General features: G+C 39.4%; 1 protein-coding gene across 6 annotated transcripts; it reads right to left on the reverse strand.

Annotated features, from left to right (window-relative positions):
• Window positions 1-685: 685 nt before the first annotated feature.
• SPAG9 (sperm associated antigen 9) lies at window positions 686-58,976 on the reverse strand. 6 transcript variants are annotated; one of them, XM_053994479.1, is made up of 30 exons: window positions 58,553-58,976; window positions 52,282-52,402; window positions 41,329-41,399; window positions 33,174-33,268; window positions 28,527-28,680; window positions 24,292-24,502; window positions 23,705-23,804; window positions 22,990-23,111; window positions 19,856-19,913; window positions 19,161-19,313; window positions 19,021-19,072; window positions 18,472-18,602; window positions 17,277-17,333; window positions 16,239-16,412; window positions 15,447-15,576; window positions 15,101-15,193; window positions 14,653-14,820; window positions 13,794-13,965; window positions 12,529-12,753; window positions 11,629-11,824; window positions 11,075-11,197; window positions 10,453-10,533; window positions 9,908-9,975; window positions 8,563-8,711; window positions 7,359-7,530; window positions 6,285-6,326; window positions 4,553-4,591; window positions 3,515-3,691; window positions 3,005-3,142; window positions 686-834 (listed from the first exon to the last, which is right to left on the reverse strand). In XM_053994479.1, the coding sequence occupies exons 1-30, from the start codon at window positions 58,856-58,858 to the stop codon at window positions 719-721; spliced, it is 3,894 nt and encodes a 1,297-aa protein (XP_053850454.1). In that variant the 5' UTR covers window positions 58,859-58,976; the 3' UTR covers window positions 686-718. The 6 variants fall into 6 exon arrangements, with proteins under 6 accessions (XP_053850454.1, XP_053850452.1, XP_053850453.1 ...); XM_053994477.1 differs by having other exon boundaries at window positions 6,285-6,398; XM_053994478.1 differs by lacking the exon at window positions 4,553-4,591 and having other exon boundaries at window positions 6,285-6,398.
• Between the last annotated feature and the right edge of the window lie 1,972 nt (window positions 58,977-60,948).

Here is a 60,948-nt window from a genome sequence, read left to right on the forward strand (position 1 = left end):
GATGGAAAAACATTATGCTCAAAATTGCTCATTACTGAGGGCAGCAGCTCTCAAACTTTAAGGTTCAATAGTGAAAATACGATTTTACTTAAATATTTTCATTTTAATTCCTATAAAGCCTCCTCTTTCCCCCCACAAATTCTGAAGAATGTAACAAATTAAACCGTGTACAATGGATGAGCAAGATTTTCCAGGTTTGGAAACAAAAGCTGAAATAGTTTGCTTTAGCCCAAAAACTGAGTATTTGGATGAGTCTTAATAATCCATCTTCTAATTTGTCCATTTTTTTCATACTCTGGGAATAACTTTGCTGTTTTACCTAATGCATTATAGAGTGAAATGAAGCTCAGTTGGAACAAAGCTGAACTCAAGTGAGACTACCAAAGAAGTGAACACATGAGATTGCTGTGGTACAGTAAAACTGTATCAGCTGCTCACTGTGGTGTGCACACCAGCTGGAGAAACATCTGATTTCCTCACACTGTTCCATTTAACACAGGTGCAGCAAAACAGCACAAGCTAATTCCTGTATAGCTAAAGGTATGACAGGTTTCAATATAAAGTTAAACAGCAAAGAAATGCTTCAACATCATGTTCAAAACATCATGTTGTGAAACAGGTTCACAAAATAAAAAAAAGACATGCAGAAGCATTTTTTTTCTTCCCCCCACCCACCCCCCCCCACCATTTTTAAGGTCTCCAACTGCATCCTACAGTCTCACTCACTGCCATACATGACTTGCCACACTATCAAATGACTCCTCTCAGCTTTGGCTACAGAAGGTTCAAGCGGTAGAGCTTCTCCCAGGAGTTCAGATTCTCCTCCTTCATCACCTGGAACAAAACACCTTTGGTTGAGGCAGCCAATAACCAGAACAGCATCAACACCACATGCAGCAAGAAAAGAAAAACACTAAAAAGAGAGTGTTGCCATATGCTGATATAAAAACATATTAAAGTCTGTGAATGTAAACAGAGTGTGTTGCATAATTATCTCAGAGCCCAGCATTCTGCTGGTGATATTCTTTACTTCTAGCCCAAAAAATAATGGCAGTTTCATAAATATCCATATTCCACATGTTTCATTACTTATAACTCATTAATGTAGAGAAACCTAATCTGCAAGCTACCAGGCAGACTTAGAGATGGTTTTGCCACTAGAAAGTGTTCTGGGACAAACCCAAACATATAAATGCCCTGGGACAAGAGCTGTAATTGAGCACATGTGAAACGACACAACATTCATGTCTATGGTCAACCTTTCCCACTCTTTCCTCCTGTTCCAGTTATTCCAGATTGTCACAACTCTGCCCATGGTGGCAAAGACAGCCTTGAGCATATTCTCCATTATTGCCCTTCAAAAAGAAGAGCAGTTTTGTAGCTGCACCTGAACTCTGGGTGACAGGAGCTGACTGGGACCAAAGGTGACACTGAACTGCACATGAACAGCCAGGATCATCAATCCAGGAGGTCACCTTAATCAGAGGAAACAGGAACTGACCTACACCTTCAGGAAGGTGTCAAATTGAATTTTGGCTTTTGTTCTGGTTAGACTCCTTTGGAGGGCTGAGGGAACTGAACACAGACCAAACCCCCAGAGTTTGCTGGGCTCATGTGGCACTGGCTGGGCTAAGGCAGCACTGGCACTCAGCTCACAGCTTTGCCATCATGCCACAGGGACAGCAAAACGAGCATTTGGAATGTGGCTGTTCCAGCTGCCCTGAGTGACTGCAGCACTTGAGCCCTCACAGCACTGTGGCACAGAACTGTCTCCAGTCCCGTCTCCCACAGAAATCCATCACGGTCATCCCAGGAACCTGCTTGTCATTGATTAGTGGGATGACAGGATTTGGGCTGGCCTTCCTGGGTTTTCCTTTGTAATGGTTTATGTGGGTTGTTTTGCTGTTTGGTTGGTTTTGAAAGACTACAGACAGATTTAGGCAAAAGGTCAAAAGCAGGTCCAAGAGTTGTGACATCTTTTTATGCACTTTTTGTCAAGGTCTCTACAGAATCACAACAGCTCTCACTTTATTTCCCCAAAGAGTTCAATTAAAAAGAAGACAGATGTTTACACAAGAAATCTTTTATGGGCTAGATCATGCAAAAGTGTTATCCAAGAAAAGCAGTGATCAAATATGATAGGCATGCAGAGATAAGTGATCTACTTTATTCTTTCCCACTGAAAAATTAGTAAATTTTACACTGACTATTCTTCACTTAACATGACTTGTTTTCAGTCAGTCTGCCTATTTACATACTAAGGACATGTTTTCCAGCAGTTTGAGACAGAAGATTAACCTGCCAAAGAAAGACTGAAAGCATAAACAGGAAGGTGGTACATGACTCCAAAGCAGAGTTTCAAATAAACCTTCTTACAAAGTCATCCCTGTTATAGATGAGTAATGAGATGATTGGCTCTCACAATTAAGGGGTAAATGTTATGTATATGTTAAGAAAAGTTTTGTAGATGTATAGTTATCTTACTGTAATATGTTCTCCCCCTTGCATTGTTATCATAAGATGGCCTTGGTAGTTGCATTTGGGGAGGGTCAGCTTGTTACTATGGTAACACCTGACCTCCAATCAAGATGTAAGAAAGTGAACTCCACAAAGAAGGAGCCGACTGATAAGACTTTGGGAGGGGCTAGAGGTATAAAAGGCAGAGCATCCATTTTGTAGACAAGCACATGGTGGTTGAGTCCTTTGCTCCCAGTGCTGTATTTTTTTCTTATTTAGTCCTTTTGTTGTATTTTTGTTAAGGTTTAATAAACGTTTGAAATTTTAAAAGTGAGCATCATCTCTCACATCTCAAAAGTCATGGTTTATTGGGAGGAGGAGGAGAAGCTGAAGGTGTGTGACAGAATAAAAATACTTCCAACTCCTGCAGTGTATGGTAAAGACTGTATATACTGACCACACAAATGCACTCACTGCAATTACAGCAGCATTTATTATCTGGTTAATACCCTTTCAGTATGAAGTATTTAAAGCTCAGATTTCTTACCCATTCTGAAGTCAATGTATCCTTCTCCACCGCTTATCACCAACACTGATTTTAAGGGACTCTGGTTGAAGGACTCCTGGGCTTCTTTATCAGCTGTGAGAACTGTTCCACCACTACTCTGAGGGCAAATAACCTGACCTGGGTGAAAAACAGAACACTTTTTTATGCCTTATCTCAGAGTAAAATCTCCTGTGCTTGATCATTAGATGACAATGCCTAAAGCAGTTGAGTGCCTTCTTAACAGACAAGTGATCACTTATCAAAGCACCTTTTTCACAGAAGGAAGCAAAGTCCTTGCTTGTGATCAAGCCCTTTTCCTCCCATTAAACAGGGCCATACTTAGCAATCAGACAAGTCTTGTAATTAAAATACAATACATTGTTTCTGAGAGTACTCTTGCTACCTTAGCCTAAACACTTAGTTAAACAAAGTGAATTAAGGAAAAAACAACAACAACCAAACAAACAAAAAAAAACCCCACCTCTTTTGAAGGTAGTAACAAAACCTCACCTGGTACTGCAACAAAGAATTTCACAGCATCCCGGTGGCCATGGAAGCAGAGCTGTGCATGTGCCATGGAACAGTAGGGGATGAATGTCCCTGGAGTCACTTTGTCACTGTGCTCATCTCCATACACACGGATCACACTCCCCGGACGGTTTCCAGAGCCTGTTGGTGATTTATTGGCTGTAAAAGAAGAGGTTGTTTTCTACTTCAAAACACAAATTGCTGAAGTGGTTATTTGTTAAGAAACCTTATGGTACCATCTAAAAGCTAAAGCCAACTTAGATAAAAATTAAACAGGAGGGCAGCAATGCCAATTCAAGACAGAGCTGGAAAGAAAAAGACTGCATGCTTCGTTATTTTAAGTACATCAGAAAATGGAGCAGGATTCTTATTAGTCTAGCATAAACACCAGATTTCAATATCCTACTTTTGGGAAAAAATAATTTGTGACAGGACTGTATCTTTCATAGAAAGTAAGTACCTCTAATGTGTTTCAGTATGAGCAAATTCCATGTACTTAATTATGTAATTAAAGACAGTTTCATTCCAACTAATCATAATGTATGCACTTGCCATCAAAAATTCTCTAGAAACAGCCACCTATGGGCATGAAAGAGCTACCCTATAATCATTCTACATCTAGATTTTACTGAGAAGTTTTAAAATACATTAAACCAGAGAAGTACTCATGCTAGACATACAAGCCATCTCCATTCCAAAGACTATCAAAGTAGTGAAAGAAACAGTGATTTGTAACAAGACAGCACATGATGTGGATTAATGACAAAGTTATAAGATGTGGTATCACATTGGCTGGAAGAGAAAGTCTGTATGAGAGTTCAGCTGCAACACAGGATGATATGCTAAACTGCTGAGCAGATTGGTGGCCATTTAGCAAACATAAAACTGCTGCAATGCAGTAACTGCAAGTGGAAAAACATTTAGGAACATACAAAGGGTAAATCTATAAGGAGTGGGAAACAGCCTGGAAGTGGCTATTATAAGCCTGAAAATAGGTTTTGGTTCAGGATCTGCACTTACCCCGCAGCCCCAGTAAACGTCCCTGGTGGAGGATTACAGCTAGTGAGAAAGGAGGAAAGGGGAAATGGATAGGTATGACAGCAGAGGAGAAGGATTAATGAGAACCCACCACTCATATTTTGGTTTTTGATAAGGTAGAGCTTAAAATTTTAGCTCCTAAAAAACCCAATAGGTATTTAATTACAGAAGGTTCAATCAAAAGTCACAAAGAACAGCATCTTACTATAGAAGTTTCAATACAAAATAGACCACAAAAGCACTGTCACGTATTTTTATTATTGATTAGCAACATTTCCCCTTTCTCTCTTTCCTTGGCAGGAGGCTCCAGAATAATATAGAATGACTCATGTTTTCAAGTACCCTTTTGGAACATCATCTGCTGCCCTGCTATTAAGACCCAGGGGATTGAGAGATGCCACTGCTCATGCAAGGATGTGACTTTTTTATTACTATTTCTCATCAAGGTTCTCAGCCTCACTATCAGGCTAGCCCCTGAAGGCTGTTCTGACCCACAACCAACCAAAAGAAATGAAACACAACTGAACAGCTTTAATAGGGATTTCTTCATGTTCACTCCTGGTTCAAAACAAACTCATCTGGAAATGTTAAATTAAGCTTGATGCAAATTAAGAGCTATAATTTTTGAAAGCATGATTTAAAGTGTCTCAAAATTCATGACAGGAACTCTGTCCTTCCTTAGTACATTCATGCAAAAAAAAAAGACAGTTACTCAATGGATGAACAATGCGATGGAACAACATGAGAAACAATGCATGTGTTTGCTGATCAACAAAGCAGATACAACATGAAGAGTTTTCACTATTAAATCACCCTAAAACTTCACCTGTTAGACTGCACTATTTTCTAAGTAACAACAGTACAATTAGGACTACCATAGGTCTACATTTTATTTTCTGAAACTTCTGTCCACCTGTTATAACGTTAGTCTCAGGCACAAGTGTTGAGGTTTTTTTTTTATTGTTTAAATGCAATCAATTTACACAGATTCTTCCCAAGCTTTACCTGTTTAAGATTTGATTTGCCCTTGAGCTGTTCTTTTCTCCTGAGATTCAACTGCCCTCAATTAGTTTCAACCTATGACAAGAGTCTGGGGTCTGTTATTAAGCAAAAAGCAGGATCTACATGACTGGAATTTGACCTGGATGTTAATGCCCTGTTTGAATGTATTTACAGTTCCTGTAACTCTGAATGTGTCCTTTAAAGCAGTCTTTGCTACTTCTGTTCCAGTCCTTTATATTCACTTTGTGATGAATTCTCAAGAACTAAAGCAAATCAAATTGTATTATCAACAACAACAACATGCTCAAATCAAAGAAAAATGTATTTTGTGATCATATGGCAATCAAAAATAACATTAGTTAGAAAACTAATGATGTCTTGTATAAGCAATGAACTTCTATCACTGCTGCTAATGCTCAGAACACCTCTAAGGCTTCAAAGTGTCCCTTTGATTCAAGCTAACTCTGCTCAAACAGCAGTACAGAAGATTCTGGAGATGTGTTGTTTTCTCAGGGTAATTGTAACCACATACACAGATATAGGTGCTAAACATCACACAGACCTGATCTGCTACAAACCTGAAAGAGTCAGACCTGGCAGTGAAGCTTTCTATCCATTAGCAAGCACCTGAGTGGTGTTTAATACTCTTTTTTTTTTTTTTTTTTATGCCTACAGCATATTGCACAGTGCTATTCATTGATATTTTACTTACTTTCTGTTAATGGAATGGAGATGATGACACCATTTCCTGTTCCTACCCATAAACGATTACAAGACACCATAAGTGCTGTGATTCTCACAAATGAGAATCCCAGTTTACCAGTACCTAAAAACGAAAGATGCTTTTCATCAAAAATTATAAGCAAGAATAATTTTAGTTCTACAACAGAGAATCTTAAATCCAACTCCCAAATCACACAGACAAGTAATTCCCACCCACTTCTGACAGAAACAAAGTAGAGGAGCACATTTAAGTTGCAAAGATAACCTAGAAGGCTACAGTACAACACTATAATTAAACTGAGATTCTATACTTCAAGAGTCTAACATTAGCTATAAGAAAGCAAAAAAGGTCCTTAATGCTGCACAGTAAAATCTTTTGGGGCTTAGCAGCTTTTAAAACAAGCAAAAAAAAGAGTTTACAGATAAAAGATAGTGGTTTGTAATCCATTAAAATTAATTTCTTATTTGTTAGCATGATGAGGGGAGCAGAAGGCTCGACACCAGCCATTGTGCAATGCACAGCAGTGACTTGTGAAGGATTTCCCAGAGCCTTACCTGTATTTGTTGTGTAATGCATGTGGTCAAACTGCTCTTATACAGATACTAATGAAAAAAATCAGAAAGCTTACTAGGTTCAACAGCAATAAAATTTTCCTATCTCAAGGGGTTTTTTTGAAAAAATAGGCAAGTTTCCAGGCAGGTAATAGATTCTTCCCATTTTTTAGCTATAAAAAAATGTATCAGTATATAAAAAGAGAAAGATTGTAGTGTCTCTATTGGTGCCTGCCCTACTCAACCACCATTTTCCTCATTAGTTATGAGTTTTTAAGGACACTTTACACACCAGGTAAGGTCAACAGACTGTAACAGATGACCCATCACCCCCATCACGCTTCACAGACTGACTTAGGCTTCTACTTCCAGATTCAAGTTTGCCCAAACTGATTTTAACCGGCCTTTCCACCCACCTTTACCCCAAATCTGCAGTGAGAACTGCCTGATCTCTAGCAGGAAAAGAAAGCTGCAGACAGCAAGAACACACCAGTTTTTCCTGGGAACTTACCAAGCATTTTGCTTACATAGGGCTCAATGTCCACATCCTGCAGGTGCTGGTAAGTGTGGGCATGGTAGAGGCGCAGGGTGGAGTCCAGGCGGATGGACACCCACACCCCATCCCCCACCCATGCCAGCTGCCTCACTTGGCTCTCCCTCCTTGGGTGGGCATCAAAGGACTTCTATGAAACATTGGGGTTCAAATCAGAAAGTAAAACAAAGGGAAGAGTAAGAAAGGTTTCTCTGTAACTCTCATACAGTCTAAACTGGCAATTTTCAATCAAGCATAACCCTCTGATTTGCAAGATCACAGACAGTGTTTAGCTCAGTTACAAATAGCTCTAAAATCCCCGAGTGTGATCTCAAAGCTGTAATTTCTTACTCGGTCTTCATTTACATATCTAATCCCAGCCTGCTCCAGCTTCTGTCTCCCTTGAACCTGGAGCCATTTTGGAGCCATTTTTGTGCCACAGCACAAAGTACATGTGCCCAAAAAGTGTCTTTCTTCCTTGTTCCATCATGACTGACTCATAAACAACCTCACCTGTGCGAAGTACACACTGTCCACCAGCAAAACAATCCATTTCACTTTTATATGAACTTCATTTCAGTTTTCCCATATATATTTATAGTCTTCTTCACAAAAGCAGGTTATTATTGGGTGATTGATATTTTCAGAAGAGCTGAGCAGTCACCCTCCAAGGCCTGGCCCATGCCTCAGGCCAATTAGCAGGAGGCTGAAGCACTTATATTGCTCAAGGCTTGCAGAAACCTCAGCCACTTTCTGCTCTTAAGATGACAGACTAAACACTGCAGATAAAACATTAGCTCACACACCTTGCATAAACTATTCTCTAACTGGAAGGAGAGTACATTCCAAATTAACACTTACAAACCTCTGCACATGGGTGGAGAACAAAATGAGGCACACAGAATAAGCTGGGAACTGGCCTTACAGCCCCTGCTCTGCACAAGGATTTCCAATTTCTGGCCAGCCAAAAGTGGAGAACTAAATCTCCCAAAAACTGGTTTCAGTAAGTGAGAACTGTCTCATCATAGTGTTAAGTCTTCCAAAACAACTATTTCATAAAACAAATTTGCTAGGTAGCCGGTTTCCGTACTGATGAAAACAGATGTTTCTGGAGTTACTCTGGAGTCTGAGCTGCAGCATTAAAACATAACACTTAATTATTTTAATCACCATTGGAACTTACCTCTATTTTCATGGCCTTTGGTTGAACAACATAGATTTTGTTCCTGTAGCCACACCAGACCTTGTCATGTACCACTGTCATGCACCGGATGGAGTGGTGTGGCCGGCCCAGGTCCAGGAGGTGATAGTTTGACAAATCCCACTGACCATCTGCAAAAACAGGAAGAAAAAAAAGTAAAACTCACAGGAACCTGTGTATAGTTTAAGGAAAATTTAGAAGTACAAGCAACTATGTTAAAAGTCTAATTTTTTTAAAGCATTGTAATAATCTGGGTAAATCTGTACAAGTTTATGGCTAGGCTCCTCATTAAAAGAACAGCAACTAACATCCCAAAAGCTACCTGTTTTAAAAAATAAAGATGTACAATGATTCAAGTTAAAAATCCAGCAAAACATTTTTAAATCAGCAGGTTACCCCTGTGCTACAGGCTCTGCTTGACTAGGACCAGTACCTGTGAAAACAAACAGCTTCCCACACAGCACCAGGCACCTGCTGCTTGGCTGAACATAGAAGTGTTGGCCAGTGCAGATTTTTTTAAAATATGCTGCAAGATCTTAAAAAAGGCACCTGAAATCTACTAAAAGCATACTAAATTTTGTCATTCAACACCAATTAAAATTCTTCTGTAGACTGAATTAAGGCCACAGATCAATGACATTCACTAGAGAGGCTTTTAAAACCACTGCAGTGAGTTTTAAAAAAATAAACAAAACAAAACCACTAAAAACAACTTCATCCTAGCTGCATCTTTTCCAGTATTTGCATTAGTGTTGTGCAACTTTTAAAATTCTTTTAAATGCTGAGCACAAGGATTTAAGCATCACAAGGGAAAGATGAAAGAATAGGGTGGAAAAACAAGCTAATAGGTAAGTTCCAGTTGCTCATAGTAAGACCTTCCCCACCAGGTCCTATTTCTGGAGGCTGTAGAATGGAGCTGGTTCAGAAGCAGTTTGGGCAGAAATTCTGAAGGGATGCTTACAAAATTCTCATTGAAGTACTTGCCCAAAGACAATTTTTATCACTAATAAAACAGAAGACATTATTATTGAGCATAATGAAAATGCAAGAGAGATGATGATCAAAGCAGACTTTCAGATGGCTTTTTCCTATTTAGCAGATCTATCCCATTCTCCATTTCAGAGTAAGAAAATACTCCATGAATACACCACAAAAGTGCAAAAACAGAACTTGAATCTGCAACTGAAATAACAAGAAATATTTCTCATGACAACCCAGAAAAAGGTCATTGGGGAATACATTATCAAAACATTACTTGTAAATGGCACATTTCTTTCCTGACTACTGTTAAAAATTCCCCGGTTTCCAGATGCAACAGAATCCTTACCAACTCCCCGGTGAAAGATCGCAAGCGTCCCATCTGCCAGTGCAACCAAGACTATTCCTTTGACATGTCTGAGGAAAAAGGAGGCACAACAACACACTCTGTTAGACTGCTCTGCTCAGAAGGCAAATTTAAAACTAGCTATAAGCATTTCATATTTCAGCATATATTTTACAGTCATTTTTTATTAGCCCCAGTGTTTTGATTTCTACAATATAGCTCAAGAGAAGGGATGTAACAAGGGATCAAAATCCAGTTCAGAGAGATTGAAATATATCTGGTTACAATGCCTGAAGAAAACAGCAAAAATAGCAACGTATAACTGTTTTGCATAGCTACAGCTCATCCTTTGGCCTATGTACTTCCAACAGGTACAAGATTCATTTTATTTTCCTTACTCCCCAGAAGTTTTCATTGTCCCTCAAAGAGCGTGCAGGCAGTTACGGCAACTGACATTCCCAATATCTGAGAAGGAAATATAAAACTACTTTGGAAAGTATTTTAACAGAAATTCATTATGATTCACAAGACATTCTTTAAGGACTTACACAATACTGAGAATAGAATCTTTAAGTTTAATGGCATGAACACATTTCCTCCATTGGGCCACTGACGAATGAACATACAGGCTGCAAAGACAAATCAGGAGGGATTAAAAGCACTACCAGACAAAAACAACCACAAGCAAAACTCTTATAAACTGAAATCCACAATCAAAGGGAAGGCAAGTTTTCATCTTCCACTGGAAATTATGTATACACTGAAAGGAAGAACTACATGAGCAGCAGAATGGCTTTTTCAGAGGCCTAAAGCATTACAAACTCCCTTGTGGATCCATCTGCAGTAAAAATTACAATACGTTTTTCTAGCATACTAAAATATTGAAAATTATGTAATTAACAGACCACAACAATTTCTTTGAATACAAAAAAAATCTAGAACTTCTCTGCAGAAGTGTTATCTAACAAAAAAGGACTTGCTAACCACCTACAATACTTCATTTGAATTCTGCAATGCCTAAAAACTGCAGCAAAGCATTCAAGGTTTTGGCTCTCTTGAGATCATCCTGTGCTTAATCTTGACTCGAGACGGTTATCAAGCCTGTGGGCACAAGAAGCAAGTTTAAAGTAATTATTATAAATAAATATAACAAGATTAGTACTTCCTTACCATCCATTCTGTGCTCCAAGCCACATGGTCGGTAAAAGGCTACTCATTTTCTGTGCTTCTTCTCTCACTAGATCTTGCTCATTTGGCAGAACTGCAACATCCTTATATAATTCTGACTCAGTACTAGAAAAAAACACCAGTTAAAATACATTTAATGAACTGCACAGATTACTCAGGCTGTAAGCCATGTGTTTACCTCACTACTAAGAGTTCCTACACTGGCTTTTGGAGTACATGAGATGCTTAAAAACACAGTAACCACACATGAAAGTACAATACAGATGAAAACCTCAATAACCATGAATTTCTTCAAGTGGACATCTATTTTTACAGGGAAAACTAGATTCCATTCAAACCTGTCAGTATTATTACCTCTGGGGAATGGCAGAAGAGAGTCACAAAGCACAGTCTTGTACCAAGACTACTTATATAAACCTCAACACACTTAAAAAGGAAAAAAAAGTAGTCATTTTGTCTCCATGCTATGTGCCTACGAACATTATACTTCTTTTGTTAAATACATTTTAAGAGGTATAAGGACTGTGACTAGGTACTTAGGCTGATACACTGGAGATGCCTCCATTGTATGCTGCACTCCCAAGGGATCTGTAAAGACATGCTCTGTGTAGACTCCAGTTTGTGCACTATCAGCTGTATCTTCTCCTGTCCCTGCATTGACTTCTGTTGCTTCTGTTGCCTCCTCTGCCGTTGGAATGTTCTCATCTACTGAATTATTTTCAGCTGCAATATCTATGAAATAAACAAATTTGAAAAACTTTTTAACAACTGCGATAGAATTTGCTATTGTTTAAAACAGCCAGAACTCAATACTTAAAACTAAAATGAATAGCTGTTATAGCCAGACAGTTACAATCTCCACATCAGAATCAAAAAACATCACACCAGAAATGCCCAAATTTTAGCAGGTTGCACTGTATAAACAAATGTCAAATGAACTTTTAAGTATCAACCCAGTGACTGATGGCTCAGACTGGCCATTAAATTATTAACTAGGACAGCAGTAAACAAGGCCAACCAGCACGTGTCCATTGACAATCATATCACCATACAGCTCTGCAGGCCATATGACAAAAAAAAAAAAAGTATTAATGTCTATGAAATAATCAGTTTCGCTTAAATCTCTATTAAGACTTGACAAAATCCAAGGCATTTATTTTAGTCACTCTCTGACAACATCTGCATTTCAAATACTACATTAAAATCTCTCTCTAGAGCAGAAACAAGAATTCTCTCAAAAGTACCTGCAAAAAGCAGCCGCCAATTCCCATTTCATGTCACCTTCACCACTTTTTCAGCTACAATTTACAGATTTACAGAGAGTTTATGTTATCACAGCTTACACACTGTTAACCTCAGCAGTTGCACCACTTATTTCCAGCTGCATCTTGAGGTGCTTGGCCAGCCCTGACACACCTGCAATGTTTATCACATACCTGACTGTTTCTCTGCCACAGGGGAGGCCCCATTGGTGTCGTGGGCACCAGGAGCCCCCATGAGACCCTCAGCAGTGCATCCCACCACAGTGATGCCCCCCAGCAGGCTGTCGGTCTCAGCAGAGCTGTTGCTGGTCATACTGCCACACAAGGAGGATTTGTCCACTTGGCTGGAATCTGCTTCCTGGGACCCTTCTCCTGCAGGGTAGTCTGTTTCCCTTGCCCCTGAAAGAGATTAAACTCAGAATTACATAATATCCTGAGCTTTAAGGGACCCACAAAGATCCAGTCCAACTCCTGGCCCTGCACAGATACCCAGAATTCCCACCCTTTGTCTCAGAGCATTATCCAAACATTCCTGGAGCTCTGGCAGCCTTGGTGCCATGACCACTGCCCTGGGGAGCCCTATCAGTGCCCCACCACCCCCTGGGGATGAATCTTTTCCTGATATCCAGCCTAAACCTCCCCTGACACAACTTCAGGTCATTCCCTTGGACCCTGTCACTGGGTGTTTTTCATAGGGATAAAGGTGAATCACTCCTCTATCTAATAACTAAGCTTCAAACTCAATGAGCTCTCCAGAGATTAAACATGCAGGCAGCCCCTGTCTACAAGGTTAGTTTCAAATAATCAGCAAATGTGGAAGATGCTGTCACAAAGTTCACAAAACAAATGCAAGATCACTGTATTTCAATCTGTAACTTTCCAAATAGTTTATTTCCATTTTAATTATATCTTCTTCTAAAATCATAATTTCATAACAGTGCAGGTACACAAGGGCACCTCTATATCTTTATGAAGAATTTAGGTGCAATAGATCCTTGGTTCTGGAAGAAAAACCATTTTTCTCATGTCCAATCCTCTTATACTTTCAAGACTTAAAATACACTCAAATGCAACAAGGATTCCCTCTGCAGGGAGCTCCAAGACTTGTTGTTTATCTTCAAGAGGCTGAAGAAGTCAAAAAAGCAGCAAACACAAATATCAACACTGTTGCAGAGTTTATAGTACATTAAACAAAACAGTTCCCCTTGGCTGCTGACATCTCTCAGATTTTCAGTCCATTTAAGTCAACAGCCAACTAAAGAGTGAAACAGTAGGGTAGAAAGGCAATAGTTAAATGTACAACTAATCACTTTCTTACTGCTCTGTTACAGTAACTTTTTATCATACTAAATAACAAATCTGTGGGTTTTCATTGCATAAGAAAAGCTGAATAAGAATCAGTTAATAAAAGCAGGAGCTGAACCAGCCCAAGTGTTTACCTGGCACACTAGCAATACAAAGTACGTGAGAATTGCAAACAATGAAACTGTCCAGAATATTCCCCGGTTGGTTTGCATCAATAATGATAACTTTTGTAGCAGAATGTGTGCTAGTACAAATCCAAACTAGACTGGATAATTCTTCCTGGTGTTTCAGTTCCTTTTGCTGATCCTGAAGGAGAACAAAGGCAGAAATGAACAACAGAAAGGGAGACAAGAATAGAATTATTACCTTTGATCTTCTATGGTCTTACTTTTTCACCTACAGAAATACACATAAATATGTGGGAAGTTAAATATCTTCAATTCCATTGTAAAACTACACATAGTTACTTGTTCTTTATGCATCTGAAATATAAAGCTCCCTCATATTTCATACTTCTATTAAAAATACATAAAATATTATAATTACACTGCATAATTATACAGTTAGACCAGTATAAAATAAAAACACTATTGACATGCCAACTGCCATACTCAGTATCACGACAGGTTAATGTGATATCCCAAAACACTTGAAAATTCAGACTGTTTTTATGCCCTTAATATGAATTCCAGTCATGGCAGTTAGAACATAAACAGGTCTGACACAAATGGTTTTTAAAGGAAGCAGCACTGGTATAAGCAGTACATCATTTTGATGTAAAATTTATTTGCCCTTGAGATTTGCCAGCAAGGGAAGATTGAAAAGTATTTAATAGTTGGATTCAATAACCCAAACATCCTGGGCTAATGACTAACCAAGAAAACTCTACTTGTTACCAATGAACCTGATTAGAAAATACTTTAGTACTCTACAGTTACACAGTAAAGGTGTATAACTATATAATTTATTAAATGTGCCTTGCAGTGACCTTACCTTGAGCTCCTGGTCTAGTTTATCTAAGCTACTCTGGGATCCTGTTTGCTGCTTGTTGCCATCTGCATCCACACCAGTCACATCATTGTAGAACACACTGGCACCAACCACAGACCCTCCATCTCGTGTCTTCCCTCCTGACAGGTTCACCCCTACAGCACACCACAGCTTGGGAGAAAAAGAAATGTTTTGCTTGAATCTCAAACTAAAAAAAAGAGACACAAGCATTGTTAAATATGCTAAGTGATATCAACATTATTATATATCCAGAGTCCATTTTAAGTTATTAATTACAATTAAAATCATATACATTTTACTGAGACAAATTCTTCTTCATTATGTTTTAAAAATAAACAACTTATTTGAAAAATAATGTAATTGAGTCCAAAACAAAAATATTCAAGCTATAGTTTGCACAACTCTCTTATCATCACTGGAAACATTCTACCTTCATAGAGGTATCCTTCTCATCCAAAGGTCTCAGGTAAACAGGTACAGGCAAGTTCTTCATCTTATTTTCACCCTGTCCACCATTTGCCACCTAGGTAAAAAACCAAACAAACAAACTGGAAAAATTTACCTTTAAAAGAGGTTTACAATCTTTGGAATCAGTTGCTCAGAATTTATTAAACACAATTAAGAGTTTTGCATTGTTGTCTCCTTTAGAAAGATTCTTTACTGCTAAGTTCAACAAAAAAAAAGCTGGAATCACTCAAACACAAGCTGTGAAATCATACCCTATTCAAATGCAACAAAACATGAAGCTGTTACCATTACACTTGAAAACATCATACCTGTTTGTACTTCTGAGGTAGACTCCAGCCAAAAGCCTGCACTCTGCCATCCTCCTTCTGGACATGAGCTTTCACCTGGCGGTACTGCTCCCTCTTCTGCTCCCGGCGTGAGGCTAAACTAGCTTCAGTTCTGGGCAAGAATAAGGATTGAGGAACTTCTTACTTATGCTCTTTAGAATCTCTTGTGCAATGGGAATTGCTGTTAAACTCAATAACCAAGATCACTGGAAGCACTGGGTTACCAAGGATATCCCTAGGGTTTTTTACCTATCAAAACACCAGGTTCCCCATGGGCTGTTTTTAAAAGATTAGGGAAAAAAGGCAAAACTAGAAAGTCTATTGCCAGCATCCTTAAAAGAAATTATCTTGGGTTGTGTAGCTCTAATAGAAGCTTTAAAAATTGTAACTCACAAGGACATATTGCCAAAACAAAGCACAGGAGAAAAAAAAATTACAGATTCTTGTTAGCCTGACTCTTAAGTGAACCTTAAGTACCTGTACCGTTATTGCTCAGCTACAGAATTTTCATATAAAAGTGTACCAAGTGTTGCCTCCTGTGCCTAAATGCACTTTCTTGAAAGGCAGTGGTATTTACCAAGTAGAATATTTCAGCCAGGTGCTCAAAGTATTCACCCACTGCTGTACATTTCACTCTGCACTATCTTGAATCCTTATGAATCAACACTCACTTCAGGAGATTATACTTTACTTAGCAGCATGCTAGTAATCTCAGAGGACTAAAAGAGTAAACACTTGATAAAGCATATCTACTATAAAACTAAAATGTCTTACTCTTCACTGAGGAATTCAAAGGCTTTAGATTTGTCACTGGGTAATTGAGATAAGGTGCTGCTTCTTTTCTTGACTGATGGAGTAATGTGCGAGGTTGGAGCATTATATTTAACATTGACAGGAGGTTCTGGTTTCTTTGCTGTATTGCTGGATGAACTGAAGAGCCTGCTAAAACTAGAAGAAGAGAAAAAGACAAGAGTCAAGATTTGTCAGATATATCCAAATTTGACTATGCAGGCAAAACACAGCATATGCCAGCCTGCTCAAGACAGTTAAAGTAAGAAACTGGAGCCCAACATAGCAGCAGCCACCACACACTCAGCAACACACTCAAAGCACAAAAACTCATGTCTGTAAGAAAAATTCTTAAAGGATTATTATCCCATTTATCAAATTCAATGGGAACTTTACCTTGAATTAACATCTACAGGCAAACAACAAAATTAGGATGTGAACATCACACCTGGAAGACAGTTCTATGAAGGACATTAGGAGATGCAGAGAGCATTTTAAAAAACCCACTATTTCTATGCAACAAGATAAAACAGTTATCAGCAAATCACAACATCCAAATATTATTTGACAAACATCTTGTTGAGAAGAACACTGGTTTAGATTTAAAGAGCTTGAAGTCAGAAAGGAGAATGTAACAATCAGTAAGCTGTACTTCACAGAGGGAAAAGAAGCTGAAATAAATGCAACCCCCACGTGATATTCAGGTTTCTACTTGTCATCATAAAAATGAATCTGGAAAAAATGTTCAGGACAAGAATCTGGTGTATATTCAGCTAGGAAAAAAATTCCAGCACTTCAGCATTTAACTTCACAAAGTGCACCGCCACTCACTGCATGCTGCAGCTTACAATACATTTTGACTTCCAGAGCAGTCTTACCGAGTTGGCATGCTGGGCAACAAGAGGAGAAACGTTAAGACAGCTTCATCTGCCAAAAAATAATTAGCTAACATACACAAATGTGCCAGCTAATTGGTTAGGGTCTTTATTTATTTCTGCCAGTAAGTTTTGCTTCTATACTTACAATTGCCAAATGCTTGATCTTTTCTTCTCTTGCATGGCTGGATTTTCTCTGGATGCTCTACAAGAAATTAATTCCAAGTTTACTGAGTAAGCAACAACTAAAAAAGGAAAAGTAATGGAACAGTGTTTAACTCTTATTTTTTAAAAAAGGATAATATCTTGAAAATAACAAAGCCTGTTTTTTCACATTACTGCTTCTTTACTGATCAGAGCACAATATTGAAATTCCCACTACAGGAAATAAAGTTACATAATAAATTTAATCCACATTTCTTTGCATCCTAAACAAACTGGCAACTTTTCTGACAGACAAGTCTGCATGACACTTTGTAATGAAAAAAAGCTTGAAGAAAGCAGCAAACCATTTTAAATTATTCTGCCCCCTATTTAATATTTTAACCATTGTTTTTTGTTTTAAAGCCTATTAATCTTCAATACATCAGTAAATAATTGATAAAGTGAGTGTTCCCATAGACATAGATAAGAGATAGGAGAGGATTTCTACAGCAGATAATAGCTACAGAAGAACAAGCCATGGCTGTTGGGAATGTACATTTTTCTCCCAAAGGGTCACAGGCATGAGGACAATGGGAACAATTACATGTCACTGCTGTCCATGGCCAGCAGGCAGCACCACAGCCTCTGGTACCTATGGTCAGGGACAAGGATGAGCTGGGCTGAGGTCTGAGGCAGAGGTCTGAGGTCTGAACCATACCTTCCAAACAACTGAATATTCAGGATACAAATGAGACCAAATCACTATCTTTATTGCTTATATTTAACATGCCTTGCACAACTTTAAACTGTTTTACCCTGAACAACCCAAGTCTTTCCAAAGGAATTATGCTCAGTCTGAAGACAACATTATCCCTATTTTGACATCACAAGGTATGTATACGCACAGTGTAATTTTTAATGCCCACCAGATTAATGTTATTTACAATCACCAACTTTTGTAACTGTTCAGAATAAGCATCCCTGGAAAAAATGTGTATATTTCACATCATATGAAGTTAACACATTTTCACTGACGTCCTGCCAAGAACCATTCTGACAAATTATATGCCATAACTTAAAATCAATGATCCTTGTGGGCATGAGGAAACAAGCAGAAGGCAATGAACCTGCTGACTAGATCACTCAGCATCTAAAAATCACAAGGAGCTCTGTCAAAGATTCTATAAGAGCCTTTTCACCTTATCATCTCAGTCCATCGGACAGCCTCCTGCAGTTCCATCAGCCTCTCCTTGTACTGGTTCCTCTCCATCAGCACTCGGGCCATTTCCACACGTGTGAAGCGTTTCCGCTGGGCCGTGGGGACATCGTTCTGGGCATACAAGTTAACAAACATGGCAGGGACAAAGGAGCACCACAGGGCCCTGCAGAGCCACCCTCTGCCTCCTGATAACAGCCAGGCTAGGGCACAATTCCAGATTTCAAATAGTTTGGGGCTTTCAAAATCTGGGTTTTACCTTCCTCTCCTCCTATCCTTTGTATGCAATATAATGTGAATGAAAACAGCTCTTCAAAAAAAGAGTGTGGTAACAGTGGGCAGAGAGGAAAGCAAGCAAACTAATCACTGTCAATTTAAGTTTACTTGTGCTCTTTAGATCTTCTGTCATTTCTATACAGGGAGGAACTTTACCACTACTTATTAAGCCATAAGTTTTAGTAGCACTCACTAAACACACAGACTTCTAATGTCCCATTGAATTACACACACAAAACCACACATATACACCTACATCATCATCCTCTTTAGCCTTCTGTCTTGCTTCTTCTGCTTCTGCACGAGCTCTAAATAGAAAATAAAAAACAGCTGTAATAAATACCACAGTAGAGTTTTTCTTCTTTTCCTTTTTTACAACCATGGAATTAAACTTACTTTCTCAGCTCTTCTTCCAGTTCTTTATTCTTCTCTTCAAGCTTTAGTTTTGCTTGTTTTACAGCCTCTAATTCACCTTGTAGTACATCCTTTTCACAGGTCAATTCATCCACCTTGGCTATTAAATCATTTTTCACAACATTCAGTGCATTTCTACACAAACATTGAAAACATATAGGTACAAGGATAGCCATGGTCACACAGTTCAGCTTCAGCCTGGTTTTATTTTTAAAGACCTACACATTTTTTACACAGAGCTGCTGTAAAAAGATACCGTTTTCTTAGAGGTCAAACCACCTACCCCCAAATCTCTAACATTCAAACATATTCACATTCTCTCTATTAGAAAAAAGTACTGATAAATCAGTTTGCTTTGAATAAATCCCTCAACAGTGCTCCAGTGGATTTGCCTCTGCACTTAAAGTTGTGTTTCTGACATGGAGTTGATTTCCTCAGGACACAGCACTGCATTTTTTGGAGTCTTACAAGGATAAAAGCAGACTTTTCTTATTAGGTACTTAATTTCTAGAAGAAGACCAACTCAGAGAAATACACCTACAAATTCAAAATAATCACACCCTCATTACTCTTAGAACTGAAAGCACATTTGTATAGCTTCAATACTATATCAGGATATTGAAGATATAATGGAATAACAGGAAGTCAGTATTTTTTACATAAACATTCTCACTTACTTTGTCTCCAGCAGCTGAGTGTTTTCCAAAATAAGGTTTTCAACCTCACGCCCCATTCCTTTCCAAAGGAAACAAACACATGAAATTAGCAAATAAAATGGATGTTTTTACAAAACTTATGTTTTGCCATTGTCTAAAGTCAAATGAATTTTATGTATGACAAACTTGTTAGAAGAACTGTGAGCTATCTGAAGTTTCATGTCCAACCTACCTTCTACAATTAGCTTTCCCTCCCACCTTCTCCCAGCCTGACTTCAGTTAAAAAAGCCCAAAGACATCCCTAACTAAACACAGGCCAGTGCTGCTACTCTGTATATTTAGATGATGTTACAGTACTAAGTCAAAAACCAAACACAGCATATGTTGCAGAAATATTAGAGCACAAAATGTTCCGTTTAAAATGCTCAACTATCTTTTACATCATGATCATTAATGCTTTTTGATCTTTTATAAACAGATTGTTATATGCCAAAGTGTATCAGTTATAGACACAAGACATGCTGAATAAAGTTCAGATTGTGAAAGCCCTGCAGATTTCCCCAGAGCAAATGATACCTTACCAAAGAAATTATGGTCTTTAAAGCCCATGCATTCCATGTAGAGCACAAACAAGAACAAGAAACATTTCATGTGAGGTGGAGTATGAGCGAGGAGAAATAAAAAATTAAGACATAGGAAGTAAGAGTGAATTAAAACAAAGCCACCACCAAAAATCTGAAGTGGGATGTGATGTGATTAGAAGCAGGATTTATACAGAAGACTGATGTTGAAGAATTTAAGTTTGTCACAACCATTTCCATTGGTTAAACCTCTTATAAGAATCAGTAACTTAATAAAAGTCTCTCATTTTCTATGAAATAATTTAGAAGCACAGTCCTTGGAAGAAATTCTAAGCCATTCAGAAGTTTCCAATTAATATGCTCTTATGGAGAAAACTGAACATAACTTTTCAAGTAACTACATCAGTGTTACTTAAATTTCTGGAAATTAATTTCTCACCCTATTTTTTGCATACCTAATATAATTTTCAGAAATTTAAAAAAGGCAATTTCAGGAGAGAATTATTATTTTGCACCTTGCACAGCAAAATAATTATGACACAGATAACAGCAGAAATTATGTTAATTCCAGATTAACATAATGAATAAAAAAGGTATCTTAATGGTGGAGGGCTTTTAAAATACTTTAGGAACACAATCCTCTAAGCAACTTTGGCAGCAGAAGACTTTAAAGATATTTGGATAACAAAGAAGAAAAGGTATCTATAAACAGACATGCAAGTCAAAGTTCCCTCTTTTGATATTTCCCTCTCTGGGTTTTGGATTAAAAGTAAATGACATTTACTGAAGTAAATTAGATCAGCCATGGTTAATTTATCAATGTCTGGAGAAATTCCCTATACTACAGCCATCAAGAGATTTTATTCAAGTTGCTATTGTTTTTTAAACATTTTCAATATTCACAAATAAACATATGTAGGATCATGTCCAACAGATTTCAGGATCTTTTATAATGCAAGAACAAAAACTAGAAAGCCAGAGTGCAATGGCAAAAAAAAGTTACCAAGCGGGGAAAAAATGCAGAGAATGTATTGTATGAGAGCAGCAGCCAAGAATGCCTAACTGGAGAAGCAACAGATTTCAAAGATTTTTTGAAAAAAGAAGCATACACACCAGAATATTCCCCTGGGTATGCAGCCCAAGAGAAAACAGATTAGAGAATCCCAATTAACTATTTTTAAACAACTCCATACTGAAGTTTAATGCTTACTTAGAACAGGTCCAAATGCTTCAAACACACAGACTATTCTGGATGTAGGTGTGGCTTTTCAGGTTTTGGACTACAGTTGTTCTTAAAGCAAAATGATGATTCTAAAATAAAATTTTCAGACCAACACATTCTGCATAACAAATGCAGGTGTAACCCCAGGCTTAGTGTGCACACACTGGTGTTTCCAACAATAGATTTAGAGAAAATGGTAATAAACTCACTGACAACCTTAAATAAGTTATACTAAAAAGTGTATTATTTTTTGCCCATAAAAAACAAAGCATTAGAATCAGGACATCCTGACAATAGTTTGATTTCTTTAATCAATTTATCACAGCTAAGGGATGGATGTTGCTCCATGTTAATACTTCTCCAGTATCTGTATTTTTGCATGCAGAATGTGTGATTAGTTGTCCCTCTGAGAATGGAATGACAGCCAAGAGTTTTAGATGGAGTGTATAGCAGTAAGGATGTGGAAAGCCTCACTGCTCAGAGTGACAACAAAGAAAAACCATCTCAGACTGGAAAGAGGCCGTTACTCCTAGTGAGTAATACCTGCAGAAATGTCACTTGTTTGATATAAAGTAAGTTTTTGGAGGAACACTGAACAACCAGAATCCAGACTGCACACAGGAGTTTTGACAGCCCTAACAATCTGTATTTTTGCCGGGTCAGAGGACAGAAGCAAACAAGCTGCTGATTTTCTGCACACAACTCATTTCAAAAGCACCTGAGACAGCATCTGCATTTTATACATTCCATAGTACCAGCTTTCATTACTTCAAAATGAGGCCTGAACAATTACATCGTTAAAAATACCCTGCTATATTGTTTATAAAAAGATTATTATTCTGATGACCTTTTTGATTTTGGTCAACTCAAAACTCAAGTTTATTTCAGTCAGCATAGAAGCAATAGCAAGCTGCTTAGGGGAAGGAGAAATGTGGGTTTCCCCTCCCCTATCAATTAACAGTTTGATTCTCAAATTACCACCATTTCATTTGCTGTAATTCTCTTTCAAGTTAAAATCCCTAAGGAGGTGATAAAGCCAGGCCACTACAGATCAGGCACAACCTGAATAAAACTATCTAAAACTAGTTCAAGACAAAAATCCTTCCTTGAGAAAAAAATGCTTATGTAAGAGAACATACAGGGAGAAATAGAGAATAGTGTAGGAAGTGCCCCAAAACATTAAGACTGTTATGCAGAGAGAAAGAACAAACGCTTCTGTTTTTGCATTCCAATGACTACCTTAGGATGCTACTCAAACAATTTTAATGCAAATGAAGCCTAACAACAAATCCAGCAAGACTAATTAAGCACTTCCTAAAAAGGAAAATTTCTGTATACAGCATCTTTCTTACCCAGTAAATCTGCCCCTTCATCCACATCTCCAATTAGGCCAGAACCAGCAGATGACAGCTCTTCAAAGAGTGACTCTGTGTTACGGTCAAATGCTTTGTTCTTGATGCCTTTGGTGGGAGTGCTGGGCAGAGAATTAAACAAGACATGAAAAAGCAGGGAGATAACACTCCCACAATGAAGAAAAGCTTTCTCTCTATTTTTTGTCTCGTAGTTCATTTGTTCCCTCAAACAAACCCAACAAGCTTTCAGTTGGCTTACAAGTTCTAGATTCTATTTTCAAATACTTCTTTGACATCAAGATCCCAAACTTAAAGCAGTTGCTGATACTGAGCTGGACAGGATTGTAATAAATTAAAGCACATCAAGTTTTCGCCTATAGAAATTCAGTTGTGTCACGACTTAGCCCTAATGCCTGAAGAATAGACAGCCCAGCTAAACTAGAAGTCATTTAATGTAACAAGAATGCAAGAGAACTGAATAGTAGGAGGTCAAAATATTCCTCTGGTCAGAGAAGGGGCTCCTTTCACACAAAGCTCTTCTTACGCCCTTAAGATTCACCATACAGGGTAATTTTATTCTTCCCATCACAAGAATTAAACAAAGACAAGAAAAGGAAAATTCCCATACACAGCATTTAATTCTCATATACATTTATTTAATTTAAATAGCCTTCTAAAATTTGTCTTCTTCTTCAAATCACAAGATACAACTTACCTGGAACCCTTATATCCACTGAGATCTTTATCCATATCCAACTCTGGAGTTGACTCGATAATTGCCTGAACTTCAGATTTTTCTTCATTTTCATTTTCCCCTGGGGCAAAGCAAGTGGTACATGCCCATAAACAAAATCATCATGGCATATTAACTACATGTAGGAGTTCTTAATCAATCACCAACTTCTGTTCAAAGACTTATCAAAGTAATTAAATGAAAAGACACGCAGATTTTGATACTCTAGTGCAGATATTGAAATTTCTAGGTCTCTCCTGAATTTAACACAAGTCATCCAACAGCACTTATTTCCTACTACTTCTGCAATTGAAACCAAGATGTCCAACACTTCATGACCCTTTGTGCCTTTTCTACTGCCAAAGAAATGTCATAAATAATTCTGATTCTGAAGCAAAAAAGACTAAAGTCACCAATAAACAACAGACTTATCTCTGACCAACATTCTGTACACCTTAAAATATTGAGTAAAAGCCCCATTCTCATTTGTGGCACAATAAAAGATAATTAATAAGTGATCAAATATGAGGTCCATAGTAATCCTACACGAAGAAGTTAAAGCAGCTCACCGGTGCACACATTTCTTGTCTCTTGAGCTACCTGTACTTCAATATTCGTGTTTACATCCAGTTTCTCATTCGACATCTCTGTGTCCTTTGCATGCCCTTCAACATTTTCCTTTTGAGGGGTTTCAGCAGGCAGCACAGGAACATCTGAAGCAGCTGTGGATGCTGGTGTAGTACATTTGGAGCCTGCTTGGCTAACATCAGAGAGCTCATCCTAGAAATGCACCATTACCAGTAAAAAATGAATACAAAGTGTTATTAGAAGAGTTGGGGCATATAAACTAAGGAACAGACAATAAAATCACTGTATTTTACTGAAAATTATGCAAATGCAAAGACAAAGGAATAAAAATAATATTTTAAGCCAGTACAGTCATTGTTAGCCTATGGTTTAAAAATGCCTTTATTTTTAACAGCAATGTTTGATCTCAGCTGATCATTTTAGTCACTACTTCTCTGTGAAGGCTTCCAGAAAACAAGTAGCATTCTCATTCTAAGAGTCCTTCTAGCTGCACAATGAACTGCCTAATCCTCCTAAAGCTGTTATAAAATTAATGGTTCAGAATATACATGGTACCTTAAAAAGCAGCTACTGAAGAACAGATGTAAACATGGATTTAACTGATATAAAAGTGAGTAATTCATTGAATCATAATCACAGAATGGTTTGGGTTGGGAGGGACCTTAAAGATAATTTTGTTCCAACACCCTGCTGTGGGCAGGGACACTTTCCACTAGACCAGGTTGCTCCAAGCCCTGTCCAACCTGGCCGTGAACATATCCATATTTGCAAGCACTTCACTCAGGTTTTATGTGCTTTCCAGTCTGAACTGTGAGCGCTGGCTGACACTGGGAAGGGGACATGGAACTACTTGTCCAGTTAGATTTCAGATCAACCAAGGAACATCACTAAACAGTTCCTCCTTAAAAACTGACTCCTGACAACAATTCACAGTGACACAGTGTCAAGGTCCATAAGTATGACATTAATTATGGACCTAATCCAGCTGCTGGACTCCAGATTGGGATCATCACTCAGACAGAGCTGCACCAAGCACTGCGTGGGAGGGCAGAGTGGATTGTGTGTGACACAACCAGAGGCACTACCTGAATATACCAACAGCCCTTTTTCGGCTCTTCTCTCATCTTCATTCACATTTTACTGCCCATTCATGCCCAGACCCACATCAGATGTCTGATCTATGACTTAAGCAGCACATGACAGTGAACAACAGATCACTGCAGAGAGGAAAACAAGCCTGCCTGTTTAGGCCAATAGTTTCTAACACACACCATTAGAGGAATCTTGTTGGGGAAAATAAAGATGAAACTTGAGGCTGCTGTGTGCAAAATGGAGGCAGGATGGTAACTTTTGATAAAAAGTTCTTGTAGAGTTTGTTTGGGAATCAGAGGTGAAACCAAGGTTCCTGGACAAGTCTGTGACATTTTTTAAAGAGAATGTGACTAAACTTGTCAAGAACAAAACAGGTTTAGATTTTGCAAAGCACAAGTTCACTGCATGCCTTTTTGAGGAAGAAATAAAACTGAATTTTAAGGTTATTTAAAAAAATCCTGCATTGAGATGTACACTGTCTCACTTGTACTTAGCATAAGATTACTATGAACTGCAACTTACAGATTTCTCCTTTTGGAACTTACTAAGGCAAAATTTTTGTGTGGGGGCAGGGAGGAAAGCACACATTTATGTATATCAGCATAAATGTAAAGCTTGCATCCTATAGTAACATCTCCACATTGAATTTGCAAGCCCTAGAAACAAAAATATAGCACTAACTGCCTATCAATTACTGACAGTTCTCATTGTTTTATAGTAAATTGCAGAATAACCAATTATTACTATTTGGTTTTCTGTCAAAAGTATTCAGAAATACAGACACCTCTAAAGGAATGAAAGAAAAGAAAACAACACTCTACAATTTACCCAGTTGCCTTATGAATGGGTGAAGTTGAGGCATTGGCTAATGGGTCATACTTGAGCGAGCAGATACAGAAGGGAGGAAGTGGTGCCCCTTACCAAGGGCAACCAGAGCTCACACAAATGAGGAATAAAACCTCAGCAAAGCTGCTGGCTCTGTTTAAACATTTCTACATCTTTGTATTCCAAGACCATCCACTAACTGATGCAGCACAAACCGATCACTGAATTTCACACACAAAGCTCAAGGAAAATAGCTTGATAGCACAAGAAAAAACAAGGAATTGATTGGTCCTTTCCCTAAGGAAATTTCAAATCACCCCATATGTTTTATATTTCTGACTTTATTATCTATGGTATTTTTTTAGCTTACTCTTGGAAACCACACAGATTAAACTATTACAAATGTCTGTTCTAGAACTAAAGAAAAGCAAAAGCAATTTAATTAAATGACACTGAATTAATTGGACTATCTCAAAGACTAAACATTTGAAATTCAGTGCTGTGCTGACTTAGCAAAATTGACTTTTTTCATCATGCTGTCAAAAAGACTTCTCCTGGAAAAAAAAAAGAAAAAATAGTTTAAAAATAATTAAATCTGAAGGAGTAACTCATCTGCAATGCTGTGCTGGAATAAGTAGAAAAGAATGACTGGTACATTACTGTGTGACATCTTACAGTGATATCCGGCAATCTCACTATTGCACAAGCTGCAGAATAACAGATTTTTTCATCTCTGCCACTCCCTCTTTGTGATACTTTTGGAGGAAACTCTGACCGTTAAGGAAAGGCTCAGGCATGAATAGAAAATAGATGCTAGAAAGCAGCAGAATCTTGTTTGTGCCTTGTACTGGATGTTAAAAATATTCAGAAGAAAAGTATTAAGAGAAAAAAGTTTCAAATGCTGGTTTTGACTTCAGTATATCATGTTATTCAACAGGTTCAATTCAGAAGTACTTTACATTCATAGCTACAAAGTAAAGATGTTGCTTTGGACTCAAGGAACTTATTCTGAATAAACAGATTTGAATAACTACAGTTTGTGCTATTTAGTGAATTCTCATTTTAGCAATGCATTATTTTTAGAAGAATTATACCAAGAAGCCTATTTTGACAATATGGATTAGCCAATTTTCTGAGGGGAAAGGTGGAATCAGAAGCTTCCCTTTCTATCTCATCTCCAGCTACTCTTAGTCATAACTTGTATTTATTGTATGTAAGCTATATTTCAGTCAGCTTTCCTAAAATCTGCCAATTCACTAATGGTAACTGCCTAAGACAAAGGAAATTGGACATATTCAAGATCCAATCTCCTGACTAGCATTCTTTTTAAGTGAAAAAGTTTTAAAAGCAAACTCACACTGTTACTTTGATATCCCTATAATTAACCACTACTTACTCCTCCATTATCTCCTTATGACCTCCATTTTAAATAAGTGGATTCCAATTACCTCCAAATTGTTTTTGTAGTTCTGATCAGTTAATATTCCCATGCTAGGCAGGTATTAAGTTCACTTAAGAGGAAACTCCTCTCAGCTATATGCTTTTCCAGAAATAACAGTACATTCCAAAAAAACTCATAAAGAAATATATACTGGGAGGATTTACATATTCTGGAGTTCTTTACCCGGCAGATCCTCCTCCTGCTGTGCTGTGAGTGCACCCTAGACTGCCAGACTCATCACACTCCAACACCACTCCCCCATTCCTCCATTCCTGCAGATTGTTTTATTCCACCCTCTCACAGTTGGAATGTAGAACAATTGCAGGAATTATAGCCAAGCTACAAGTAAGGGAAATCACGCTCACAGACTAATTTAGGAAAGTTAGGTCATTCTCAGCTCTGTGGTCTATCTGCACCATACATCTGGTAGCAAGCAGAGGCTGCATGAAGAGCACTGCCTATGTAGTAACCAAAACTTTCCTTCTAAAGCAGCATTAATAAAGCTAATTAGACTGTTCCCCACTACCTAGTAACATATTTAGTGTAGAAAAACCAAGTTGGAACCTTTGGAAAGGGTCCTTAGTCAGAAAGAAAAGACCCACTACTGCAAATAAGAGGAGAACTAATCTGTATTATCACTCTATTGGAAAATGCCTCCAAAACTTTGTTTCTTGTACTAAGAAAAGTTCCCTCAAAGTTCACTGGAGTAAGCAATGCATTTGGCATATACAGATATGTCTTAGGGGTCTACATCCCCTCTTTCAATTTGGTGACTTTTTGGTTTTTTCCATCCTCCCAAAGATTTACCATGTGTTATGGGAGTTTTTCCTGCCACACAAGGCAGCCAGGCTCACTCACCTTGAGGCTGGTGTGGGACCGTGGCTGGCTCAGCTCATGGAATTTCCAGTGCCCTGCCGCAGGTGTTTCTGCCACCTCCCTCTGAGCCTCAGGCGTGAGGAGAGCATCTCCTGCAGGTAATGGGAAGATGCCCAGGGATACTGGACGCTCCTTCCTGTTGTAAAGACATGCAGGGTTCATCAGCCATCTCAAATGTCCCACAGTTTATTTTCCTGAAGACCTCTGAAATCAGCAGGGAAGTGGTGAAATTCCAGGTTCAAACATCCAGACACTGCTCCATTAAATGCGCAGTGCAGCACACCCAGACTGTGCCACAACACCCAATAATTCCTCATTTCACAATTGCCAAGTCAATTCCATGGCTTTAAATAGCAGTTATTGATTTACACTACAGCTAATCTGTAGCAAACAAAAGTTTATAGAAATGAAACACCTGATCAATAGAAGTATAAGACAAAAGTGTTTCCCTACTTCAGATTGAAAATAGTTTTCAGCAGCCACTATTAAAAATACTGTTTTGCACCTTTTCCTCCAAGATATAACCACATAATTTCTACAACAGCAAACAGCTAAATCATCAACTGAAGCATTTGCAAAACTGTAAACAGTAAGCTTCATGCAAATCTTCTCAAATCATTGGGTATTTTATTCCTGAAGATCATAGAAATGGATTTCTGTAAGAGAAAAGAACTGGGTCAGGGAATTACCAGTGTGACAACTGGCTCAGCTAAAAATTGTGTAGTTTTACCCAAGATCAGTTCAACACTCTACTTCCCCCTAAAGCTGCACAAAAGCTTGTGCCAGCAAAGCAAATTATTTCATCCCAAATTTTCACTTCTTCACTCTTTCTACTTCCCTAAGGCAAATAGCATTTGGAAATTCTAAAGGTTTACGTAGTAACCCTCAAAAGAAACAAAAAATCCCCAGTCAATAGTGTGCTCAGTGAACAAAAGGATTTATTCTTCCTGCTAGCAAGAGACAAAACCATTGTGTGCAATGCCATTCATAGGATGCTGTGGCCAGCCCTGAAAAGGAAAAACACCAGCCAGGCCTAGAACTGAGATAAGCAAAGTGTTTGTTCAGGCAGAATAATGTAATGCAGTAAAAAATTACTATAATCAACTAGCACAGCTTTAAGTATAGTAGACAGAGAAGATAAAAGTGTGCACAAGTGATGGCAGAGTTTTCAAATTTTAGCATTATAAAAAGCCAAGACACAACCACACGTGCTTTCTTTCACAAGGTCCTCCACAAATTAAACATAATCTAGGCAGAATTAGTATCTGCATATAAAATACAAGCAAATATATGGCAAGCAGTGCTGAAAAGCAAAAGTTTTTGGACGTATTTTAAATTTTGTTTATTTACTTTGAAGAAAGGTTAGTGAAGAAGGGATTTTATTTACCAATTAATCAGTAAACTCCCTTTGGTAAATTTTACAGCAAACAATTTGAATTGGCATGAACCTTTCCAGTACAGGTGTACAAAGATGCTCCTTGTCACAAAAACCTTTTCACCTAAATTCTCACATTGGAGCTATCCTGGCCTTTCAGAAATATTATTCCAAATTAAGTCATTAATTGTGAAGTAGTTTAGCACAACAAAGTAAGTAAAGAAAAATCAGTCTGGGTTACAAAATTCAAAACATCAGATAATGTTCCAGCATCTGCAACTGCTGGAATGAGAAACCCCACTGTGGATTCCAAGGATTCCCACTATTGTAACAGGTCCTGCTTTGCTTTCCATTTCCCACAACTCTCAGGTATGTAGGGAACAAAAGACAGACCACCGAAGCTGAGATTATGTCAAAAGAGGGGCTGAGACCATTTCAGTGGGTAAGAAGTGGAGGAACAAAAAGGAGGAAGAAAAACTGTCTTCCAGTTGTTGAACAGAGGTGCATTGTGAGGGGCCTGGCCTTAGGCAAAGGGTCCAGCACATTTCCGTATTGCAGGGCATGCCACAAAGTTGATCTGCTTTGCAATCCTCAAAAGAGAGAATATTAAATGGGTATAGTTTAAACAGTTCACACCTGGCATCACTTTTTTTTTTTCAAGATTAGTTTGAAAACATCTTTATAATAAGCATATTTTTATGTGTTAGAACAGAGGTCAGGTGCATTGCAAGACTGTACAGTAAATGAAGTTTGCAAAAGAGGCTAATTTTGGAAATTAAGCTTATTATGTGAGTGTCTGCATTAAAAGAAATGATGCAGTTAGACTGAAGCAATTTCAACTTATTTCACTGCTTGTTGAGCAGAAAGCAAAGAACCTCTTCTCCCCACACAGTGCCCAAAAAATAGCTGAAAATGCCACAGTGAGCAGAATGGAAACACATATTTTAAAAGCCTAAACTAATATTCTGAAGTGATGCACTGAAGCATTTGCAGGAATCTTTAGGAACTTTTAGATGCTCAGTTCTAAAATCTGACTAGTGTTTAAAAACAGAAATAATCTTCTACAATTACATTCCTTCATCCTATATTTGTATCTCCTTTTTTAAATTAATAAAGATTAAGAAAGTGAATTCTAATTCATATAATTCCTAATAGCAAATTAGAAGGGCAGGAAAAAACACAGCATCCCGAAACACCTCAAATCCATTAAATACTCTAGGGGAGCAAAAGCACATTATATATTAAAAAAAAAAAATCTATTTCTCAAACCATCTGACTTGTTTAAAACCTAAAAGTAACTTGTAAGTTACTGAATACAATGTTCTGGTTTGTTTTTGTTTGGTTTTAGAGTTGGGACATATTTGTTCTGGGTTTGGGGTTTCCCCCATTTTAAACAAACATAGCCTTACTAACTAGGTCAATCTACAGAGTTTCACTTGAAATTTGTTTCTTCATATTGAAATAGTCATTCAAGTTTTTTATCGGCTACTGGTATAAACTGTTTTTTTTTTTTCCATCTATTGATTGCTTTTAACCTTTGGAACAACACTTCTGTGCTCACAGACCCAAGTTAAAAGCATACTACCATACAAAATCTACATGCACCAAGTATTAAGGAGGAAAAAGTCACATAGCTGTTCAGAGAACAATAATTTCCAGCATTTTTCCCATTTAAAATAAAATTTACTATTAAATTTATAACCACAAGTAAGACATGTCACGTTTTCAGGCCAGAAAGCTGCATTTTAAAACTTTTCCATCTGTAATTAAGTATTAAAACGTGCCAAGACTACTTTTGGCCACAATATTCTAAAGCATTTCTGTGTGCTACTGCTCCAGGCACACAGGACAAACAGAACATAACCTGAGGGTGGGGGGAGTTGCCAGCAGACAGCTGGCAACTTGCCATACAAGTACTGAAACAGAGGAGAGGGCAACATTTGGCTGAACAATAGTGAATAGGCTTTAAGAGCTCAAATGCTTAAATAATGGAGGATTTTTTTTTCTCCACCAACCAATAATCAGATTTCTTGAAAATAACATGATCAACTAATTACTGTAGTTTTAACACCAATTAACTGATCTTACATAAGCCTTTTTATAAAAACAGGTGCAGTTTAATAGTACAAAGCCTCGGACTGTATACACAAGATCAGCCAAGTACCTGACAATACACTGAACGTGAGCTTTATCCCTGACATTAACACTGCAGCTTTTGCAGCAGGTTATAGTAAACTGATGTTAAAGCTTTGCACAGAAAAGAGATACATAAACTGACCTTATAAGGCAATGAAAAAAATAGATTGTATCTCCATACATAGACACATTTACAACAAAACCTGACATATATACATAATTTACTTCTCTAATTTGTCCCTGTTTGAACAGAAAGAAGGGGAGCAGCGAGAGCACACAAAGATGGGGTTCAGTGGGTCAGAGTACCTGAGGATCCTTGGGAGGTTCTGCGTCAGAGCTGGCACCCCAGTGGAAATGGAAAAGTGCACGAGCAGCAGAACAGACAGCGACACCAGGATGGCCGAGTTAATGACCACCGCCCCGCCAACGAAGCCAAACACAAACAGAAGCATGCAGCCCGGATTCATGGCGCTGCGCTGGCATGGTGGAATGCTGGCTCCAAGAAGGCTACGCAGGGGCCAAGGGGGGATCTTTGCAGGCAAAGTCTGTCATTCAGCCGCCACCACAAAAACAATGCCATCAGCAGCAGCGTTCCACTCTTCCGCAGCAGCTCCAAAGCAATGACATCACCTCCCTCCTCCCCCTCGCCGCTCCTCACAGCATCGATGCAGTAGTGCAGAAGCGCAGCCAGCCCAAGAGTGCTTCTCCCTCCTTCCACAAAGGGTTCACAGATTCCAAAGGTCCCAAATCTGCATAATCTATTCCCTGCAAGCCCTGAGGACAAGCAGGTACCATGCAAGCACACAAAGACGCAGCCAGACCCTGGCCATGCTGGGAGAGTCACTGACATTTTCCCTGCCTGCCCCAACACAAACACTCCAAAAAGCTCAAATTGTTTAAGCCTAATTAATCTACAAAGTATATCTCAATGCTTAGCCGCACAACAGCAAAAGCCGCTTTCTACGGATTTCTACGCTGTCCTCTTACCGCATTCCAATCATACATCAAATTTTCTGATTGAGCCGAACTGTTGTTATAGGATTAAAGAACAAAGTCTTGCAAACACAAATGAATTGATTTTTTTTCTCATTTCAGGGTGAGAGCAATAAATAGCTTACCTAATTCTACTGTGTGTTGTGGATTCTAGCTGATCACCCCCTGTTAGCTGATGAAGTTTGGTTCTTTCCAAGTGCTCCATATAATTGTGTATCATCTGTTTAAAAGGACAGAAACAGCAAGAAATATTTAGTCACATTTACTTGTACTACAACTGCATAGTTTTTGACCAATATATTCTCCCCCCTGTAATGCTAAATAGTAAAAGCATTTAGAGGCATTAAAGAAATAAAGAAAGAAGAAAAATTATACAGAGTGTAAAACCACAAACCAGAAGAGAAGTCCGTAATAAATTAAAAATATTGGAGAACTTCCTTGTACATTCATGCACAGGAAACATCCTCAGGGTAAAGAAAGTGCAGGCAATATTTCGAACATGAGTTTGGAAAAGAATTACCATGTTCAAATCCATTTTGGAGTCTGAGATCTCTATGTCCGGCAGATATTAGCACTTTTTACATGATACATAATAGGCACTATAGGTCTAATTGCAAAGTACTGTGAAAGTCAGACAATATGCTCCTCAAATATTAAAGACTCTGAATCCACAGGCTAATAATAAGATTATTTCTGTAGGCAGAAATATGACTTCTTCTCCTTTTTTCTTCTAAAACACAAATAAACTTAAGCTTTCTGTATTTTCTACAAGGGAAGTTTGGTTTTAAATTATCTAGGCTGACATCTCATTAAAAGGACAGAGTGGCTCTGGATTTTTAGCACTCAAGATGAGTTCTGCTTGCTCTCTCTTTCTCACAAGAGACAAGCACAGGCCAACATGGTATTCCTACAGACATTACTTGTTTAATGAGCCCCAACTCCCATGGTCAAAGGATGCTGCTTTCAGCATTTAACTGATCCAGGACATGCATGGGGGGAAGGACCAGGTATCACTGCATCATTCCAAAGGCTTCATTTGGACACACATCTCTGAACTTAAAACTGGGAAGGCCTGAGAAGCCTATGTACAATTTGGTATTTTTAGCACTTCCAACATTCACATTCACATTCAGGTCACATCTTAATGGCTTCCTCTAGGGAAAAAGAAAAAAACCAAACTATTCTTTAAAACTGTAATTTCTTCTGCTATTCCACAAAGGGTATACAAACACTTCAGAATAGTGATATTCCAGGCATTTGTACAACCAGCTTATATAATCTTTTCTTTTGGAGGCAGCTGCACACATGAGTACTGAACTCAGCAGGACCTGGAAACCTACATTTATGTGTTACTCTCAAGACAGGTTTGATGTATCGAAGTTTGACCTTCAGATACCACCAACCTCAGCTAGTTCCAGCTTCTCCTCAAATGCCATTTGCCAGCATTAGCTATATAGGAATAAATATTCTTAGTTTCAGATTTTTCTGATTAAATAAACTGGCTTGAGACATCCTGACTGATGGATATGCTACAAATCAGTAACTTATGTTAAGTGCTGGTTACATACAGATGTTGGTTTTCCCAGCATTCACCTGAACTAATAAAAGTAATTCAGACCAGAACAAAACATCATGCTATTTTCAGAGAAACATTATATAATATACTTGGACTGCTGTCAAAAGCTTACAACATTTATCCTCCAAAAAAACGCAATGTTTCACCAGACCATCCCATTTATTTTCTGGTTTTTAATACTTGCTCACACACAGAGACAAACAAAAGGCACAAAAGGACTGAAAGCTCCACCTTCAACCATCCACATTTGTTTTTTTCCATAAAGCAGACAGAACTAGGTGTTCCACTTGCTCCTTTGCATAGTTTTACAAAGATTTATTATAATGCAGATAGTTTAGGAATTCCGGGGAGGAGGGGAGGGGACGGGGACCCCCAAGAGTGTATAACTTTGAAAGGCACATTAGACCATTCTGTATCCTGTTCATGTATTCCCTCATCACAGGAGGAAGATGTTACTGACCTGCCTACAAACACTCCCATTTTCAGCACACCAATTGGTTTCTCAAAGTTAAATTTTAAATAGAACAACTGTTGTGTTTTCAGGCAGTGAACAGAAGATGAGTGTGTCTAGTACCTCTCCAGGGAGCTGCTAAAACATAGGAAAAAAGAATAGGGTCAGTAAAACCCACACAACTTTCATGTTTTGCAAAGGACATGGTTTTAACCTACTCTCTTCCCTCCTCTCAGTCTGTTCTTTTGTTTACTGAAATGTCTCATCACTTTTATTACCCACAGAGGCTGTAGGGCAAATCAATTTAAAGGACTGTTCAGTTTATATTGTTCTGCAGCTGAAAATGAAGCTGATAATAAAATAAGCAAATCTGTAGATCACATACTTCAGCACAATGCATGTAAGCTATAGGAACCAAAAATAAAATGAAAAACAAAATGTGTAGTGCTGCATGGCAACTAAAGATTCACAGAATCATAAGGTTGTATGTGCATGTGCAGTGCGACACAGTAATTTCTCCACAGATCCACGCTATATGTGCCTGTGGTGTCCAAAAAATCAGAAGAGCGGTACCACCATGTAAAGCCCACTGTCTGCCTCAACTCAGGGTCCCAAAAGTTGACAATACTAGAATAGTGTCCACGAGGAAAAGAGTTCCTTACCCTCCCTTCCCATGGGATGGGGAGCTCCACAGTCGGTGCTGTAGAGTCATAAGAAGTGGTGTGTGGATTTCCAACTTCCACAAACTTAATTTGAAGTTTCAGGTGGAAAGAAGGTAATTTGAAGGTAAAGAAATAAATACTTCAGCTTCTTGAGAAGTAAGCCCACTCCAACTGCTCATCTGCAATAAAACTTTGAAGACTCACTCCAAAACCACTGGGATTTGAACCAGATGACATTCAAAAAATCTTTTCAATCTAAATGACCCTCAAGCCTTGGCAGATCCATGAAGTGCCATTCTGATCCAAAAACCTAGAATGAATTAATACACTAGAATTCTGAGGGCTCAAAATCTGATTAGAAGTTCTGCTGTTTTGAGATTATTCCTCTGTTGAAATAAAAAGGTTTTAATATTACTGACAATTTTAAAATAGACTTAAATGGATTAAATTGCTCTCCACGCAGCACAATTTTTCCTGAGGTTATGCTGGAGGACAGATGATAGATAATTGACTATGTCTACCTGTCTTCAATACAAGCTGCAGTAAATATTTAGTCATCCATAACCTTTCACTATGGACAATTCACTCTGCTGCCCATGAAGTCCACAAGTATTTTGAATACAACCAGTTGTTCCTAGGAATACACATCACAAACACAGAGCACTTCAGCATTGTTGTAATTAAACACATTGCTCAATTATGATTAGCTCAGGAGATTAAAGATAAACTCAGAACTTGGAAGAATTACCTTAGTTAACAGCATTTCACAGTTCAGGTGTTAATGATTTTAAGGCACATGTACAAACCAACTGCAACACACTTTTGAACACATTACAGAGTGAACATGCATTCAAAGGGAATTGATTTCAATGTCTTTCCACCTCATAAAAATACTCAGATTGGTCTCCTCATAGGGCACGTGACAAGTTTTACAACTGCAGAAGTGTTACAACGTTTTTCTACATCTTAAACTTCAGCACTCATTAAAAGACAATGAACATCCTGGCATTCATTTCAAGTTCTACTTTTGCAAATACAACCACTCCCAGTGTATACAAGCCTGGCACTTATCACAAACAAATGTGGACATGCCATGTTGGGGTGTTGTTACCTGCACCTTTGTCTTAAACAGGTTGAGAGCATCTCCTTTATATCTTCCCTGCTCTTTCACTCCTCCTTCCTTTTTATGTCACTGTTTCAGCTCCCCCAGACAGGTTTTAGTAATTCTTTGGCTGTCAGACCAGGCTCAGTGCTATAGACCCTGCTGCTTATCCTGCAGATCCAATCAGGCTGGGCACAAGCAGCTCCTCCCTTTGGGAATGTGCACCCAACTGTGTGTATATAGATCTTTCTCTGTTCCACATAATCTAGATTTATTGAGGTAACAGATATTTCTAGAATCTCCTTGATTCAGTATCAAAGTCCTAAACATACTTCCACGTAAGTACCTTCTTTCCTTTCAGGGTTTATGGTGAGTTTCTCACCTAAGTAAAAGCACCATTCCCACTGGAGAGCTTGATGCATCTTTATGCACACACAAGATGGTGTCGCTGGCAGATACATCAGTATGTAAAGATGTTACATCCAGGTTTTATAGACCAACCTGTTAATGCTCAGCATAAGGCTTTAGAAAAACTAATTACTTGAATCGATATCCAAAGTCTAATCTCACAGACAATGTGACAGCTGCCCATGCTTAGCTATAATTGTAAATAGACAACTCCACTAGCCTTCTCTTCGTGTCCCCTGCCAACAAAGCCCAGGGACTTGCTAGGGATATGTTTATCCTAATGAACCTGACAAAGTCCATTCCCAATGCCAGAGCCAGGCTCACTGTTCTGTCACATTGTATCAGTGCAGAACACTGAGAAACTTCCATGGCCCAATTATGCTTCATTAAACGAAGCCCATATTCTGTGTGTCAGGGAAAAATATCAAACCACCTCAGTCTAGTGTTTCCCAAAGGAGAAAATTAGTAACTTACTGAAATAGAGAAAAAAATGGTTTCTTTTGGAAACCTGTGCAGAGAGAGGCCACAGGCCACTTCTCCAGGAGATCTCAAGTATTGCTTTGCCTCAGTTTCCCGAAAGAGTAATAAATATAAAAGCCTTAGCCAAGGCTTTAAAAAGCCAGTGCCATAGTTATGAAGTTATGCCCTTTAGCTCTGCAGAAAAAAGAAAGTAAGATCATTTACCTCCTACTCACCAGGCAAAAGCACCCTGAATGGTTTGCTCTGAAAGAGACGGCAGCAGCAGTGCATCATCTCAGCAGCAAAGGCAAAAAAGCCCTCACAGCTACAAAGAGCAGACAGGCCTGCTTTTATCCAGGAATGAAAACAAGTCAGATTCTATTAAACAGAACAGATACAAGAGGCAACTGGCAGAATTCCTTTCTAATTCAAAGAGCAAAGACTTGAAGACTTTAGTGTTAGACCACCGTAAACCATTCTGCTTTCCAGCACACTGCCCTTCGCTGTATGATTGCTTCCTGCATCTGGTCCTTTACAATCAGAGAAAGATGGAAACAAGACTTTGCATAGTTAGGTTCCAGAAGTTCCACCTCAGGAACTCCAGCATACGGCTTTGTCACTCATCTCATCTGAGTGTTAGAGCAGAGTATGATCAGCACAAGATCAAAACCCACTGCAAGCACAAGAACGACAAGGAACCAGAGCACAGAAGTCAGAACATGTTCAGGCTGTTCCATCCATTCTGTTCTGACCAAACATTTTATCCTCTTCACTACCTGCTACACCCCAATTTGCCATCTCAAATGCTCAGATTCTTATACCCTAATCCATTTAAAATCAAGCCAGTTAGCCCAAGTACAGTCTTAGTGGGAAGGAGGCTTAATGGGATATCTTGCACTCACACCAGCCAGCCCACCGCCATCTCCAGAGAGCAGCAAGACAGACGCTAATTTAACAGAAGGGTGATGGAGGGTAAAGCCTGTCCCCAGAGCTCTCCCCAGCCAGGGTAGCCCTGCTATCCCTGCAGCTGCAGAAACTTCATTGCTGGGCAGGCTGGTGCTGGAACTGCAATGCAGACCCTGTCTCTGGCAGGCTGAGCTCCAAGGAGAACTCCCAGCGCTCACCACAACACACACACTGTGGAGAGGAATTGATTCAGTGCCCTGCTTCACATCCCCCGGTAGAACTCCCCAAGGTGACTCAGTTTCAGAAGTCCATTAGGATTGAAAATGGGTGACATTCCTTGGGGTGCTGAGCCAGCACCTTTTCTGGGCAGTGAACTCTAGCAAAGGCAGCCACAGACAGATAGGGAGGGCTGAAAGGTGGGTATTGTGAAGGACATGAATACAGAACCTCAGGTCAGGAGTTGGAAGAGAAAGACATCCAACTCTGAAATATTCATCAGTGAAGTAAAGAATAAGGGAGGGTGGGAGGTGGAAGGAAACAAATAATGAAGACAGAAGAGAGAAAAGTTGCTAGAAATTCAGATTGCACAAAATGCAGTTACATTGCATCTTTAACATGACATCTGTCAAAGTAAGCATCTCAGAGCTAAATGAAAAAAAATCTTTCTAAATGCTCTGTTTATTATTTGGTCAACTGAAACAAAAACAATTGCCATTTCAGTAAGTACCAAAGATGGATCTCTTGTAAAGAAAACAGTGGACTCAGAAGGAAAGAAGTATCCCTTCCTAGTAAAACATGGAAGAAAAAAGTTTAAGAACCAAGTATTTTTTAGAAATATTTGATCAAATAAAACTGATAAACCTAAATGCTGAAAGGAAGTTGGATATCTGCCAAAATACCTTGCATTAAAAGAAGAAAGTTACTACGCAGATATGAAGTTTTAGAATTTGTTGGGAGAAAGGGAAGCAGGAAATCACAAAGGAAACGGGGAGTTGGGCATTATTATCAGCCAGTCCTTTCCTGTTCTCAGGGATTTTTGTCCCTGAGTCTCAAACATGCACCAGATACAACATTAAAATATTGAGATGCACCATCCTTTAAGCAGATGCATCTTTGCAAGATTCACTCTGGTCTGGAAAACAAAGACTCAAGGAAGCAATCGTATTGAAAGGGAGGAGTACAGAAAACAGATTTGATTTTAGGAGAACAGAGCTATTGATATACCATGGTGTACTACAAATTATTTCTTTATGAAGAAAGGATAGTCACCCCAGTAATAGTAAAGCCCAAGGAAACATCTCTCCCTACACCAAAGAAAGTGAATTTAAGATGTAAAAGCATTTAATAAATTGAAATCAAATCAGCAGAGGCTGTTGTCCATTTTGGAGCAAAACTTATGCAGAACATGTCATTCAGACATATCATGACATGATATTCAGAACATGACATTAGTGTTTCATTGAATTAATGGTGCCCAATACATTTAATCTGGAATTCTGTGAAACAGGATTCAATAAAAATCTGCCAGTTCTATTGTGACAGAAACCACAGGTTAGAATTACAATAACTGGAACTCTGCAAGCACCCAATACTCTGAAGTACTTCCAGATCAAAAGGATGCCAAACCTCAGGGGCAGCATTAAGGTTTGTCACTTCTCATTTTATTTAGATTTCCAGTTTTCAACAGATGTGCCATTCTAAAGCAGCTATCTAATAACAAATGTGATTTTAAAAATGCTATAATTTCAGTAAACATATGATTATTTTTAAGAGCTTCACAAGTCTTGTCACACAAGCACTACAGATTGGTCGTGGTTCCAAGGCACTTTTCAGCTGCTGTCAATATAAAACACTTAAGGCTGCTGAAAGCATTATGATAACCAAATCTGACAACTGTATCTGCTTCCCCTTTCCCCTCATGGGTCTTTCGGACTGGGAGCAGTCAGTATGGCATTGCTCTCTTTGGTAGCAAGGATCTAAAACCAACTCTCTGACCTTCCAAAGGCAAAGCAAAGAAAGTCAGGAGAACTGTGCTCAAGTGGGACTCTAGATTAATCAGAATAATTCAAAGGACTTAGTGACTTCCTCACTAAAATATGTATATGACTTAGGCAGTAAAACATCCCTGCATGGGAAAGACAACCTTCTAATGAAAACTGAAGCACTGCAAGTCCTGTTTTTGTGCTTTGCACAAAACAGTGTGGTTCTTACTTACTTAAATTAACAAATTCAAACTTCTTCCATCTTCATCAGCAAATCCCATTTTCAATAGCTATCAATAAAGTATGGCAGGGAATTCTTTTAATCACAAATCCCAGTAGGCCAGGTTTTGAAAGGACTTTTTCTTTCAATGGTACAAATAAAACCAACACAGAAAATTGACAGAAAGTGTATGAAAATGTAATTTCATTTCTGTTTCTTTGAAGCTTATTAGTGAGTTTTGAAGAATGGCCTCTGAAATATGGAAGAACAAATTCCTTTTTAAAATTTCTCCATATCTGACAAAGCTATAAAAATGACAGATGTGTAATCAAACATTGAGACATAGTCAATCAGATGTGAATGAGAAAAACTACATCACCAAATGAAGCCTGGTTACAATTCAGTGTACAAACAAAAATATTCATTAATTTTCCCAATTGTTCAAAACACAAGGTTTTCCACAGATATACATTTTTTACAAATACCCCAAAATCATCTTGAGATAACAACCTACCTCTGTATGTCTTGAATGAAGTGCATTGTATTCCTTCTTGAGTTCTGCCTCCCGCTCCTCAAGTCTGCTAACTGGAAAAAAAAATAAAATAATTAAAACTAAATTCAGAGTTCTAGTAAGTGAGACTGACTTGTCTGAGACTAAGCAAGTAGATTAGAGTATTCCTAGAAGTGAAGAGCACAAAGCAGGATAAAAAGTATGTCAGTGTTTTTGTTTTTAAGCTCTTATCACTGAGCTTTCTAAGTACATCAACAGCAGCACAATATTGCAATTTGCGTTCCCCTAAAGAGCCCAAGTCCTATTTTCCCCTGCAGATTGCTAGGCCATTGAGAGGGGATTTTTCTGTTCAAGGCCAGCTTACTGCTCACCTCAATCCAGATTGTTTCACATGGAAACTGCAGAAAGAGGCAGAAACCACATCACTCAATCCCAGATGAAGCCATGGGCTCCAGCTAAGGTCCTGCATCAGTTCACTAAAACACATCCACACAATTTCCAGAGGTGTTTAACCGGGACAAACATAAGCAAGGTATCTGCTGAAACAGGTTCAAGCCCTACATGATACAGAAATTAAAGTTTCTGCTGGCATTCCTCACACTTCACTGAGCATTAAGGCAATAGATTTAAAGACAGAAAACATTTGAATACTTCTGTAGGTATTCCAAGAAATTAAAAATACATCTAGCAGATTTGGGAGAACTTTAAACAGTAAGTTCTTATTAGAGAGAGATGAAACCAACTGCGCAGCTCAGTTCATCTGTGCTGTCTTTCAGCTCAGATGAAACTGAGCAGAAACAAACTGTGATATCCCAATGCAACTAATGTGCAGAAAAACTAAAAGAATTCAGAACCTTCTAAGCACAACTTATTGTGTCATTCAAAGACAAAACATTTTTGCTGCTTAGATGTGAATTCTATCTTTTTATTCAGGTATTTTTGAACACAATATTTATGTGACATAAGCACATATGTCACATAAGTATCATACATACACATATGATACATAAGTATCAAATTCTGTAAGTGAGCTTATTCTACTTGCTATGTTTAAATATCCCTGGGAAAGTTCAAATTTATAGTTCCATGTTTCCAGAGAGTCATTGCCAGACACACGTTATCTGAAGACAAATGTCAAGATCTTCTCTGCTCTTTGCATATTTTTGTTGTCAGCTGGGTCTCCTGAAAATTAATTCTCCATATATCATTTCTTTTTGATCTATATATCTGTATTTTGGCACAGTGTTTTATCATAAGTATGTTTTAATGGAAAAAAGACTTTGCCCAAGTCAAACGCTGGAACCAAAATACATAACTGTCTACTCACTCAAATCTGTATAAACATTCTGCACTACTGATCTAATCTTGCTCTTATAAGAACATTATGCTCCTTGACAGAACCTTTTGCAGTCCACTTATAAATATCTGGCCAAAATATTATATCAAATACTATTTATACCATTGCCAGATCAAATGTTTCCATTTCTGCCCTGTTATCGAACAGAACAAAAGCTCTTTGGATCAAATAGCAGCAGGGGAGGCAGAAGTATCTATAACACAATAGAGAGAAAAATTTATTTTACAGCAAAATGCATGCATCTAAAAAATACATATTTATGTAATGCAGAACACTACTGAATAGAAGAGTTCCATTTATTGTTTTGAGGCACAAGGTGTTTTAAGTCTCCTTGTACATCTGAAGTGAGGTTTTATGGAAGCCTTTGGTAAGATGTCACAGAAACAAGGGTCAGAACTTACAATTAACAAAGCTATGAAGTGACAGACCATATTTTATCCACTATCTTTGCCTAATTAACATCCTAGTCATGAGTTATGAGATATTAAACAGCAGGCCATCGGAAATATTCAGCAGCTCTCACATGAGCACACTGTGCCCAGGCTGTGTACCATAGGTCCCAGAGGATCTCCCTTGTAACCTTTCCACTGTGCTAAACCTTCTTTGGGAAAACAGGACATGAGAAAGTGCAAACTGTATAACTGATGGACCTTGTATTTGCTGAAACCATCTCCCTTCTCCAATAAACAGTGTCCAAGGAGCCTCCCCGCTGCTTCATGCTGGGTGGTGAAGTCATGGCTCAATTCAGCCTCGCCCGGAACTCCCACACACACCAGGATGATGCACCCAACACTGTTCAGTGAGTTCATGTCTGGACAATGTAGCCAACTCCAGGGATGAATTCTGCAAGTGGATTCTGGGAAAGTACTCAACAGTACATTTAATGAAGATTAACACCACATCAGGTGTTACCAACGCCCTTCTTTGCAGCTGCCCAAAATAAGCTTTCAGGAAATCCAGAAAAGCATTTCCCACTGTTACGGATACAACACATGCTTGGATGGGGTTGAGGTTCCATAAAGAAGCACACCACTTTTTCCATCTGTGAAGAAAGAAAAGCTTTAAAATGTTTTAAAACTTTAATGGCCCAGTTATAATAAATAGTTCCTTGAATCAAGTCATTGAAGACAAATGGACATAGCTAGTGATGCTGCATAGTCAAGGAGGATATCTCCATGAGATCTGACCACCGTTTTCATTAAGTACAAAAGGTTAAAACAATTAAGGGCCCAGAAGATGATAAAACTGACATTAAGCACTTTCTTCTGGAAGTCATTTCCAGCTGTGCCATACATTACACTGCTAGAGGTAGAAGTTTCAGCCAGAAGATGTTCTTCACTAAGTTACATACCCTCAACAGACACCACATCAACAGTCCTCAGAATTGGTTTTTCCAATACCAGCAGGATGAGATACAGCACTAGAAATCTATTCTACCCAAAATACACCTCCCATCAAGATAAGTTCTTGTCAAAAAAAAAACCAACGGAATACACTTTCTTTTTCCAATTAAACACTGTGCAAGAGTTCAGATATTCCACAAGGATCAGAAATCACCACCGATTTGATCACAGAGTCAGAAGAATTTTGAGGAAGACCACCAGATTCTCACCCCAAAATTTTTGGGAAACTTAAGGCACTATTAAAGGAATATTTCCATCAGCAGTAGCAGGAAACTAAATAGGAGGGCAAAATGCCTTTCACTGGCATCCAGAAATACATTTTAAACCGAATTGTTGCCAGTTCCATTTTAATACATGAACATACAAAGGAGTAGAAGTCTGGCCCTGATAACACCCCAAGAGGAATGGAGTTGTGTGCTGGCACTGCCTGCCACATGCTGAGCCTGTCAAGTGCCAACCAGACATAGTTCCTATCAGACTTAAGTAACAATACAAAAAGCTCCTCTGATATTTCAATCTCAGATTTTTTCCACTAACATATCAAATTCCTGTGGTTGGACGATAAAATTAGTTTGATTATAAATACCCTAGAAGCAAAAGTATCCATTGTCTCTGTTGCAATGTGTCTTTACAAAGCCGTTACAAAGCCTTGTTACTCAAGGAGGATCTTACATTGCAAGATTACATTGTTTAAGATAATATATGTGCAAAATATAACATGCAACAAAAAAGTTGCACTACTCACTCTTAGAAGCTTATGTGGAAAAAATACAAAGGTTTTCAAGTATCATAAGTATGAGCACAAAATGCAAATATTCTAGTGCTTTTAGGCTGATGCAAAGGCATCCCCCCGAACATCACCACAAACTCAAACCCAAGGCCTAGTGCAAACTTCTCCAGCACTATCAATGTTCTAACACCTTTAATGACCTGAGATACCAATCTTGATCAAAGTTCTCTCACAGAAAACCAATGAAGCCTAAAAATGGCTTAATGTAAATGTAATAGTAAACTAGAGAAAATGGAGTTTCTGTCTCCTGACAGCATTATGAGGAACTAGGCAGCCAAGCTGCCCACCCTGCCTGTTCAGAAGTCAGAGCTTACCTCCCAAATCTGATGGCTTTTACCAAGTTTGGAACACCCTTCATCTGTATGTTGTCCTCTGACTCAAACTCCTGATAAGCCTGAGGGGGAGAAAGAGAAACAGACCTGCTAGAATGGCAAATCCAACCAGTGTGATGCCTTCAAGAGGAATTACAAGTTCTTCCTACACAAGCCAGGACAGAGATCCAGCTCATTAACAAGCCCTTCCTGGCACCAGTATTGTCTGAAGACTCTCCTTGGACAGCTTTCATCTGGCTCTATTCTTTAATGCAGGTCCCACAGCAAAGTGAAGATACAGATCCAGAAGGACCTTATGACCTCCTAAGTAGTTGCCAAAGAGCACACACATCACTCGTGGACTGACAAGAGGACTAAGCTATCAAACAAGTGTTTAACCTGGAAGTGGTAAGACCTGCAAATCAAACCAGCACAGAAAACTAATTTGTAAAACATGTGAAAAATTCAACCCCTTGACAAGACCAACATGTTCAAGTAGCTCTTATACTGTGAACTACAGTTCTAGATATCAGTTTAATAAGTAGGGCACTTGAAATTATGAAGATAATTTAGCTGTCAAGGATGCTCTGTTGATAGCAAATATCAACACATGCAGCAGCAATGGTCTTACCCCTGACACTTCTGGACTGTTCAAGTTTGCGCTATGTCTCAGGCACACAAAATCCCTGCAATTTGTTACCAAAAACCTGAAACAAAACTTAAGAAAACCAAAACTCTTTAAACATTCTGCTACAACATTTAATATAAAGACAACCACATGCCAGGACATTCCTCACATAGGCTGAAACACAAACAATCAAGAATATATACCAGAAACTTCTACACAAAATCAAGCCCAAAATCCAACTTCTTGCCCAGTCTCTGCAAAAGAGGTGTTTCACCGAGAAAACTTTTCATTGACTGCTTTGCAAACAGTGGGATGCTCCATTTATACACTTGGCTATTGAAGAAACTCCCTGTCTGATAAAATCCACATCAAGTCAGTGTGGACACACAAGGTTTAGCAGACTGGATTTGTTTTAAAAGCCAGTTAACTCAGGAATGTAAGATTCTAAAATACATTTAAAGTAATTTTCTTAAGTTATTGCAGTATTTTGAGCAACAGAATCACTATAACGACCAAACTCCAGCACATAAACTACAATACTCCCTTAACTTAAAAACACACATGAGCAGTTAATTATACACCAGTGGATTTCAAGCTCTTCTCACGACTTCTGCTCAGGTATATTAACAGCTAAGCTTAAAGCAGGCCAATCATTGTTCTAATTTCTTACTCCATTTTATTTAAGCCTTGAGTCCTGTAGCTTGGCTCTGGAGATAGCTGCTCCATCTAGTGGGCTCCATCTAGTGTGCTGCTGGCTCCCAGAACCACACAGACAGCAGGTCTTTGGGAAAAGAATCGGGAAGCCAGGAAAGGCACTGTGAAATGCACAGTCAGGGGGAAAGCCTCCCTTTCCAGAGCACCCTGGTACTCACACTTCTTACAGAAGGATTTTTCAGGTGTAGTGATTGATACCTGAGGCACAGCGTAGCAAAGGGCAGGGGGAATCTGCCTGTTATACAAACCTGAGAAAATGATTGATATCATCAGAGATGAAGAACATCCACACTGAGAACACACTAGCAAACAGTTCAGTTCCACATCTGCTAATCAAGAAATACAAGAACTCAAGCCACTCTGTTCCTCCTTTGCTGGAAATTAGATTAGTTCTACTGCTTTCAGTCTGTGAAAATGAAGCAGGAACAATCCAGACCCCCACTGACAAACCTGAACTTTTCAACTTCTTTCCAGGACCTATTGAAAAGCTTTCTTGTATTCCTTGAGATAAACACCAGTTGAGCCATCCCTAGAAGCGGCATTTACTGACAGAGCTGTTTCACACCAGTTTAGTTATTCACATCACCATCTGTGCAGATACACAAATCAAATCTCAAAACAATCTTTTGGTAAGTTTCTGTTAAATTTCACAGCTGAAAGTTCACATCAGAGTCTCCCTGTTAACTACAGATCCACATGAGCTGCATTATATCCCATGTGCAGAGATAACTCGGATATTGGATGCCTTCAGATTATCCAAGAGTGGCTGTCTGCCTGGGTGTACATTGCAGCAATGCTGGTGTCCTGAGAGCTCAGAGGAAAATCAGATATCGAATAACATCTGCAGAACATCCACAACAAAACCTGCTCTTGCATCTTCTCTTGAAGCCAATAAAAGCAATAGTTCTGTTTAGCTTATGAGAAAAATAAATGTTTTTAGGTCAGCTTCCAAAGCATTTGTCTCATATCCCAAATAAAACCTTCAGCAAGCAATATCTGCAGAGTGTCACCTGACATGGGAAATACCATCCCAGGAGTTGTGTCACAACATTTACCGCTCCAAAACCCAAGAGCTGTTTCTTGGGATTATACTTATTTGGGGTTTGTTTGTTTGTTTCATTAGGTTTCTTTCTCGATGCAGTTTCCCCCAAATGTAATCTATCAGGCACACAAAGCTCAGGTTTGATAGTCAGGTATGTAGATATATGTGCTTTCTTGTCAAATGCAGTTTGTTATCTTGGTTGTACTTTAGCACTAGGCAGATCCAGAAAAGGAGCCAAATCTTTCAACTCCCACAGCCTACCACCTCCATCAGAAAGTACTTCAGTCATACAGACATTGTGTTTTTCAGATTCTCTAATAAATATGTTACTCCAAGAATGATTCTTCCAGAAAACTTATGCCAAAGCTGTTCCATTCCTGTAGTAAGTCAAAATATAGTAGTCATTTTTTACTCCTAAAAATTTAATTAACTTATAGCCTGTAATACATAAAGTAAACTGACATTCCCAGAAAGAGGCAAGGAAGGAAACTAAAAGAAACCTCTGTAGCCGCCCCCACCCCCTGCAAGAACTCAGTGGAACATCCTGTAAGCTCTGAGAAGATCTCATCCCTTCCTGTAACTGGAGACTGAGCACTATCCCAGCAGTATCATGTGCCTTCACAGAGCACTGCTGGACAAAGGAGCTGTGTATTGCTATTACAAGTTTTTTAACAGCCCTCTATTTTCCAGGTCCAGGGTTGACATTTCAAATATTTTAATGCTGCAAACAAATTAGAAGTAGAACAAGGGGGTCTCACAACACAAAGACTTGAAGTAATGTGGAAGTCAGGTATTTTCAAATTCTCATAAGAAATACTTAAGATTATATCAAAGACTGTCAATGGCCTCAGATATACCACAGCAAAACAGAAGAATGTTATTTACTGAACATGTGGCATTATCATGTTCACAGGTGCCCTCTGCTGCTGAGAAGGAAAAGATTACATGAATTCTAGGTAAGTCATACACCCAAGAATAGACATTTGCTATCATTCAGTAAAAGTTTACTACAGACCCACAGCAAGAACTTCCAAAATCTCTGCTTTTACCAATACCATTCCTAAACAAATCCCCAGGAACTTTGTGCTATTTAATTTGCTTGAGCTTCCACACGGCACAGACTCCAAGAGCACAGGCACTGCCTTTCCCCCCCTCTCTGTCCAGGTACGGCTGAGAGCCAGGCCACACAAGGGACAGAAGCAACCCAGGGAAAGTTACGGCCAAGAGCAGCAGTGCAACACAAGATGAAAAGCTGGATCACAAGCCAAGGAGTTTCATCAGTGCTGCCCATTCCTGTGCTCAAATAGAAGCCACAAATCCTTACGCCTCTGCTCTCCTTTAAGCAGTTCTAACGTTCAATGAATTTATCCCAGGGTGCCACATACTGCACCTTTTTTTTGCCGCAAACTTGACTTAGGCAACCACCACAACCCATCAACTACCATGACTGAGTGCTACACATCATGCAGGAGTGGTAACTGCAGTGCATCTGCTCCCACCATTTGGGATTTCATCACCTGCTGGGCTCACAGTCCTCCCAGCAGTGTTTTGTGGTCATCTCCCCCTCTTTCCACCTCCTCCTAAGAAAGAACAGAGCACTTCAAGGTAGTTCACTCATCTGGCAGCAACTGTTTCAATTTCTGATTAGGGGAAAAGAAGTCAACGAACCATAGGAACTTAGCAACTGGTTGACATAAAATAACCTCGTGATTTCACTTCAGGAAATTCAAATGGCAGCTTTATTCCAATCTAACTGATTCAACACACGGCTAAGGATGGAATCCCACAGGGTAAATTTAAGTGCAAAGAAATAATTTTTTTTTTCTTTTGATTTAGTATGACAATCACTTAGACTGCACAATTACTTAAAATTCAGGACATAACCATAACTTGAGCAATTTTAACTGGCACACAGATTTAAGGACATACAATCAAGCAGAACTCAACCATGTAACTTAAAAGCTGCCCCAGCTGACAAGTCTTCACTAAATGCTCAGCACTTCCAGTGTTAAAGAGAATGAGTCAAAACTTTTTAATGGACAAAACTTGTTCTCACAGGCTTTGCTTATTTGAGGAAAAACAGAGCACAGGCAGCCTACACAAAGCAAAAAGTCTCGTAGGTAAAGTATGACACAGCACCATGTATTACCCGTTTTCCATTCTAATCTATTACTCATATCCTCAACTGATGTTGTGATCTCACTCTGCACTCCAGACCTAGGTTTTATTTGGTTACTTGCTCTGTGCCAGACATTTGCAACTCCCATTAACAGTGATAACACTGCCACTGTTTTGAATGTCGACGTGGTTAAGACAGTTAGCAATACCAGAGCCTAATTTAGATGCACAGGCAGTACTATAGGAAGTAGAAGAGAAAAAGAAATGTAGCTAAAAGACTTGGAGCTGAATTAAGGTGGCACATCAGTGATTGGGATTGTAGAACATGCCAGTTGCTTGGTCTATAAAACAAAACAAGGTAATGCAGTAAGGTTAAGGTGCTTCACAAATATGTACTTGTATGGTTTTCATATCTTAGACATTTAGATCACTAAAAAAACCAGTTAACTTGCATAATATTCATTAGGTGTTCAACAAATGTGCTTATATCCCCTTTGATCTTGCTCTGCATCAGCAGCATGTCAAATCTTCCCAGCAGCCTTTCATGCTGTCCCAGACAGCTTATCAAAGCCAAGCATAAGCAAACTCAGTGTTTAACCCAGCCCTATTGTTTCTCCAATTATACAATTTTGCCATCACAGAAGGTTTTTCTCCAATACAAAGATGTTTTTTTCTCCAATAAATATATTTTGGAACTGTCTAAAATCATTGTTCTATCACTAGAGCTTTACGTAGTTATGATAACTGTTTTTAGCAACGTTACTTCTTACAAAAAAAAAGTAGTTCTAGCAACCCTCACTGCTTCTACTGGAACAACTGAGTTTCTTGGGCAAATCCTTTCATTATTGTCATCGCTATACACACACATATACACACAATATATAAATAAAACTTTAAAATCATACATATACTTGAAGGCTTCAAAGCAAAAAGAGAATTTCACACCAAAAGACTCACAGAGCAACATAAAATGTTGTTATCAATAGATGATAAATGTAATTTCTATCAGAGAAACTCCAGGTATGCTGCCACGTACATTGCCAGAAACCCAACTGATTTTTATTTTCCGTGCAACCACTTTGTCCTCTGGATTGTACTAACAGAATAAAGCCATGGCCTACAGGACAGGATGCAATCTTGATCCACAATCTTCTTGTCAGAGAGCAGGGTCTCCCATGAGCAAGCTGTTTGGGCTGTATGTTTAGAGCACGGGCCTTCTAGAAACAGCGTCTTTGTTACCAAAACAGGCAACTTAACTCCTGCTACAATGTTTTCTTTTCCTCTCCTGTGACACTCTTAAATACACACACAACACTGTTCCACAGGAATCCCAGGGTTTTTGGTAAAAATCTCTACAATTATCCATTTTAGCCTGACTTCATCTACAAGGAGACAATTCTAGGAAATAATCACCCTGGTCTTTGCTAGGAAAGATTGCTTGAAGAGCTCCTTCATCCCTGCCTGTACAGAATCTGGGAATATTTGAACAGTGGATAATGAAGCAGGTGATACCTCTAAGATTTGCCAACAACATTTTGAACTGTCAAATTCCAGTAAAATTCTGCTCTAGATGCCATCTACGTTCATCTTAACACTCTCAGACTAATACTCCTGCCCTGCTACAGACTTAATCATGCCACTAAAAATTAAACTTTACGGGAAAGGTTTTAGAGTTTCAGCTGGAAAAGAGCTATAACTTACTGTGTTAGGGGCAGGAAATGTAGCTGAGCAGAAATAAAGGAAGAAAGAATAGTGAAAAGGGGCTACTTTGATGACTGGCACTGATTTTAGAAACTGGTCATCTCTCAGCCTCATCACAGTCTCACTTTGCATCCCTGCAGGGTCCAGCAATAAAAGCTCAATATTAACTGATGAACACATCAGTCTCACATCAACAGAAGATAGCTTAGAAGCTTAAAACATAAAAGTAGAAAAACTGATTATGAAGTTTCAATGACTGTGTGGCTGGATAAGAAGCAGTCCAGCAGAATGTCTAAACTACAATATATGTATAACTTCAAGCGTTTCAAGAGAATTGATCACTATCATCTCTTTCCAAAGTTCCCAGAAGTTTTTTTTTTCAATTTCACAGAACATCTCTAAAAAGGGAAGTGTTCTCCCTAAACCTTTTTCTATAAAAATGAAAACTCCTAGAAATAAATAATTCAGCAAAAATTATATTAATGAGAATCACCATCAATGCTCTTCTCCTCCCAGCTGTGCTTCTAAACCTGAAGGTTACCTTTATTTTAGCACAGACAACTGTTTGTGCTACAATAGGAAGAAAATATCATCACTAACAAGGAACTAATCAAAGCATCTCCTGAAAAAGTTGCTAAATGTGAAAAAAGTGCTGTCTAAAAGGCAAGCGATACAAGCAGGATACCAGAAGAATCAGATTACAAGTCACAAGCTCGTATCTGACTTGTTTGTCTTAATTCTAAAGAAAACAGACTTCCACAAGAGTTAAACCCAATTATCTAAGTACAGAAATCAGAGGGCACAGATACTTAGCATATGTATTATCACTTTACAGAACAAAAATTAAAATGCACTAATACTACTTACAAGGAGTACACCATGTTTTACTTACTTTGATCAGCATAGTTTTTTGCTTTTAGTTCAAGTTGTCGAGTTTGTGACTCTAACGTTTCCACTCTGGTCTGTAAGTCCTTTTTCTCTTGCTCTTGAGAATCTTCAAATTCAATGAATTTCTAAACAACAGCAAAATAGTGAAGTTAGACCAAACAACTAATTACAGGCTTCACAGCAGGTAGGAAGCAACACAGCAGCCCTTCAAAGCCAGGAAGGTACAAGGTGGTTTCCAAAATAACTGAATAGATCCACAGGCCACATTTAAACACAAAGAACTATTTCAGTCCAGGTCCGTCAGTCAAGCACCCAGTCTAGGTTATATTGTGTAATAACTTTCAACTAAGTGCCAGCTACTCCAGATAACCTGCTTGGGATTAACATAAATATGAATTATTTCATTATTGTCTAACATAATGTACAACAACTGCCAACAGTACATGTGAACACAGGGAGTCTTGGTATCCTTAGTCTGACTGATCATCAGTGAAGTTATTTTCACCCATAAGCCACAAAGGTACAAACACTGCAACAGGGACACACCAACAGTAGTGTCAACCAAAATGATATGATATCTTTTCCATTTCCACCCAATTCTGCTATAAATTCTTATAGTCTTCATCAAATCCTTAATAACCATCTACAATCTGACAGTTGCACAGAAAACTGTGCTGATCACCATCACCTTCTGTTTCCTTGGTTTACCACACTTGTGACTCCCCATATTCTAGAATTCACTGATGAATGCATCAGTGTTTACATAAGAATTACCAACACATCATTACAGCAGCTTTGAAAGCACTTTTTTTTTTGCTATTTATCTTACCCAAAAAGTCAAGAAATTCAGTATGTATTGCTGGCACAAAGAATACTTCTAAAAGCCAAGGATGTTTCAGGCCATGCTCACTCTATGCTCTGCATTGCAAGGAGAAGACAAGGCCACCAACACAAGTGATGCAGAAGGCTCACAGAACAGGGAGGAGAAGCAGACCAGAAACCTCTGCAGGAAAAAATCCCAAACACCCACGACAGTTAAAGGGGCAAGGGCAGCGGAGGACCACATGGAAGAAAGGAGACAGTGAAGGCAGCAACTTGAAAACAGTAATTTGATTTGAATATTTTTTCCTATGTATTGTTAGGAAAAATTACTGGGAAAAATACTTCCAATGGTCATACATTAACTGTTAATGAACTATTATTACATTATAGCCATTGTGTTTTAGAGCTTTTACAAAAGCAGAAATTCATAACCTTATGAAAAGGGCTTCAGATGAACAGGGTCATCAGAAGAAGTTCTGACTAAAAAATACTTCAGATGTAGAAATGCATCAAAACCAATGAAGTGAAACAAGAGTTCCTTTCAGACAAGCTCTGCACAGCTATCACAGGACTGGGCATGGTGCTCATATGACTGTGCTTGAAACTAAACCACAACAATTGAGGAACAGCTGACATAGCCCAGGTAGCTCCGCTTTGGGTGCTGCCATCAAAAAGTTCCTCTTCAAACACAGATGTGCAGAAATCTTTCTACCCCCTCCACACAAAGTTTGGGAATATTAATTAGTCAATGTAATTTGAAAATGTCAATGTTTAAGCTTGTTTCATGTCTTCTTTGTAGTAATTGATTCAAGACTTTTGCCCTTTTAATATTCAAGTCATGTCTGGCCTATTCTTGGCAGACTCCCTTTTCAAAAAGGGCTTCAAAGTTGGACGCAAATTTGGCACTGGGGCTAAAGTTACACTAAACACGGGAAGTTTATTACACTAAACATGGAAAAACATGAAATAAGAATTATAAAACTGTAACATCTTTGTTTAGTTGTTTCTCTGATGATTTCCCAAAAATGTGTCATAGCTTGCTAAAGGCCAGGGACAATTATACTCATGAATAACAAACAGCCATTCAGAGCCATTAATGTCATTGTTACTCGTGAAAATACAGATAGATATAATTTTTATTTCCTCTCAAGTTCTTCAACTGGAAGTGTAAAACTAGTTTTGCCTAGAACAGTTTTGTTACCTTCCACTAGTTTACCTTCATTCTGTTAAAGTCCAAATCTACATTACTATACCTTCAAGCATTTATGTAATTATAGCTGACTATTTTTTCCTCGCCTGCTGTAAACTATACCTGATCAGATCTTGGGATTGAGAACTTTGGACTTTGAATATTTTTATTTGGTTTCATTTCTCCTTCTGGTGATAGTATAATCACAGATACAGCCCCAGCAGATTGATCATCACACCCTCACTAAGCCTGCACAAGTATGACAGAAGAACTAGTGAAATAAACCACCACAGCAGCCAAGAACAGGCTGAGCACCCATATTAAAATACTTTTTTTTTCATTTACATTGACAATACATTTAAATACTACTTATCTCCTGCACTGTTTAATGTAAATCCAGCAGCATATGTAGGAACATGTTAGGCACTCAATAGTCATCCTCTCATTTCAACTCCAGCTACTGGTTATTCAAAACACTGAGACAGACAATAACCTAGTTTTCCCCATTTTAAGTGATGTCCTGTTTGGGCCACAAAGATGTATCTTATAACTCTAATGAGAAGTGTGAGAAGTAAGATTTTTGGTACTTTTTTTTAAGAGCAAGCTGAAGGATACCAACCTGTCTTTAAAACAATCAGACCAGATTATGTAAGATTACAGAAAATACAGCTGGAATAATCCTTAAAAGGTCATCTCGTTTCTAGGTTCTGATGCTCAGCATTGGATGTCTGGATCCTAATTTTGATTAGGCTATGATGAGGTGTAACATAGGACGTGATGCACAGCTCCTCCTGCATGTACCTGCTACTGAAACCCAACCTGTAATACCTTCATCAGGCATGTTTGGCAACTCCCATTTAATCCATCCCATTTTCTCCAGGCAGGATCACATGTGTCATTTCAGATCTTTGTCCAACCTGTTCTTAAAGACCTCATATAAAAAGTGTGGAAAAGTCCCCCACAAACTAAACTCAAAAATCTTTATGTAATCAATTTTAAACCTACTTGAAAGCTTGCAGAGTTCTCTGGAATAAATAAGAACTCAGATTACACAACAGCCCAGCACATTTGGAACCCTCTGTCCTACACACAACCAGTGAAACACTCAGTAACCCATTATTAGCCAAATGAAATATCTCTTCCTATATTTATGTCATCTCCTGTCTCTTTATATCTTGACTGGTTTTCCTGTCACAGGACCCAGGTGCAATGCCAAGTATATCTGATGTCAGGGCCTTGGCAATATTAACTACTTGGCGATCGCTTGGCAATCTTTACTACTTTGTGACACGTCCTTCAGCAATGTGCATTGCAACAGTGACAGATTCTCAGCCAATGGCAAGTTGTTCTTGGAGCAGGGAGAAACAAAAATCACCTAAAAAGCCAGTTCAGATGGATTTGGGGACAGAAAAACACGTCAAAATGAAAACAACCTGATAGCCGTACAATAGAGTGAAAGTTTTCTGTAAAATGCATCTCGGTTCTGTTCTCTCAAATTAAAAATACTTAAACTCTTACAGCACGGTGTTTACTCAACATACAATCCTAACAAACAAAGTTACCTCTGAGAACAGTAAGAAAAAGCAGACATCAGGTTCATGCTATGACTTAAACCAATTTTAGTAGTGGTAAATCCTTTTTCACAGTTGCTAAAGATTTCAAAAACAGCTTAATCCCACCAACAGCAGAAAAATTAAAACATATCCTAATTTGGCATAGCTAAATGGAGTAGATTTTTATCCTCTTTCCAAGTGCACACAAAACACATGCCAGCTACAAGTGCAGGTCTGAAACAGCACATTGCTGCAAAATTAACTCTTATCAGGGTATAAAATAGCAAAAGCACAAATGCTGGTTCCTCTCCCACTTCTTTGGGGCAGGAATTGCTATCTCACAGTCACCAAGTGGAAAGGTAAGAACTGGAAAGAAAACAGCAGAGCAGATGGTTCCTCCATTCCTTCAGCAATATCAAAAAATCTACCACGTTAAAAGTCAGACAAGTGATTTTGTAGCAACTGCAAAGATCAAAACTGTACCCAGAGGGTTGAGAAGTAGGCCCAGAACTTCTGTCAAGGTGACTTTAAAAAAAATTATTCCAGAAATCCACAGGCAACAACTTTTAAGATATTTCTTTAGTAACACTTTTTAAGCACAGGAAATAAAGAAGGCAAATTACAAAAATGGGGTAAGGAGACCCATACCCAAACAGTAAATAGTAATAGTATTAAGATACTGCTGCAAATAAATTTCCTACAACAACAAGCAGAAAGTACAAGAAGGTATGTTAATTGCCCAGAGAAGCTGTGGCTGCCTCATCCCTGGATGTGCTCAAGGGTAGGCTGGACAGGGCTTGGAGCAACCTGGTGTTGCAGCAGTGTCCCTGCCCATGGCAGGGGTTGGAGTGACATGAACTTTAAGGTCCCTTCCAACCCAAACCATTGTGTGATTCTACGAACAGATGACAATAAATATGGAACTCAGCAGCTCAAAATTCTCCATTTTGCCACCACATAATGAAGGCAAACTCCAAATGAAAGAAATGTGCTAAGCCAGCAACTTCTTGTCCAAGGAAAATCATGTTAAATTTCTCTTCCCTCCTTTTATTTCAATCATATTGCACCCATCAGGTTATCTCAGCATCAAAAAAATAATTCAACAACCATGCCTGACTAACACATATGCCTCTCCTGAATACACCAGGCTGTACCTAACACTTTCACACCTGTACAGCGCAATGACCTCTGCACATCACAAAAATTACCTTTGTGTTTACCATGAAAATACAGTCTTTGGTCCAACTGCACTTTGGAAAGCATCAGCCAGGTGTCTTGAAGTATGAGCACTGGTTCTTCAACTGCATATAGCCTGTCCTCTCAAGTTAATTTATCATGACACAGAGAGATGGAGATGGCAGTGAAGCATACTACCAATACAGGCACATACAGTTCCTGGAAAGCTATAACAAAAAAATTAACCCCATGATCTGTTTCACCACACTGGTACGGTTTCTGTCCTGCTGCCCAAGGCCTGTTTTTTTGATCTGGCAAGTGCTGCCTGTGCTTCAAGCCTGATGGATTTTCTCATGAATTAGTTCAGAAAGTATTTATCAATCTCTTCCTATTACTCTCAATATAAACATATTTTCTAAAAAACCCTTTTACATCAGCTTGTGTCAGAAATAGTGTGGCAGCTCCAGTCCCCTGATTGGAGTCCATAAGGCATCATAAAACCACCATGTGTTTGACAAGGAAGATGAATGAACTATCAGTCCAAGAGCTGGGGGGACATCATTCATACCACAGTCCTTCATAACAAACTGAGTCCTAGAATAATCTGCAGACAACATTTTGCACTCACTTATAACAGAAACAGACAAGTATTTGTACAGGGCTAATGTTTTTTAAATTAAGCTTTCACTGTTAATATTGTGTTCACCCTCAGTGTGGTTGTTCTTCTGAGTTTTGGAAAATTTAGAAGGTAAACACAACCAGAGAGATTAGCACAGGACAAGGGGTCTGGAAATACACTTGTAAGATGGCTTGTTAATGTTAAACAGATAATGCTGCCAATCCAATTTCCTTCAGGAGTTTGGCAAGACAATGAGCTGGAGGAAGTTATCTTGCACGGCTGCTTCCTATTGTATTGCGTTATAATATCACATTAGATAATGCCTTGCAAGCTTGTTTATGCTGAAGTGGTTCTTGGTACAGACACTGAAATAAAAACATCTAACATCCCAAATCAGAGTCGAGGTCGCTGGAGAGTCCATACCACCTGTTGCTGCCTGCAGCTTTATGTAGCAGCTCTGAAAGGCTTCAGCCTACACACTGTGTATTTCCATGGTTTTTGCAACGCGTTGTCACTATTTTTGCAAAAATGGACAACCCGCCTCCCTCCGCGGGGAGCATCCCGCGTGGCCGTGACAGCGTAACCTGCGCACAGTTCCATGTTTGCTCCGCTCCCCTCCCGCGGCCCCACCGGCAGCGCAGCGCTCAGCAGGAGTTACCGGGGATCCCTCCGGGAGGAGCGGCTCAGGTGATCGCAAGCACACGGAGCCACACGGACAGGTGCCGCTGCGGCTTAGCCGCACGGACCGGGAGGGATTCCTTCTGCCGAGCCGCATCGCGACCCCAACTCCAGCCCCGCGCCCGGACAGGGTAGCCCCGGGACTCGCTCCCGGCGCCGCCCGCTCTGCCCCGGGCAGGCCCAGCGCAGGAGGTGCGGCCGCCCCGCCAGAGCCGCCCCGGCCCAGCGCCGCGCTCACCTCCTCGGCCTGTTTGCGCAGCGCCTTCTCCCGCTCGTACTGCGTGAGCAGCTGCTCGTTATCGTCCCGCAGCAGCTCCAACTCCACGCTGGTCTCCTGGCTATGCGCGCACACCGAGTCCAGGTTCTCCAACACGGCCACCACCAGCGGCATCAGCTCGGCCACCACCTCCTCGTCGTAGCGCCCGATGAGCCGCTCAAACTCGCGGTAGATGGAGCCCGCCAACCCCGACACCCGCTCCGACATCATGGCGGGGCCGGGCCCGCCGGGATCCTCCTGGTACACCACGCCGTCCGCCAGCTCCATGGCGGCGGAGGGTTGTGCGGGGCCTGGCGGGGCCCGGCAAGTCCTGCTCAGAGCGGCTCCCTACAGTGGCAGCAGAGCCTAAGCAGGGCCGGGAGGGGAGCGGCGCGCGTCTCTGACCTCACCCGCCGCGCCGGGCGGGGTCTGCCGGGATGGCAGCGTGGGGCGGGGCTACGGACGTGAAGTCAGTGCGGGCAGTGTGGTCTGCGTGGTGATGTCAGCGCGAGGCAGGGTCTGTGCGACGTGACGGCAGTGGTTGCTCGCGGAGCTGGTGTTGCGTTTCGGGAAAATGCGTTCAGCGGGAGTAGAGTGGCAGCGGGAAGGGCTGGGCTGTTGGAGACACGTCAGGGGGCACCGAATCTTGACAAATCACCGAATCGTCAAGATTGGAAGAGACCTTTAAAAGGGCAGCAAGGCTGGGGAAGTGTCTGGAGCACACTTCCTGTGAGGAGCGGCTGAGGGAGCTGTGGGGAGCTCAGCCTAAAGAGGCTCAGGGTACATCTTATCCCTCTCTACAACTCCTCCTGTCAGGAAGGTGCAGCCAGGTGAGGGTCGGGCTCTGCTCTGTCCCAGGAAACAAGGGACAGGACACGAGGACACAGTCCTAAGCTGTGCCAAGGGAGGTTCAGGTTGGACATTAGGAAGAAATTCTTCACAAAATGAGTGATTGGGCATTGGAATGGGCTGCCCGGGGAGGTGTCACGGTCCCTGGAGGTGTTGAAGAAAAGACTGGATGTGGTATGCAGTGCCACAGTCTGGTTGACAAGGTGGTGTTGGGTCAGGTTGGACTGGATGATCTCAAAGGTCTTCTCCAACCTAGTTCATTTTGTGGTTCTGTCACCCAGTCTGACCATGTACCTGGCACTGCCACTGTAACTCCTAAACCAGTAAACCACATTATGTGCTGGGTACAGATGTCTCTTAAACAGCTCCAGTGTGGTGATTCCACCACCCCTCGGGCAACCCCTTCCAACCCCTGACCACACAAACAGTAAAAATAAATTTTTTTAATACTTAATCTGAATTTCCCTTATCTCAGCTTAAGGCTGTTTTCTTTGGTCTTCTCTCTGCAGGCACAGCAGAAAAGTCCCATCCCCACCTCACTACATGCTCCTGTCAGTAGTTCTAGAGAGCTGTGAGGTCACCACTGAGCCTCCTCTTCTTGAGACGAAACAAACCCAGCCTCATAAGACATGTTTTCTAGCCCCTTTACAAGCCTTGTTCCTCTTCTCTGGACACGCTCCAGCCCCTCAATATCCTTTCTAAAGTGAGCAGCCCAAAACTGAACACAGTGCCAAGAACAGAGGGACAATCACTTCCCTGGTGCTGCTGGTCACACTATTCCTGATACAGGCCAAGATACCCCAGGTCTAGAGTGAATATTGAAGTGAATGTCTAGAGTGAATATCAAAGCCCTGGTGCCGTTGGTGGAGGTTCTGGGGTCCCCTGACAGAAGAAGGTTTGGTTCCTTTAGTACCTTACTGTGGGACCAGGATGGGGAGCTCTGGTTGGATTGTGGGGATGGGGTGTCCCATAGGCAGCTCACTCTGTGAATGGCAGATGTGAGGTAATGCAGTCTGACAGCTCCCAGAGTATTTGTTTATCACACCCTTGGAGGCATAAATAAACCCAGTGATTCACTGAAGGATGACTGAAGGAGTTAGAATCTTAGCTCCTGGATTTTGGGACTCCACAGCTCTGTGTTTGCTGGTGTCTGGCAGCAAAAAGGCCTTTCCTTTCTAATAAGGTCTCCAGATAATATCAGAAATCCTGTTTTCTTAACAATAATACAGCTTAGAAGGCATCTTACACTTGCTGAGAGAGATTTTCCTAGGATTTGGAACAGGGAGTTCCATTCTGGATCATGCGTTCTGTCACGGGAACAATGGGAGCTGTTACAGACATTTACAATAAACTTGAAAATACCTACTGAGATTGAAAATTTTCCAAGTTGTTTCACATTCCTAATTTTATCATGGGGTTATTTAAGTTGGGAAAACCCTTTAAGACCATCAAGTCCATCCATTAACCCAGTAGTGCCAAGGACACCACTAAACCATGTCCCCAAGTGCCACATCTGCAGATTTTTCAGA

Source organism: Vidua macroura, chromosome 19 (genome assembly GCF_024509145.1).
Source record: "Vidua macroura isolate BioBank_ID:100142 chromosome 19, ASM2450914v1, whole genome shotgun sequence".
NCBI classification, from domain to species: domain Eukaryota; kingdom Metazoa; phylum Chordata; class Aves; order Passeriformes; family Viduidae; genus Vidua; species Vidua macroura.

Excerpts from the sequence above, each read along its gene's own strand:
- SPAG9 (XM_053994477.1), bottom strand. The coding sequence starts at position 58,858 with ATGGAGCTGGCGGACGGCGTGGTGTACCAGGAGGATCCCGGCGGGCCC. Across the intron at positions 23,805-24,291 it reads GACAAGAAATGTGTGCACCG|GGGAAAATGAAAATGAAGAA; the intron begins GTGAGCTGCTTT and ends GCTTTGCCCCAG. Across the intron at positions 9,976-10,452 it reads GATTCTATTCTCAGTATTGT|ACATGTCAAAGGAATAGTCT; the intron begins GTAAGTCCTTAA and ends CTTTTTCCTCAG.